The following is a 72,089-nucleotide window of genomic DNA, read 5'->3' on the forward strand; positions in this document are numbered from 1 at the left end:
AAGAAATCTTTTATCACCATCATAAAACTTCAAGCTTTTAACTGCAGGCTGAATATAAATAAATTGGCCCTAATTTGATCTTTTATATTTTGATTGACTACCTCTAATATTTTTTAATCCATTATACTGCAGAGAGTCTTTTTGCTTCCTGTTCTTTTCTGCATGTGTTCACAAGACATCTCTTTGCAACGTACGGTGTCATCGCATACCGTCAGCTAACATGTTAAAGCTACGCAGGACTCTCATATCTTCCCTTTGGGCATCTGGAAGTAAAACGTATGCAGATTTTCTGACAATTTATCTGCACTTTCCCTCTTTGTTATGGACCATATCCCAGCCAAGAGAGCAAGGTGGTAACCTAACTGCTAGTCTCATGATCCAAAGTTCAATGCCCTCAGGTTGCCCTGGTTGGGGGGGGTTGCAGGGGGTAATCTCTCCTCAGGAACTTGCCCTGTCATGAAACCACATCTTACCACTTAGTGGCACAGCCAGTTGAAGCACCAACACACTGTGAAATCCTTAGTGTTGTCCATGTACAACCAACTAGCCTGATTTCCACGATGATCTAGCTACCATGATTTCAATTTATCCAATCAGCTAGCAATTCTTTGCTTGTGGGTTGGAGGTGCTAAGCTTCTCATTTGATTTATGCTGCCAACTTGCTAGGCATCAATGGTCCTGACAGTCTAAAGAGCGATGCATTGAATCCATCTGATTTTACTAGGAAACGGAATGAAGCTATCTGAATAGACTCAAGGGAATGTGTACCTTTGAGTATTACTGTGAAGCCTTCAACATAAGCACAACCCATAATTTATGCAAAATTGTGATGGAGATGGAGGAAAGACACAATGCAGAGCTGGAAAACATTTCTTAGAACTAAATACACACTGAAGATTTGCTTTTAGCTTTTATTTAGGTTCTCAAAATGGTTAAATAACTACAAAAGTTGACACTAAAGCAAGTCATTCATTGCTACACCAACACAGACACACTGTTGTTAACTTACACTAACTATATAATTTTCACAAATAGAAAAAAAAACCCATAAAAATGTCAGTTAACATTTTCCTTCCATACTTTGTTCCTTGGTGACGACATACAGGCTTCTGGATAAACACAGCTCACCCCCTGGAGCCTACACTTCCAGTCCTTTACTTCAATGTTAATGTGTTACAGGGCAACACATTGCTTGAGGCAAAACACTGAAGCCAATGGGGGTCAATTTTAACTGAACGCGCCTGTCGGGAAACTGACCGGATCGGGTGCAAGGTTGGTTTTACAACCCGCCTGATTTTACTCTTCATTGAAGTTGGTGCAGAGTAATATTGGGTGAGGTGTAAAACCTGACCCCATGGGTTTCCCGCCCGGTGAGTTAGGTTAAAATTAGCCCCCCTATGCGTTACTTTGCAGCCTAGGAGTGACTTTGGGTGATGTTAGCGGACGGGCGTTCAATGCACTCGTACTTTGTCCACTATTTTAAATACATTTACTGTAAAGGGTTTGTGTCTTTGTTAAGCTAGCTGTCCATCGTAGGTCTACAGGAATGCACACAGAGGTGAACGTTTGGCGTCTGTAGCACGTCGAACAGTTTATAGTCAATAGAATAATGCAAGGAAATGTTTTATACTGAGGTCGCCCCAAAATCTCACCAGGAAACTGTTACATGTTGAAGTGCAGCGAACAACACACACAAGGAGTTACCTTACACTGCCGGCATGAACCTTAAACCGGCAATAAGTGCCCTATGGGGGAAATTTTCGGCACAGAGGTCAAATTTTAATGGACAGAATACCCTTCAGGTCCGTCTGACCCACAGGCTCTAAATCCAGCTCATGCCCCAGTTCCCAGCTGATGGAACTCTGTGCTCGCAATGTAAATTCGTAACGTTTACCCTATAGACCCTGCCACTACATACTGATTTAGGTACAACTAACAATTAATGCATTTTTAACTTAAAAATTAAAAATTTGTTGAAATTATTCCTATACCAAGCAACAAGATACTCTTCCATAAGTTATCGCAAAAAAGACAGTAAACGCAGCTTTCTTCCGTCTCTGTCTGGGTTTGAGTACAGGGGATCTAGATGTTGCTGCATTAATAAATAAATCGTCCAGGGTTAGGTTCCAGCCATTTCTCTTGCTCTGCTTCTCTAAAACATCCAAGAAAAGGATCGTTAAAGGACATCACAAGACGGTTCAAACCGCTAAGTTGCAGTCGCACCGTAGTAATGACCAGGTTACGACATAGTCACCTTATCTGCTGCAAGAGAAACATGAAATAAAAACAGAAAATGCTGGAAATACTCAGCAAGTCAGGTTGCATATCTGGAGAAAGAAACAGATTTAACGTTTCATGTCGAAGACCTTTCGTCAGAACTTTTTGCAAGAGAAACGTGCTTGGGAGGACGTTGTATTGGCGGCTGTGCAGTAATATCATAAATAGGAGGAATTTCAGTACAAAGACTTGGCCCCTGCATCCCCTTCCCAAAAAAAGCATAAATGAAAGAGCTATTTAAACAACCATCTTTAAACAATATGTACTGACTTTCTGCAATTCATTCAACTATAGCTAACTTTTGTCGAGACCACCTCTGAGGCAGTAACCTTAAACCAGTGCTGAAAAGTGACAGATCTGATGGTCGTGTATTTTCCCTTTGGTAGGCAATGACTTCCTTCCGTGGCCTCTTTCAAGAGTGCTGGGACATGTTCCAAGGGTGCTGGGGCCCATTCCTCTGCCTCGCCCACATGGCCACTGTTCATCCACATAGAGAGCACCAAGAGGTTATTTAACAATGATGGGCATTATAGCGGAGTGCGATTTAATCTTCACCTTGATGTCCACCCACAGAAACTTTCCAACAGAGGTCACTGGATAATGGTGTGGGATGTGAATCCTGGTCGACTTTCCTCTCTGTGGCCATGGGGCGCTGAGGCCAAAGCGGCACCCTTAATGCCCAACTCAGCATAGATCAGGCAATCAAACCTAGGACCTGATAGATCTATATGGTTGGCCTAGTCACTGCCTTTACCAATTGAGCCAGGAGAGGAAATTCTTGGAAATTCTCAGGTTGTCTTTTGACATAAGAATGCTTGGTTAATGTAAACTGCAAAATACAAGGGTGTTGTGGATGCGTTCAGTTCTAAGTACAGATACTTTGTTATTAATAATCTAAAAGGATTTTGCCTTTACAGTAATACACAGCTCTAACAATCGAATTCCAACAGCCTGTCTCCTCAATGCAGTTTAACTTAAGATCAAAAAACCCCACAGGAATGCCAATACAGCAGTCTCCAGTTTAGCTGATAGGGTTAGATGAAGAGGGGTGGGAGGAGGCTCGTGTGGAGCATAAACACCTGCATGGACCAGTTAAACCAAATGGTCTGTTTCTGTGCTGTATGTTCCATGTAACTTTTCCACTGGCCCATTTCATGCCATGTCCTCAGGATGAGGAAGATGGTAGACTGGGCTTGATGGCCGGCGCGGACACGATGGGCCGAAGGGCCTCTATCCGTGCTGTATAACTCTATGACTCTAACCTCTCCACAATATAGGCTTGAGGTGCTGTACAAAGCATGTTACTTTGAGAAGTTTTTCTCCCCCCTCCCAAAAAAATCTTGGTTTTAGATCGAAGGGGCCTAAAAGGTGGAGTTATATTTCAGGCCGTGATATCCTAGAGGGTGAAAGTCTGTTCATTTTAGAAGATAGCCATGAGTATAAACCGGTAACAAGCACTTTACACTCATCCTTCTTTTTCGTTGTAAGTGGTGATGAAAGGAACTTCACTGCCTGCCCAGAGAGCAATTATTGTAACAGGATGTTTGTACGTCTCCGCCACACACACACCACATGTTTAACCCAGACAACTGCTTTCAATGTTTTCTGTCATCCATCCAGCAATGATCTATGGCTGGACATCGTCATCGTCATCTCTACACATGTAAACCTACATCTACAAACTATTTATATAGATCTGTGTTTGAAGAATTAATTCTTCTAGAGCATTTGAGGGGTTTAGAGGGAAGGGTTAGCTGAGACTGAGCAGTTTATACAAAACGGATTCAATGGATTGAAGAGTGTTTTACTCAGAGGGGCACTGCAAAATAATTGACTAATAACACAGACATCACCCCTGTCTTACAAATGAATCTTGTACAGTTTTAAAAGAATGCCCACTCTGTGGAACTACCTCACTCATAGGAGTTAGCACCAGGGTCATAGTTAGATTTGCATTCTATGTTCTAGCTGACCAAACTGCCTTAGCTTAATTTATATTTACTGCGCATGAAAAACACGGTGCGATCATTGTTCCAGTGTAAGGAATCTTACAACACCAGGTTATAGTCCAACTGTTTTATTTGAAAATCACAAGCTTTCGGAGGCTTCCTCCTTCGTCAGGTGAGTGTGAGGTCACTCACCTGACGAAGGAGAAAGCCTCCGAAAGCTTGTGATTTTCAAATAAAACAGTTGGACTATAACCTGGTGTTGTAAGATTCCTTACATTTGTCAACCCCAGTCCATCACCGGCATCTCCACATCATTGTTCCAGTGAACAGCTTTCACATGTTCTTGATGCTTTTGTTACAGGGTGTACATTGCAGCTTGGTCTGCTCCAGCTTATAGGACTTTCCCAGCAGTGGCTGCTCACACTCCAGGCAGCAGAAATGCTTCTTGTGCCATGTCAGTCCCTCACTTTCCATGTAGTCATCTGAGAAAATTAGCTGTAAAGACAATAAATCACTATCAATGCAGAATTTTATTTCCTCACAGTAATTCTCATTCCTTTCCCCGTCAGTCCCACTCCAGAGACTTGAGCACAAAATCTAAGCCGACACTTCATTGCCATACCTCCAACAATAAAACACTCACTCAGTACTGCACTGAAGAAAGAACTTGCATTTATATAGCGCCTTTCACAACCTCAGGACGTACCAAAGCGCTTTGCAGCCAATGAGGTACTTTTGAAGTGTAGTCACTGTTGTAATGTAGGAAACGCGGCAGTCCATTTGCACACTGCAACATCCCACAAACAGCAATGCAATAAGGACCAGGTAATCTGTTCCAGAGATGTTGGTTGAGGGATAAATAGTGGCCAGGACACCGGGACAAACTCCTCTGCTCTTCTTTGAAATAGTGCCGTGAGAACAGGCAGAATGGAAAAGGGGGGCGGGGGGGAGGGGTAACCCTGATAATAAAAGATGACATAAGGACAGTGATGAGAAAGGATCTTGGCTCGGAAGATCAAGAAGTAGTATGGATGGAGATAAGAAATAACAAAGGGCAGAAAACACTGGTGGGAGTAGTTTATAGGCCCCCTTATTGTAACTATACTGTTGGACAGAGTATTAATCAAGAAATAACAGGAGCTCATAACTAAGGTAATGCAATAATCACGGGGACTTTAATCTTCATGTAGCCTGGGCAAATCAAATTGGCAAAAGTAGTCTGGAGGGAGAGTTCATGGAATGCATTCGAGACTGCTTCCTAGAACAATATGTTGTGGAACCAATCAGGGAATAGGCTATTTTAGATCTTGTATTGTGTAATGAGACAGGGTTAATTAGTAATCTCATAGTAAAGGATCCTCTGGGGAAGAGTGATCATAATATGATAGAATTTCACTTTGAGTTTGAGAATGACATACTTAAGTCCGAAACTAGAGTCTTAATCTTAAATAAAGCCAATTATATAGGTGTGAGGGGTGAGTTGGTTAAGGTAGATTGGGAAATTAGATTAAAAGGTATGACGGTAGATAAGTAGTGGCAGACATTTAAAGAAATATTTCAAAATTCTCAATGAATACACATCCCATTGAGAAATAAAAACTCGATGGGAAAAGTGATCCATCCGTGGCTAACTAAAGAAGTTAAGGATGGTATTAGATTAAAAGAAGAGGATTATTATGTTGAAAAGTATAGTAGTAAGCCTGAGAATTGGGAGAGTTTCAGAAATCAGCATAAGGATGACCAAAAAATTGATAAAAAGGATATGAGAGTAAACTAGCAAGAAATATAAAAACAGATTGTAAGAGCTTCTACAAGTATGTAAAAAGAAGAGAGTAGCAAAAGTAAACATTGGTCCCTTAGAGGCTGAGACAGGAGAAATTATAATGGGGAATAAGGAAATGACAGAGAGGTTAAACAAATATTTTGCATCGGTCTTCACAGTAGACAAATCCCCTGGACCTGATGGCCTACATCCTTGGGTTCTAAAAGAGGTGGCTGCAGAGATAGTGGATATATTGGTTGTGATCTTCCAAAATTCCCTAGATTCCAGAACAGTCCCAGCAGATTGGAAGGTAGCAAATGTAACAACGCTATTCAAGAAAGGAGGGAGAGAGAAAACAAGGAACTACAGGCCAGTTAGCCTGTCAAAAATCATTGGGAAAATGCTGGAATCCATTATTAAGGAAGTGGTAACAGAACACTTAGAAAATCATAATATAATTAGGCAGATTCAACATGGTTTTATGAAAGGGAAATCATGTTTGACAAATCTATTATATTTCTTTGAGGATGTAACTAGCAGGGTAGATAAGAGGGAACCAATGGATGTAGTATTTTTGGATTTCCAAAAGGCATTTGATAAGGTGCCACATAAAAGGTTGTTACACAAGATAAGGGCTCGTGGGGTTGCGGGTAATATATTAGCATGGATAGAGAATTGTTTAATAGACAGAAAACAGAGAGTAGGGATAAATGGGTCATTTTCAGATTGGTAGGCTCTAACTAGTGGGGTGCCGCAAGGATCAGTGCTTGGGCCTCAGCTATTTACAACCTTTATTAATGACTTAGATGAAGGGACCAAGTGTAATGCATCCAAGTTTGCTGTAAAGGGCAAAGAGGGGGAGGAATTTCTGAAGCGTGTTCAGGAGAACTTTCTTGATCAGTAGGTTTCCGGCCCAACGAGAAAGGAAACATTGCTGGATCTGGTTCTGGGGAATGAGGTGGGTCAAGCGGAGCAAGTCTCAGTGGGGGAACATTTAGGGAACATAGTATCATAAGGTTTAGATTAGTTATGGAAAAGGACAAGGAGCAATCTAGAGCAAAAATACTTAATTGGAGGAGAGCCAATTTCAGTGGGTTGAGAACAGATCTGGCCCGGGGAAATTGGAATCAAAGATTTGGAGGCAAAACTGTAACCGAACAATGGATGGCCTTTAAAGAAAAGAGGGTTCGAGTACAATCTAGGTACATTCCAAAGAGGGGGAAAGGCAGGGCAACCAAAGCCAGAGCTCCCTGGATGACGAAAGAGATCGAGAGTAAGATGAAGCAGAAAAAGATGTCAGGTTGATAATCCAAGTGAGAACCAGGCTAAATATAGAAAGTATAGAGGAGAAGTGAAAAAGGAAATAAGAGGGGCCAAGATGGAGTATGAAAATAGACTCGTGGCTAACATAAAAGGGAATCCAAACGTCTTCTATAGGCATATAAATAGTAAACAGGTAGTAAGAGAAGGGGTGAGGCCAATTAGAGGCCAAAAAGGAGATCTATGAAGAGAGGCAGAGGGCATGGCTGAGGTACCAAATGAATACTTTGCATTTGTCTTTACCAAGGAAGAAGATGCTGCCAAAGTCACAGTAAAAGGGGAGGTAGTTGAGATACTGGATGGGGTGAAAATTGATAAAGTGAAGGAACTAGAAATGTTGGATATGCTTAAAGTAGATAAGTCACCCGGTCCGGATGGGATGCATCCTAGGTTGCTGAGGGAACTAAAGGGTGGAAATTGCAGAGGTACTGGCCATAGTCTTCTTAATCATCCTTTGATATGGGGGTGGTGCCAGAGGACTGGAGAATTGCAAGTGTTACACCCTTGTTCAAAAAAGGGTGTAAGGATAAACCCGGCAACTACAGGCCAGTCAGTTTAACCCTGGGGAAGCTTTTAGAAACAATAATCTGGGACAAAATTAATAGTCACTTGGACAAGTGTAGATTAATAAAGGAAAGCCAGCATGGATTTGTTAAAGGCAAATCATGTTTAACTAACTTGATTGAGTTTTTTTGATGAAGTAACAGAAAGGGTTGATGAGGGCAATGCGGTTTTGTCAGCAAAATTGAAGCCCATGGAATAAAAGGGGCAGTGGCAGCATGGATACGAAATTAGCTAAGTGACAGGAAACAGAGAGTAGTGGTGAACGGTTGTTTTTCAGACTGGTATACAGTGGTGTTCCCCAGGAGTCGGTATTAGGACCACTACTTTTCTTGATATATATTAATGGCTTGGACTTGGGTGTACAGGGCACAATTTCAAAATTTGCAGATTACACAAAACTTGCAAGTGTAGTAAACGGCAAGGAGGATAGTCATAGACTTCAAGAGAACATAGACAAACTGGCGGACTGGATGGACACATGGCAGATGAAATTTAATGTAGAGAAGTGCAAAGTAATACATTTAGGTAGGAACGAGGCAAGGCAATGTAAACTAAAGGGTACAATTCTAAAGGGGCGTGCAGGAACCTAGGGAGACCTGGGGGTATATGTGCTCAAATCATTGAAGGTGGCAGGGCAGGTTGAGAAAGCGGTTAAAAAAGCATATGGGATCCTGGGTTTTATAAATAGAGGCATAGAGTACAAAAGCAAGGAAGTTATGATGAACCTTTATAAAACACTGGTTCGGCCACAGCTGGAGTGTTGTGCCCAATTCTGGGCACCGCACTTTAGGAAGAATGTGAAGGCCTTAGAGAGGGTGCAGAAAAGATTTACTAGAATGGTTCCAGGGATGAGGGACTTCAGTTACATGGACAGACTGGAGAAGCTGGGGTTGTACTCCTTAGAACAGAGAAGTTTGAGAGTAGATTTGATAGAAGTGTTCAAAATCATGAAGGGTTTAGAAAAAGTAAATAAAGAGAAACTGTTCCCATTGGCAGAAGGGTTGAGAACCAGAGGACACAGATTTAAGGTGATTAACAAGAGAACCAAAGGCGACATGAGAAAAAACTTCTTTACGCAGTGAGTAGTTATGATTTGGAATGCGCTGCCTGAAAGGGTGGTGGAAGCAGACTCAATCGTGGCTTTCAAAAAGGAATCGGATAAATATTTGAAGAGAAAAAATTTGCAGGGCTATGGGGAAAGAACGGGGGAATGGGACTAACTGGATTGCTCTTGCAAAGAGCCGGCACAGGCTCGATGGGCCGAATGGCCTCCTTCTGTGCTGTAATGATTCTATGATTCATTTATTAGAAGTAAAGAGAAACAATACAAAGCTAGGTGGGAAACTAAGCTGTGAGGAGGACACAAGTCTGCAAAGGGATATAGACAGGTTAAGTCAGTGGGCAAGAAGGTGGCTGATGGAGTATAATATGGGGAAATGTGAGGTTATTCACTTTGATAGGAAGAATAGAAAACAGAATATTTTTTAAATGGTGAGAAACTATTAAATGTTGGTGTTCAGAGAGATTTGGGTGTACTCATACAAGAAACACAAAGTTAGCATGCAGGTACAGCAATCAATTAGGAAGGCAAATGGCATGTTGGCCTTTACTGCAAGGGGGTTGGAGTACAAGAGTAAGGAAGTCTTGCTACAATTGTACAGGGCTTTGGTGAGACCATACCTGGAGTACTGTGCATGGTTTTGGTCTCCTTATCTAAGGAAGGATATACTTGCCTTAGAGGTGGTGCAATGAAGGTTCACTAGATTGGTTCCTGGGATGAGAGGGTTGTCCTTTGAGGAGAGAATGAGTAAAATGGGCCTATATTCTCTGGAGTTTAGAAGAATGAGGGGTAACCTCATTGAAACATATAAGATTATGAGGGGACTTGACAGGGTAGATGCTGAGAGGTTGTTTCCCCTGGCTGGAGAGTCTAGAACTAGGGGACATAGTCTGAGGATAAGGGGTCGGCCATTGAGATGAGGAGGAATTTCTCCACTGTGAATCTTTGGAATTCTCTACCCCAAAGAGCTGTGGATGCTGCGTCGTTGAGTATATTCAAGGCTGAGATAGATAGATTTTTGGACTCTAGGGGAATCAATGGATATGAGGATCAGGCGGGAAAGTAGAGTTGAGATCGAAGATCAGCCATGATCTGACTGAATTGCAGAGCAGGCTTGAGGGGCTGTATGGCCTTCTCCTGCTCCTATTTCTTAATGTTTAATCCGAAAGACAGCGCCTCCGACAGTACAGCACTCCTTCGTACTGTACTGGAGTGTCAGCCTGGATTATGCGCTGAAGTCTCTGGAGAGGGACTTGAACCCACGGCCTTCTGACTCAGAGGCGAGAGTGCCAGCTCTGATTTACGGTTAACACTTAAGTGCTGGATTATGTGTTCAAATCCTGGAGTAGGTCTTGAACTTGTGATCTTCTGACTCAGAGTCATAAGTACTGTACTACCAACTCAACCAAACTGATATGTATCCCACCATAGTGCCCTAAAAATAAAAAATAATAAAAGAGAATCAAGATTGTACCCATAAACTTGGCTACTACCTTCTCCGTTAACCTATTCCACTGAGATTCACCCTGCTGGGTTTCAGAACATCTTGAACCCTAGATACACCCTCACCTCACAGTTCATGATCCCCACCTTGTCCACTGACTCCCCACCTTCAGAGGTCTCCCAATTAACCCCCAGCCTCACCCCCAACAGTGCTCCAATACACATCCCACCTACAAGACCACAATTCTGGGAAGGCCACCATGTATCTGGGGCTCCAAAACGTGCAAAAAAAGCAATGGACTTGTTTCTTCAAGTAAAAAAAGCCAACACAGCCACTGGTTTGGACATTCCCCACTAGCATTTTCCATTCTTCGATGCATCCATTATCTTTTTGCATGTGGCTTTTGTTCTAAATGCACATTTAATGATTTCTGGAATATATTGCTATTTTAGATATGACCGTAGGTTCACATTAGAGGGGTAATTTTAGAATTACAGTTCAAATGGGCCTTTCTACATACTTCTGCTGGAGCAGCAGCAGCTTCACTCCAGCGAGCAGCCCGAGTGCTGATTGCTGTTCACAAGTCCCTCGTGTGAGAAACAGACACAGATCTCAGTGTCATCTGTGGGCATTATTGTTAAATCTTGACAGAAGCAGTGCCCCTGATTTCTGTCATATTGGCCCAGGAATTGCTCGTAAAATAACAGAGAGCTGAACAGTGCTCACCGCTATTTCAGGGAAAATGGAAGAGCAAGTTCCAGAGAGCGCACAAGCACAATCAAACACAGAAATCCAGAAATTGCTCTACCTGATTCCCTGCTTCTCCGACAGCTTCGCGTTAAAGAGATCTATCCGGCTGCAATGAATGGATCAACGCGAAATTGCTCTCCTGCCCAGCTGGAAACTAACTAATCTTTCCAGAAAAAAAGGTACGCTGATTTATATCAGCTCTAAACTAAATTTTAACAGTGTGGTAAGTATTAATGATTGCCAAACAACCTCTCTGGCACTGAAAATTAACTTTTAAGAATGTGGAGTCTCATTCCTCCAATATTAATTGTTGTGGGACATTTAAAAAAAAATTAAATTTAAAATTTTTATTTTTTTTACTTTTTCTGTCTGTCTCTTTTAGTCTTACCCTCTCTTTATGTCGCTTTCTCTAACTGATTTTACAGTGAATTCACTGTTGTAACTTTCACTTGCTGGTTCTGACTGCGCGGCTTGTCAAGGATGCTTCAAGCTGATTGGTTTAAGGAAGAGGGATCCTTTCCCCGCTCTCACAGCTGACAGATCCCGGGAAAGGACGCTGCACTTATTGCAGCTCACCACTGACGCAAGCTGGCGCCCTGAAGCCCGCACATAGTTTGTGGGTGAGTTTATAACTAACGAGCAGCGGGTGAGATTCATTCTCCGCTCAGCGCTATTTCCATGATGTTGACACCATGATATCCATTTGATAAGGGCGTTCGTGTGGGAAGAGTACTGCACTGTTTGGACCATTTTTTTTAAGTTTTAAGGGATTACATTTGCAGTAATGAGAAAGCTGTCAGACCTGAGGTTTAGTATTTTTTTTTAAAAGGGCAAGCAGATGCTGACAGTTTTTTAAACTCTTTAGCTGAGAATATTAGAGTTGAATTTGTACTGGCCTTTTAATTCTCCTGTAAATGATCATACATTTAATTGAGACATTCACACATATATAATTATTAAAATTGCAGATGATGGGATATGAAGAAGTTTGATACCATGCTTTCAATGACGGCAGTAAGTCACATCACTGTCACGACCATCGGAGCCAATAACATGCTGTTTCACATTGGACCCCGTGTCCTCACATTATTAGATGTGGACTAGGTTCAGGATTAAGGCCTACTTCGTGCACAATGAGCCTAGCACACCTCAGTGTGGCTGGCTTGCACAGTGCACACTTGGAGCCTGCACACAAGATGGTGTGCTGAGGCACACTGTAGCCTACAATTTTATTTAAATGAGAAATCCTCCCCATCATGCAATCAGGAAATTGGTGGAGCAAGTAGGCTGGGAAAAGCTTGTTTCCTTTCAGTTAGGCCCTTCTCACTATATATCTCTGAGCAACTGATTGTTTCTGCACTTTTTATGGTCCTGGAACAAGTTATTGAAACTTTTTGGAGCTGTAGTGCATGTTTTGTTAATGACTGACTGTACAGCTGTAGCTATTAGCTCATTAGCTTCCAGGTAAAGGTATTCCTATGGACATAGCTCTTCTTGTTTTGTTGCAAATTCCAGAGGAGAGGAGTGAAGATCACAAGAGGCTGTACCTTAGATGGCCCATTTGGAAACATCCAAATTGACTTCACTATAGCAGTGGCAGCAGCCCACCTGTAGCCTTCAGCTGCCTAGGTCCTAAGCTCTGGAATTCCCTCCCTAACCTCTCCGCCTCTCTACCTCTATCCCCTCCTTTAAGATGGTCCTTAAAACCTACCTCTTCAACCAAGCTTTTGGTCACCTGTCCTAATATCCCCTTATGTGACTCGGTGACTAATTTTGTTTGATAACGCTCCTATGAAGCACCTTGGGATGTTTTACTACATTGAAGGCTCTATATAAATGCAAGCTGTCGTTAAACCTCAATGAAAGAACATGTTACGTGACCCAATCCTTTCTCGTGGAGGGGGGACAATGATGTGAATACATTTTGGCTGGAAATATACCAAATGTCGCAACTCCTAAAAACTCACCTCATCACAGGCAATGCAGCGGGGCTTTTCACTCTCACAGTAATGGCGTCCGCAAAGGAGCTTCCCGCCCTTCCAGAAGTAGATGAGATCCACCAGGGGCTCACTGCACCTGGCGCACACAAAGCAGGCTGGGTGCCAAAGCTGGTCGTACCCAGCTCGTTCCCCATACACCGCGGGGCTCTCAGCGCCGACTGTCTGCTTGCAAAGCTCACAACGCTGCGAAAACAGAAAGGAGAGGAACCCAGATCAAAAATCAGGCCAGCAAACAATACCTCAAGTGGGCATTTCTATCAATGAAACAGAGTTTCACAACCAGGTGTGTGGTTTCCCTCCCCAACTTTGGAGCGATAACCTTTCTCTTTCAGATGTGACCAATCTATTGCCCATTTCTAGCATTGCCTGTTACATGCGCTGTACTCAGCTGAATACTCAAAGAGCAACTTTCTGTTAAATGGGGGAGCCTGGTAGCACGGACTCTAGAACATTTGCCTCTGAACCAGATCACCAGTGGACCGTGTCATAGAATCATAAAAAGGTTACAGGAGGCCATTCGGCCCATCCAGTCCATGCCAGCTCTGTGCAAGAGCAATCCAGCTAGTCCCACGTCCCCGCCCTTTCCCCGTGGCCCTGCAAATTTTTTCCCTTCAAATATTTATCCAATTCCTTTTTGAAAGCCACGATTGAATTTGCCTCCACCACCCCCTTGGGCAGTGCATTCCAGATCATAACCACTCGCTGTGTAAAAAAGTTTTTCCTCATGTCACCTTTGGTTCTTTTGCCAATCACATTAAATCTATGTCTTCTGGAGCACTAGTTTGCATTTTTAGGGGTAAATACACCATAAATGTACATCATCTTCATGCATAAATGTTTAAGTTAAGACTTTACTCCATTTATTTACAATCGGAAGGAAACTCAAACCGATTACAGGTTCCATCCCTCAGGATAAAATTGGCACATGGCTCTCCTCAATCCACACAGATAAAATAAAGTTTGCACTTTTTTCAAAGCTCATGTTTCTTTTGTATATTTTACCCCTCACTCAATGGCGGCACCTTTTAACCACATCACCCAGATAATTATTCAAGAACTAAGAGTCCTGGCTTTTCTACCATCACTTCCTGAGTAATCACCACCGACTGAAATTGGATACACATCTGTGCCTTAAGCTTTGCTTTGTGAAGTATTTGGATGTTCAGGTGGCTTCCAGCAGTGAGTGTGTGGTTGAAAGAGAGAGAGAAAGAAAAAATGATTTTTATTTATACAGCGCCTTTCATGACCTCAGGACGTCCCAAAGTACTTTACAGTGAATGAAGTACTTTTGAAGTGTAGTCACTGTTGAAATGTAGGAAACACGGCGGCCAATTTGTGCCCAGCAGTTCCCACAAACAGCAATGAAATAAATGACCAGATCTGTTTTCAGTGTTGGCTGAGGGATAAATGTCGGCCAGGACACTGGGAGAATTCCCCTGCTCTTCTTTGAATAATGCCATGGGATCTTTTATGTCAGACAGAGAGAGCAAGAGAAAATAAGAGGACCTATTCTGCACCAGAAATATCCCATGAACATTGATGAGATGAATGATCAGTTCATCTGTCTTTTTTATGGCATTGGTTGAGGGAGAAATATTGGCCAGGACACCAGGAAAATTACCCGCTCTTCGATAAATAGTACCATGAGACCTTTAACGCCTACCTGCCGAGACGGACAGGTTTAACGTCTCATTGGAAGGAAAGAAAGGACTAAACAAGACGGCAGGAAATAAGAAGCAACTGGGCCTGGAGTTAATTACATCTGCACTTTGTGCTGTTTTCTTCACAGGATTTGGAAACAGCAGGCCCAGTCCAGAAACATAAATCTTTGGACTGAAGAATTTTGATTGGGGAAAAAAAAAATCACCCATTCCCTTCAATAGCTTGCTTAATAGCCTCCAGTCCCAACATTATGTAATTAACGGGCAGCAAATACAACTTGGTCATGAGAAAATTGTTCCTGTCTCTACGTGAATATTACTTCCAAACTATGTACTTCATCTACCTTCCATATCATTCATCTACATTTCCTTTCATACCCCTCAGATGCTATCAGTGACTGGTGTGTTCAACGCCTCAGTGTCTAATGTATACCAGGAGCTGTGTTAATGCTTTAAACTGGTAATAAAGTTGTCAGGAAATACTAACAGCCTTTGACTCAAGTCTTGTAAATGCACTTTCCCAACCCCCTTCCCTTGCCTGCAAAGAAGCTTTCAGCATTATCAAACTCATTAATCAAATCAAGACAGCTCATTACTCTTCTCCATCCGCCCTCGCCTGCATAGGTTCCACAGTTTTAAAAAAGCATTAATTTCAGAAATTGGCCACAGTTGGCATCTATTGAACCAGATCAAAGGGACAGAAATATCAAATGCTCTTAACGTGCAGCGCTAATATTTACCTCATGATACAAGTACTGGTGCAAATCTGAAAAAAGTAGGGTTTTATGGAGACTAGCTTCAGATGAACATGAAAGTGCCAGCATTTTCTTTACCAGCAGGTACACAATACTCCGGCCACTTGGCAGGTCATGATCATCATAAAGGAGCCAATCTTCACTGCCCCAACAGTGCCCAGGACTTGACATTTTGTGGGTCTTGAGAACTTCCTTTGAGGCAGCAGAAAACACCAGTCATAATTATTTGGGCCTTCCAGGACACTTAATAGAAACCAGCGGCGCTATACGATTAAAGCGCAAGGTTCCTGCCGCACTTGTGGCGTAGTTACGGTGGCGGAGTGGGAGAAGCTCCAAGGAAATTCCCGGTCATGGTACTTCCAGCATCATCAGCCATCACTGGGGACCTTAGAATGTAGCAGACAGCCTTGAGGTAAGGATGTATACTTGGTCCTCATATAACCATGTAAATCATAAAGAGATATAAAGCAGGAGGGAGGACTAAAATAACGAGGATAAAATATACAAAGGTTGTATACAGAGGTTTACAGCATAGAAAGGGGCCATCGAGCCATTGAGCTAGTGTCAACTCTTTGCTGAAGCAATCCAAAACTAATCCCATTGCCCTACTCTCTCCCCATTGCCCCGAATCGTCCTCAGCTTCATATTCATGACAACTAAAATCAGAGATTGTAACTGAGGAGCACAGGAGGACTTTATGGTTTTTAATTCATTAAAATGCTGACCAATAAGGTCTTAAAAAGAATTGTTGACTGTGGGCCTTTCCTTTACCAGGGCCTGATTTGTATTTTTGTTTCTAAGAAAAGGTCACAGCTTGGCAGATAATTTTTTATATGTATCAGAAGATATTGGTGTATTTATATATGTATGTATTCATACATGTGTGTAGGATGTCAGTTCGCCTCCTCAAGTCATCTTCCAAGAAAAACCTGAAAGTTTACAAGTAAGATCCAATTCTCAATAAATTCCTCACCATTTCTAGTCTAGCTGGACATTCATCATAAATGAATTTTTATTCTGCACCATCTTTTTTACATACCTGCTAAGACCTTGAACGGAAATCAGGGTTAGCAGTAGGACCTTAGGAAAGTATAATGGTGGACATGTGAAGTTTCTGCTCTATGGCCAATTGAACTCAGAAAAATACCCAGCAGCATAATTGGATTACGGATGTTATCCTTGTACAGTGGGATTGTGTCTGGAGAGAATATTTAGAGGTGAATGAAACAAGATATAGGTGGGTTTGTCACTTTGGTAAAAGCAATTTGAGGTGATGAATTAAAAGCATCAGACAAGAAACATATGGGCTTAAAATGTGATTTTCCCTGAAGCTTTCAGTAATACATTTACTAAACCTAGTGACGACACTGGAATATTAATATGATTTGCACTTTACTGCCACAATAAGAATTCATTCTTTGCAAATGTTTTCATTGCTTGGATCCCTATTGACTCGAACCTACAGCCGTTAGCATACCTGCATTTTCCTGCCATCTCAATAATAGCAGGGATAGTGTTTGTATATTAACTGTTGCAATGAACTCATTGAAAACATGGGGGTCACTTTTGCACTTGCAATAAAAGCTGAAACCACGGTTACCCATTATCAACTTATTTGAATGGTATTGTATTTGGAGGAGTGCTCTGCAATTCTATATTCTTGAATCAAACTTGCCACTGTGGCTTTTACCGTCAGGAGAATAATTAAAGTAATTCTGATACAAGAGGTGGCTATTCATCCCACACTGCCCTGTGGCTATTCATCCCACACTAACTCCCCCAATGGATCCCATTTCCCTGCTCTTTCCCATAGACTTGGAGCAGGAATATGCACATTTCTTTATTAAGAAAGCAGGTGAAGGGTCGAGGCCCATGGTGCAGGGTAGCAATAACACGGAGTGAGAAGACAAGTGAAATCAGGACATAGTGATTAGGTGATGGTGAACCTGGAAATTGTAGGAGGAAGGAAAGACTAAGGTAAGGAGTGCTATGGTTTTGAGGATCAGGAAAGAAGGACAAAAGAAGGAGACTGTGCGATGATTCTTGATTTCAACACAGTAGGGATATAGGGATATACTGTATTTAGATTCTCGAAGGAACAAGAGGGGAGCAGGGACCATAGTATACTGATAAAGGAGAGCTGAGATCATAGTTGGACGGCTACGCTGGAAACATCTACATATTTGGAATTCTTTCCGATATACATTGTTGTTTCCACAACAAATTCACTGCAGTTAGACACATCGGTGTCCGGAAAATATATAGGGCATTAACATATCTCTCAAACATCTCAAAGCAGCTAACATATGATGAATTACTTTGAAACGCAGAGACTTGTTATACAGAGCAGGATCCTATAAACTGCAACAAGGTGAATGACCAGTCAATCTACTTTTGGTAGTGTTGGTTGAGGGGGGAATGTTGCCCAGGACAATGGGAGAACTCCATGTTTTTCTTCAAATAATGTTGTGGGATCTTTAACATCCTTTGGAATCATGGAACATTGATTTAATAGCTCATCAAAGGACGGTACCTCTGACAATGCAATGATCCCTCAGTTACTGCACTGGAAAAATCAGGTTATGGGCTCAAGTGCCAGAGTGGGGCTTGAACCAATTGAAATAATAGTTGTGAATTTATAAAGAGCACATGCATTGCTTGGGGAGGGGTGTCACATCATTATGATAAAGTTGACAAACAGCACAATATAAAATCCTTAAACCTTTCTAAAAAGGAAACGATTGCACATTGGGGATTAATGGTCATTTTTTTATGGGCACCAACAAGTGGCAGGCAGCTAACCAGAGGCCATGGGTTGTGCATGTGAGCACGTCCGGTGCGCAATTTTCACTCTGTTTATTCTCTCCATCCTTGTGATAAATACCCTGTCTTCTGCGTGTTGCCGCTTTATGAATCAGACCTCCAATCACCATGCATACCTGCCTTCCATCGCTTTCTGGTGCTGCTGTGACATTTGTCACAAAAAGTCATTGGTCTCTGATTTTCACCGTGCACCAGATGTAACTATACTCACACACCAGAGGCTCAAATCTGGGATACATCATCTAGCTTGTAATTTGAACCAGTCCATGTAGTCGGCTTTAATCAAAACAGCGGCATCCGTGAACTCTGCTTTTTATGACCCACATTTTCACACATGGTCACAATTTTCAACAAAATAAGACCACTAATCAGATTAGAATCAAAAAGGAAACTGCCTGTGGAGCTTTAGAGAAAGGCGGAAGTATTACTTACAGACAATACATTTAAGTCCCAAATAGGGTTTCAAAATATTAGCTTCTAGTTTCTGCAATTTGTGTGTCTTTCTTTGGAGACTTGGCAGGTAATTTTCACCTTCTCCTGGGTGATAAAATGGCAGAGTGGATCTCCCGCCTGTTGTAGAACCTGTCCAATTTCCACCCCATCGATTTCAATCAGATGGAAATCGGGCGGATTCCACTGCAAGCTCCAGCCCAGATTATTGCCCAGGCGTTGAAGGTGAAAATTACCCCCATTGTAATATTGTAACGTACAGACTAGGCACCTTAAGCGCAGCGCAATAGTGCAATCCTCACTTCAGAGGAACCTGTTGAACTCAATTCTCCCGTAATAGCATTCCAAAAACAACATAACCCTCGAAGGTCGTAATATAATTCTTTTAAAAAATCACTATATTGCAAAGTCAATCTGTTCAACATTCACCGCTAGGAGCCCTTTATTTGTAGCAGATGATTCCTTCCGTTGGCGTATGGATTTATCCAGTGCTCAATGAGGTATGAAGCGCTACAGACTAAGGACATCCCAGGCCTGTGCGGCTTTGCTGATCTCTTATAGGGTGATAGTTGAGGCCCCGAAGCGAGGGATGAGGGGCGGGGAAGTCATTCAGGATTCCCACTCCTGATTGCTAGCTAGTAACGCCTACATGTGGACATTAGGGGGGGTCAAGATCAAGTTTGGCTACTATTCTGTTTTTGAACTCTGGGGTTGGCCAGGTGGACTGAAGTGGAATTTTCCAGATGCTATACATGTCTTGCCTCACTCATAAAGAATGGGAACTTGGGTGAAGTGCCAGTAGCTCTGGAGCCATACCCAACCAGGAGTCAACCTCGTCGGAAGGAGAGGAAGTAGAAAAAAGAAGGGGAAAAATTGGCAACGGAAAGATGCACATTCTCACTTCACTGACATGTGATGGCAAAGTTGATGCACGGCTCTTTTCCATCAAGAATAAAAATAATTTGCCAAACAATTTTTGGTGAAGACCATGCCCCTTTAAATTTGAATCCGTGAGCCGAAGTTGGTAAATTCAAAAACATATCTTTAGAAGCAGGGAGAGTTACATATTTGCTACTTAATGTCGAATTCAAATTCTTGCACATTTTAAAGATCAGTTCGCATGCACTCCTGGCAATTAATCTTAGCAGTAGGTAACTCCATGGAAATCTGACCTCAATTAAGTTAGACCCTGGTAGCCCTACTTTAGTAATTAGTGGTACAGGGGGCAAGGGTCAGAGTTCACAGTCTATGCTTTTATCAGAAGGCACTTGAGATTAGTCAGGCTCTGTCTTGCAGCTGCACACTCAGATTTTAGCTTTTTCCATTCATCATTACAAGTGCTTTCAAGTGGTTGTTTCAAGTTACTACCATATTCCCTCTAACTACAAAATCCAACTTGGCATCCAATAATGCAGATTCGGCGCAAATCCAGTTCTTATTACCTGTCTTTGTAGACATGCTTGCCATCCCAGGAGGGAAAACCACTTTGTACTGAATAGACTTACAGTCCTAAAACGGTTACAAAAAAAGGAGATATCTATATATTTATGGGGGCTCTCAGTCACTCCCCAATCCCTAAATGTTAACATTGCTGCTGAGAAGAATTGTGGGACCAGATTGCGGAGAATTCCCTCTTTAGAGACGAGGTGAGTGAGAGCCAGCAGCTCTCCCATTTCTTGAGGTCATCGGAGGGAAGATTCAGTGAAAGACCCCTGACCCCAGGCTGCCTCTTGCCAGACAATACACTAGAAGGCATCTGCGACACAAGTGGCAACCTCCCTCTCAACTCTGGAGTTATGACGTCCCACTTTTTTATTCTCCATTGTCCAACCCCATGTGAAAGACTTCATAGACCACAGTGACAAAGTCTCACCAGCGGTTTGTCAAGCCCTTTCTCTGAAATAAGAAACTCATTCTTCCTTGTCGTGAACACTCTGTGCATTTCATTGGAGACCGTCGAGCAGGCTCTCCCTTAGCACCAGGAGCATCTTGTTCCAAGATGTGAAACTAAGACACTACTGCACACCCCCAAGCTGCTGGCACAAGGCTAACTTGGTTGACATTTAGGAGCTGGTAACCTCCCAAAGAGGGAACCTCAGTAGCAAAGTTAGGTAAAGGTTTGTTCGGTAAGGGTATTAAGGGATATGGAACCGAGGCAGGTAAATGATGTTGAAATACAGATCTGCCGTGATCTAACTGAATGACAGAACAGGCTCGAGGGGCTGAATGGCCAACTCCTGCTCCTTTGATCAAGGGAGATGGGGCAAGAGGGATAATTAAACAGAATACTACTGAAAGCCAAAGCATTTGGCTACTTTTAAAAATAAAGATATTTCATCTCATGTTACATAATCATTTAAAAAAAGAATGTGGGTTTCAGTGCTGAAAAAAATCTTTCATAAGAATTGAGCTGCATCATCTGAGCTATCCCAGTCAAGCACATAGGACATCCTGTGCAAGCTGCAGCATGTTAAAAAGCAACACAGAGGCGCAGTTGTAAACTTATAGCATTAGGATGTTGAAAAGAGACTTTTTTTTTTAAAGTCGTCTAAAAAGGGCCTATAGTTTTGTTTTACAAATCGCATGGAAAATATACAATCAGAAATTTCTCTTTTTTTAAAAAGAGTAAAAATAAAATCCTAGTTCTCTGTACAAAGGTTCTTCTGAACAGAACAGAGGTGGTCCACAGACTAAAATTTTCCTTTGGACTTGAGCCAGACTGAGGTGCAACAACACTGAAGGTTACCCCAGTGGAAGGAGGCCACCAAACGTGAAAGAGGGCAGATTGAGGAAATTCCCAAGATAGATGAAAGCTCTCTTGTACAGACTTGCGAGATCACACAGATTTTGGCCCATTTTCCCTCCCCTTTTCTCCTGAAGAGCACTTCCTCCTACTGGCATACAGTTCTATGGACGCTCCATCTCAACTTCAATGTGCCATTTAGTCACTCCTCATGTTTTAATCTAGACAGTGAGTGTTGGCAGGCTATGTGACCATATGAGGCATCACAGTCTGGCTCAATCCAATGTTGGCCAGGGGCTGCAGTAACCTGAGACATCAGCTGCTGACACACAGGCAAGAGCAACTTTTGAACTGAAGTAACCCGAGTTCAGTCGCTGGCCTGAGCTGGCTGGAACCGGTTTGAATTAGCTAAGTTTTGTGAAAGACAAAGGAGATGTGATAAGACACAAGTCCTTATTAGAAAAGGAGTAATGAGGTAATGCTACCTAAGTCCTTGGGACAGAGCCAATGAGGAGAAGACACAGGCTAGGCGAGCAAGCCTAAACCAAAGGGAGAGAGAGACAGCACAGCTTGAAGAAATAAGATTCGGAGTAAGAATGAAGAATCTGGGGCGTGGAGCCGGAGCAAAGACTCCGGAGACCAACCATCGTGGAAGTGGAAGAACCTACGTCAGGGACGTAGAGACGACGTCGAGAGAGAGAGAGAGAGAGAGAACGGAACGCCTGGCCAGCGTCAGCTCTCCTTTTCGGGTATTATCCTTTATAGTCTGTGACCACTCAGGGAGTGTCAGAGAAACCTAGTGGGTGTGCGTTTAGATCCTAGTTTGGGTATAAAACTGTATAACCTGTTGCAAACTGCATGTCTATATCTAACCAGACGTATAGCGTTTAGATCCTAGTTTGGGTATAAAACTGTATAACCTGGTGCAAACTGCATGTCTATATCTAACCAGACGTATAAGCTATATGTATATGATCTAACGGCGTAAATAAAGTGAATTGAGAGTTAAGAGAGAATTGATCTTCTCATCTTTGTACTAAGCCAGTAACCGTAACCGGTGACCTCCGGTCAACACCAAAGATAAAATTCCTATAGTGTATCAATACATGTAATAAGATATGTAACAATGTTGCTTCAGATGCCCATTTGATTCAAGTTGGAAGGTGGCATAGAGCATGAGGCTCGCCTGTGATTACCCCCATCACAAAAAGTTCTCCAACACTTATTGCCTCAGATAAATACATGAAGAGTGGCCATGTGGGAAAGTGCTAGAGGGCTGCAGTGCTTATGGACTTGTATCCCAGTGCCTTCAAGAGAGTAGTGTGGAACAATAAAAGAACAATTTGCATAAAGCCATGAGGTCTGTACAACAAGATTTCATCCACCTTGGGAATTCCTCAATCCATTCTTAAGGATTGCTGCACCTCACTCTGGTCAAATCCAAGGAGAAATTAGAGTCAATGGACCACCTCTGTTCTCTTCTGAAACACCTTTGTGCAGACAGCAGCATTTAAAGAAAAAAATTCTGGCTTTATAATACATTTCTGGAAATAATAGAGAATGCACAGGTACTGTTACCAAATCTAGAGTAGACAAGATGACTGAAAGAGAAGGACCAAGGTCAAGTCAGTACTGCATCCCATCCTCAACACTGCAAGTGCAAAATCCATTGTTCTTGGACTTGATATTTTATTTTTTAAAGAGAAAAGTGATGTTCTGCCTGTATTAATGATACCCAATCTGTTGTAAGGCCATCACGGTACTCTTAAGTGAAGCTTTGAAGTCAATGGGATTCAGGGGGAAAACTCTCCAGTGGCTGGAGTCATACCTAGCACAAAGGAAGATGGTAGCGGTTGTTGGAGGCCAATCATCTCAGCCCCAGGACATTGCTGCAGGAGTTCCTCAGGGCAGTGTCCTAGGCCCAACCATCTTCAGCTGCTTCATCAATGACCTTCCCTCCATCATAAGGTCAGAAATGGGGATGTTCGCTGATGATTGCACAGTGTTCAGTTCCATTCGCAACCCCTCAGATAATAAAGCCCACATGCAGCAAGACCTGGACAACATCCAGGCTTGGGCTAATAAGTGGCAAGTAACATTCGCGCTAGACATGTGCCAGGCAATGGCCATCTCCAACAAGATAGAGAATGAGAGAGAACATGAGAGAGACAGAATGTGTGTGTGTGTGTGTGTGTGTGTGTGTGAGAGAGAGAGAGGAAAAGATAGACATTTTGTAGCTTGTGTTTGCCTTTCATCAGAATGCACACAACTTTAAGAGCCAAGTAGCTGTACTGAAATGTGCAATCATTCTTAACAAGCTTTTACATGTGCCAACAGAAGCTAATTTTTTTTTTAAAAGCAGAGAGGTTAAAAATAGACCTAACATAAAAGTCAAAAGGATTCACAATTATCTTATTTCTTTCAGATTTTATTGACTGATCTTATTTTTAAAACCTAACTACATTAATTACTCACATATTCGTCTTTTTGGTGGGACTCTCCCAGTGTCCCATTGGGTGCAGTAGGGACCTCCTGTGGTTTCTCCTTTGCCACCTTGCCATTGGTAAATTGTCCTGTGGCTTCGGTCTTCTGCTGAGCTTCTTCTTTGGCAGTGCCCGCTTGGCCGGGCAGTGCCACTTCTCCAACTCCCAGCACATCGCTCTTGTACTTCCTGACAAACTCCTCCATGCCTCTCACCTCGCTCCCCGACAAAGCATGGCACTGAAAGGGGTCCTGGTCGTAGACTGGCAGTTGCCTCATTAGTCGCCTGCGGCGATAGTAGGCCCCTTCCGTGCCAGCAATTGGCTGCATCTCCTTTGGAATGAATTCCATATAATGGATAGCCTGGCAGAGAGAGAGGGAGAGAGAGAGAGAGAGAAGAAGAAAAATAAGGACTTTTGTGATGCATAATAACAAACATGTGGATTTAATCCGTGTTAAATTAAAGCCAGAATTTTAATTATATCATGAGTGGGGATAAAACAGTCATTTCATTCACTTCCAACCACAAAGCTCTTCACATTTGACAAATATTTCCTTTACTATTGTAAAATGTTACTATAAATGGTAATAAATTACTGCCAATAGTGAAGCCTGCAAATTTGTCATTCTAAAGCATTAATGGAATTCTACAAATATTGTGTTGTTTGGAACATTCTCCGCTGATTACACTGTCCGCTCCTATTAAATGAAAAATCAGTTTCTCATAAAACATTGCTATTTATTTATCGAGCCAGATTTACTCTGCAAAGAGTCATGCTGATTATATTTGTATGAGTGTCCTGTAATACTTTATTTGCAATTGAAAGATCAATAAAAAATATATATTTTAAAAGATTATTCTCAATATCATTTTAACCAGACATATTTTTGGCAATAAGAGCAATGCCAGACTTATTACAAAAGGGCTGCATAAGGTTTCAAGGAGTTGGAGTAGACTAATTGGACAGGAATTTACTGGTATAACATCAAGAAATATCTTTCTTGGCTGCTGTCCAGGCATGTTGAAGGAACGAATAAATAACTGGAGCAGAATTCCCAATCCCACATTGACTCTTGGGCATCCCTAAGAAAGGGGGAAGAGATTAAGTCTGCTGCTCTCCGTTCTCCTTGCAGCCTCTCCTCCTTTGCATCCAGTCTTCCTTAGGTAACAGCAGTCTCTTCCCAAACTGCTCGAGTGCATCCCATTGTTAGAGATAGCCCAGTGCTTGACTGCATTGGTATGGTAACGCACTTGATGATGGATGCAACACCCTGTCTGCACCCTATAATGATCCTCACTGCGGGTTCCCCACATCAGCTGGGATGCTCTATGGGTAGGGAAGAGACAGAAAAAAACCCTCTCACACAAAACCCATTCCCTTCTCAATCAATCCAAATTTGACTGGTTGAAGAAAAGCAGTGATAACAGTTTGGAAAGCCTGAAGATTGTATTGGGGAATAGCACACAAATTAGGGGGAACTACCTGAGCTAGCCTGATGACTCAGCGAGTAAGTGCACTTCCACACACATAAGCAAGCTCCCAGGTTTAGCATTAGCTGATAACGTCTGCCCTCTGCACCCAATAAGGAAAGATATCACACCTGACCTCCAACCTGTTTCCACCCACTCATTTTCCAGCAGGAGCCATTAGGTAGCAACCATAAGATGAAAACCCAGCTGCATTTTCTGCTCCCTACCCCAGGAGCGGTGAGGGCAGCCAAAACACTTCCAAAGACGCCATTCCAGCTGAGAAACAGGCCGTGGAATGAATCTAGGATCTTCCAGGTCTGCAACCATCTAATTTTAGTTGAATACATGTATAAACCACTCCTCAAACAAGGACACCTCCTTACATCACGTTTGCAAAAAATCAAGGGAGATAGAAACTTTGTGACGTTTACAACCAGCCAGTCTACAGTCTAGCCATACAGCTGCCGGCACAGGTGTCAAAAGATTTCATTCTCATTAGTGCTAAGCTAATGACGTGATAATGACCAGGAATATCCCAAAGCGGGTTAAATTTCTAGCATAGAATTTTCTGAAAACTCATACCGAACTAACAGCATAAGGTGGCATAATGCCGATTTTCAGTGTAAAAGATCGAGGAAGTTTGAGCGCAAGTGACTTGCACCTGTTTTGACACTCGCCTGAATTTCCTCACCCTCTTACACCGATTCCGTGAAACCTCCAGCGAAACTCTCTGCCGCTCATCAACATAGCGCCGCCCACCTATGCAAAAGTGCAGCTCGCATAAATTTCCACCAGTTCTGAATGGCTTATGCCTAAAATTTTAGGTGCAACAGGATCCAAAATCAGGAAATTGCGCCCAAAACTGTGCTGCTTAGGATACAGTTCAAGCTTCCGATAAAATGCATTTGCATAATCTCTTCCATGTACCAGCGCAATTGGGCAGCATAATCGTCTCTTTTTTTCCATTAAAAAATGTTCATTGATGTATTTAAGAGTGGTAACCTGGGCCAGTTTTATCAGTACAGCTGAAATTGGGTTTATCACCAAAAATGAGCATTTTTAATGAGTGTTCAGTCCTCCAGTTGTGAGTAACCTGATTTAAAATCACTGAAAATGAAAAAAAACTATTCTGAACCATTTAATAGTTTCATTGGTGTACACTAGTCAGTTACTCAGTAAATTAAATATTTTTTGATATGCAAAAGCTTCTAAAACGTGCTGACTAGTGCCTCTGCACCTAAGAAAATGAGCACAATTTGAAGAGCCTTCCTGAACTAGCGCAATCTCAAAATTTCGACCTGGGGGTGTGGACAGTTTTGTGGGCGGGGCCTGATCTGGGCAAATTGAAACTTAAACTAGCGTAAAAGATCATAGAAAACCCGAAAATTAGTGGTTTCAGGCATAACTCATTTACGTTTAGAATTCCTCGATCTTCTGCGCTGCTTTAGCCAATTGCGCTGGAATCTGGGTGCAAAACTAACAGAAACTTGACCCCCTGGTGTTTTGTGCCTTTTTTTCAGCAATTTAAAAAAATATTTCTCCTCATTGGAGACCTAAAATGCATTGTTCTTATTGCATCAGACTGATTTGCATTAAAAATTGAAAAACTTCCATGATTGCATTTTCGTAAACATTCTGTGCCTACTGTGTGTAAAGGATAGTTTGCTGGTTTTAAACTTTAATTTTCATGCATAAAGAGGGACTTGAAGAAAGAATACAGCTCAAGTTCAGTGCTTTCCTCGGGCCCCGATTGTTTACACTGGTTTTTATGTTCCATCCTATTCTAATGAGATTCCCAGGAGATTTTGGTGTAACTCGCTGACAGGAAGATCAGCGTAAATTTTCACCTAATTTGCCGGTTACACGTTTCAGGAAATTCCGGGCTGCCATATCTAACACTTCTCCTTTATATTTCAGAGCTCTTAGGCATAGAAAGGAAGGACTTTCATTGAGACACATGCAAGTTCCAGACCGCTAACTGGTGGAACCACCTTGCCCTTGGGTATGATTTGTGATCTTGCTATGGTCAGGAGGATGATAGCAATGGACTCACAGACTTTAAGCAAGTGGGGTGTGCCCTCTGGGGTGGGGGGGAAGAATATGTACACTCTGTATCGGCCAAACAGAAACTCTACTTATTTGGACTTCTCAATAGTTTGGCTTGGAGATCTCATAATATGGTGATGTGTCTCCATGCAGAAACTTGGATAAACAAAAAAATGTGTTCTGTTGTCTTCTTTGAATTTGCCATGGTTATCAAACAATGTCAGAATGGACTGCATACTATGTTAGACATGCACATTGTAAAGTAACATTGACAAACTTTACCCTGGTGGGCAAGCTTTTGCAGCATTTATTCTATACAGTCTGCGCCCACACACGCATAGCCCTGTCAGTTTTTTATGCTGAGGCAATTTGTTATTAATCTGCACTATATACAAGGAACCACAGGGGCTGAAAGTAAAAAGAAAAAAAAAAAATCGCAAAATGCTGGAAATACATAGCAGGTCAGCTAACATTTGCTGAAGGGTCCTACTTGAACATTAAACTTTCTCTTTTATTCCAGGGATTGAAAATAAGTTAGCTGGCAGGGCAGGAGGAAGATCAATGTTCCACATCTGCCGTTTCTTCCTGCGTGCACGCACACACATGATAGTCACAGCAGACGGCATGTAGATCTTACTGGAGTTTTTGCAGAATATAGAGTACAGGGCCAGCAAGAGATGATTTACAGCTTCTGGTGGCCCGAACTAATAACTAAAGCATGCGCGAGTAATCTCCATAGGCTGAGGGCAGGAATGAAAACTTCTTCACACTGTCCCCGTACAGTATTTGGTTTAATTTTTTTTTTAAAAAGCACCAATTTTCTCCCCCTACTCTATGGATCCACGAATACCAGAAACTTGCAGTGTAGCCATTCTTTATGTCTGAGCCTCAACAGCGAGTATCAACTGGCTATTCAAATATGGTGTTCATCACAGCTAATCCTGTCCTCACCCAACCTACACGCTCACGTACTTCCACTTAATGGCGATGAGAAATGAAACCCCGATTTGTACCTAATGGGTGGTGAGAAACTGCAGCAACTCTGATGTTACCCCAGTTGAGATCAGTTAACTCAACACCAACGACACCGTTTGTTTTGAATATAGACTGGAGGATCTTCTGTGGCACGATAAGCTAGACGATGCAATGTTTCCTAGCAACAGGAGTGTTACAGTGTGTAATACACATTATTATTCTCTGCTGCTAAGGTGGAGCAGTTTTTAAGCTGGCCTTTAAGTCCCTTTAAGGCCATTAAGTTTAATTACTGTAAACCTTGAGGTCCAGTGGAAGTTAATTGTTGTTTGTGAGGGACGTATGCAGACAGAGAGACACTTGTAAATATCCAGCTCCAGAAATGACGGCCTTTCTTTCTCTTCTTATATTTTTGACACATAGAGAAGTGTGACAGCCACATACTAGATGTAATACTTTTACATAGAAAGGGGCTCAATAAGTTTTTCCATTGGAACCAGAGGGCATAAATTAAAGATTATGAAACTAAATAAATAGGCTACTCAAGACAGGAGTTGATTACCAAAACTGTGATTAACTTATAGAATAAACTGCCAATGCGTGGAGGAGGGGATAAGAGAACAGGAAACGTAAAACAGATTTTGAAAAGGAAACAGACAAATTCTTGAAATCTGAGAGGAATCACGTTATTAAATTTTATAAGTGACATATATAGAGATATCTTACAGGAAAGGACAGGGCTAATTGGATTGGCAGGCTAAATAGTCTTCTCATGCATGAAACACATCACTATCTTATTGGTATAATTGGATAATGCATAGAATAGAAAACATGTTCTGTGATCATTGCCTAGCAGCTAAGTGGGCTGTCCACTTAGAGTAATTAAATACAACTTGCATTCATATAGAGCCTTTCAGCAAAGTAAACATCTCAAGATGGCTCACAGTGGAGTAACAGACACCAAGCACGAGGAGAAGAGTTAGAAGAGATGACAAAGCATGGTCGACGAGAGAGGTTTTGAAGAGGCTTTCAAATGTGGGAAGCGAAGTAGCAAAGGGGAAGGGTTTGGAGGGAGCAGGACTGAGACACCTGATGACCACTGGTGGTAGGGAGGGGGGAACCACACAGGAGGTCAGTGTTGGAGGATTGGAGGGCACAAGCTGGGGTGCAAGGCTGGAGATTTCAGGACAAATCCAGCAGTTTACGTTCAGTGATTTCTATTTGTTTTCCAATCAAAACATTTGCATCGCAATAACATCTGTGAAACAATATTTTGCACAGCTAACCATAATCTGCGCCCTCCCTAATTGGGAGTGGAGGGGGTGGGGGGGGGTGGAAGCAAGCTACAGTAACCAAATTTAGAGTGACAAGTTACATCTTGTAGATAGATATTAAAAAATATCAAAATTTACAATTTGAATCGCGACAGATCCTCCGTTCATCACTACGACATTACAGTCTGCTTTCCTCAGCGATGTAGCCCACAAGCCTGAATATTGCTGATACTGGGCCCTGGACTCTCCACTATCTATACTTGTATTTCTCAGTACTATTGAACATTAAGCAATTGGCTGCTTTTCTGGCAGCAGTGGGTGAATTTTGCAAATAGAAAGTGGTCAGACAGTGTGAAACCTAAAGATGGCTCCGTGAACTGGGAGAAGGGGGGGTGGAATCAATAAATAATCTGAAAACATTATCAAATTTTTGTAACTGAGAAGTAATCCCAATATTCACGATAGCTCCCAATTTCTCCACAAGCATTTAGGAAAATCTGAACAATTTTTGCCATAATCTTCTGCAATTTCCCAGTAATGAGTGAGAGTTCAAGGAAACGTCACTGTATATATTGCTCCTTCTTTTTACACTAATTTCCTCCCCTCCCATCCTCTTCTCCTGGTGATATTGGCTGCTCGTTGGCTCATAGTTCTCCAGGGGTTGGAACACTTTTGGCAGCTTTCCAAGAGGCCAATGCTCATGTGTGAGCTTAGATAATAATTGTTGGCGGGCTGTTTGACCCTGGGTAGTAACAAAGCTGAACTTGATCCTGTCTTCACCAGATCGCCACACACACGTGCTCCCAGCAGGGGCCACTAGAAAAAAGTCTGCAGCGAGAACTCTAAGCAATGTTCCCCTCCTAATTTGGGGAGGGGGAAGCCAAATTGTAGCATCCCTACGCTCCTCCAGCTGATCAGCTAACTCAGCACAGATTGGGGCTAGAACCTGACATCTTCCTGGTTTATGTGGCTCAGTTACTCACTGCATTAACCAGTTGGAAAGCCTTCAGCTGTTTACTGATCAATAAAACCAACTAACCAGTTTGGAAATGTCAACTCAAAGCTGAATCTAAACTGTGTTACAATTGGAAGTAATACTTCCCAACACTCTTCATTCATGCACTCTATAAATATCACCTTCTGTTGGCAATCTCGTGCTTCCTATAAACAGAAACCTAACCTTATGCATGTAGCATCTGGGAGAGTGAGCCACAGGGTGAACAGTGAAGCATGTTATCATTTGGCATTTGCACTGGAAATAGTTTGGGATGCTACCATGCACTTCTCTGATCTTTTCAAACAGGAGGAACCACACAACATGTTGACACACACTAGGTCAGGCTAAACTATTAGTTACATGTATCTATAAGGCAGGTTATACAGAGACAATAACAGAGCAGCAGATCAGATAGCAATACATTACTTAACTATCACAGGTACATTGATCCGAATCCAATGTAATAAATCACTTTGAGATTCCAGGTGTCCTTTTATCAGAATTCGTTAATTGAGGTTCTAAACCATACATGAGCTCTAAGCGCCATGGCGTTCTGGCTCATTGCTGCAATGTGGCGCAAAACAGTTGAATCACATAAGCTTTCAAACTGACCAAAAAGCTATGTTATAATCTGTTAGGAGGCCCCAAACAAAACAGCTGTCAATCAAATTATAGTTCAAAGCTGCAATGGGCCAGAGGCAATGGCTGCCTGCACCAGCAAGAGACTCCTTTAAAGGGACAACAATCACAAACAATTAGCTTGTGTCTGTTAGCCTGGTTTCTTTGACATCTGTTTGATAGGAATTACCAAACTGAAACCTCTGTTGTTCTGCAAAGCGTGCATAACTTGGGTGATCAGAGCTCAAAGGGCTTCTGGGGCTTCAAACCATCAGACTTTGCAATCCAACCTACAGCAACCATAACTTGCCCTAGGTAATCACTAGCTGAAGTTTATTATAAAACTCCTGCAGCGTTGCTTAGTTTAGATTTCATTTATAAAGGTACAAGAGAATCCTATGATCTGAATCAAGACAGATTATCAGATGGGTCACAAAAGGTACCTGCTAATAGACAGAAGAATTAATTTATTGTGTCCTGCAATCAGTTGATCCAATGATGCCACCAGAATCCCTTCAGAAATCCAAGTTAGCTTCAGATGCTTATAAATCAGAGCAGTTTTAATGCGAGCACTGCCGCAGTGATCCTGGTAATCCCTGCAACAAGCAGACCGACCACCGCAGGGACTTGTAAAAGGCACATGGTCACCGAGTGACTCATGGCAGCTGCTCAGTTCATGTGGTTTTGAATGAATCGAGGAAAGCTGCAGGCAATCTTCCACCAGCCAGACTCCAAATTCAGCTCTCACACCGAGACTGAAAGAGGAATTACATCTGCACACGCCGCCACCGTCTGAACGTTCAGGAGGCGGGTTGCAAAGCTGCCCCGCGATTGGCGGGTACGGCCTGGGAGGGCGACGTTAGCACTGCTCGTGGAGATCCGAAAATCATTCCCGTTAGGTTTGTGCTTTGCATGTGGATCTCGTGCTTTAAGCTCAGCTGCAGCTTGCAGAGATAGTCTTCTGAAAACAGTGGTCTTATATCATGATCAAGAGAAGACAAGAGCAGGGTTGAGTCCTTGGGCATGGTCACGCCATATGACAAACTGAACATTTTTCGCTTATGACCCTGGCAGCAGGCAGTCACAACACTATCGCATCATTTGTAGTGGGAAAATGCACTGGCTTGTGTGGCATTGATCAGAAGGTCCCAGATTTTACTCATCATCTGTGCTGAGCTAGCTGATCTCATCTAGGACAGTAGTTGAGGCACATCAAATGGCTTCAAAATCCCTGGGCTAGTAAATAAAATATAGTCAGGGGTTCCACTCCTGATTGTTATTCATTGAACCGTGCTGGTAAGTGAATGTGTAGACATTAGGAGAGGATGTTGAATTACAACAGGAGTAGGCCATTCAGCCCCTTGAGCCTGTTCCACCATTCAATTAGATCATGGCTGATCTGTACCTGAACTCCATTTACCCACCTTGATTCCATATCTCTTAATACCCATACCTAACAAAAATCTATCAATCTTTCCAATTGACTTAGCCTCAACAACTTTTTAGGGGGAGAGAATTCTAGATTTCCACTACCCTTTGCGTGAAGAAGTGCTCCCTGAAATTACCCCTGAGCGGCGTAGCTCTAATCTTAAGGTTACACTCCCTTGTTCTGGACTCCCCCACCAGAGGAAATAGGGTAGATAGAGGGAAACTATCAAATCCTTTAATGTTCACCGTCCAGGCACGCAGACGACTGCCTTTACACTGCACCAAGGCCTATGCTATTGATGTTGGCTTACAACACTCAGGTCCTGTACGACCAGCTGCATACCAAGAGAAAATTTACGGGGATTCATTTTCCGAGCTGCCGGTCTCAGCAAATCCCAACAAGGTTACCTTCAGGCTGCAGCAAGCTGCGCCAGACCTATGCAATGGGAGCCCACAGCACTAGCACGGGTCTTGGCACAGTATAAGCTGCTTCACTGGTGTCCTTGGAACTGTATCACCGCAGGTCAAACACCTTTAGGACAGGAGTGATAAAGAATATGTACTTTTTTAAAAAAGAGAATGGGGCTGATTGCCACAACCCACTAGTCAGATGGAGCACACCCGAAATGCATTCCGTCTGACAAGGCCTGAACCCATTGTAATTTTCAGGTTCAGGAGAGTGAAATTCAGCAGTCCTTAACCCTGCAGAGCCCACCATCTAGTTGGGCCTAAGGCATGGAAGTGGAGGAGAGTCAGTCATTGATGCAGTGGAAATGGCCACCATCTGTCCAAAAACAGCAGCCAAAAGGCCTGAAATCCAGATCCTCCTCTTGATAGTGCTGGAAATGGTGCTCGCCCTCTGCCTGTCTCCACAATTAGCACCCAGGCCACGCTGATATCTTCTGATTGGATAGGGTTGGGTGCAAGGCTCAAGGCCTGGTTCTTCTGGACATATCTCCTGTGGGCATCTGCTCAGTGTACAGACAGGAAAATGACACCCTTGAGGCAACCTTGTCTCTTTCCACTTTATATGTGTGCCATTTGAATGTTTGTACCTACTCCAGGCACAAGCCTTTCACGAGGGAGACCTGGAAATCCTCAGGCAATACAATGGCATGGAGACCGGGCAACGTGAGTCCTTGCCTCTTCTCTGCTTTGCACCTGGGAATTGTAATTTCCCTTGGTGTGAAGCAGTGGAAAATCGGCCGCAGAATCTATTAGAAAGTTGTCTAATCTAAAAAAACACAAGGATCGTTCAGCACTGAAAGCAAAGGTTAGTGTCCAAGTATGTGGCAATATGCTATAGGAAAAGAAATGTCAGCCAAAAGAGGTGATTGTACACTTTGGTAAAACAATTAGCCTGGATTATACAAGACTGTTGCCATTATTTGATTCATCGCATTGTCATGTAACTGTTGAGTGTGTTGTAGAGCAATACATCCTTGGACTAGAGAATCATAAGAGAGGTTACAGCCTAAAGTGAACTCCATCACAGAAGCAGTCAGTTCACCTCTAATTTCCCAGAGGAAAGCATTTTACTATTGGATAACATGGTTCCCACCCTCCCCAAGTTATTGAGAGGATTGACTGACAAGTACTTTAGGCAGTTAATGATTTCCAGTGGATTATACATGGTGCTCGACAGGAAGCTGGTATGACCCGCGAGAGTCCAAAAGTCAGGAACAATTATGGTGTCATGAACAAAGGGCTGGCTTTACTCAGAGCTTAACTGTCTGTGCCATTTGACCCTCAGGTTACCCTAGTTAAAGTCATTAATACAGCCAATAACAAATATAAAGTTTAAGGACTGTTGTATATAACCCGCTGTTCCCAGTGACCTCAAGCATTCGCTGATGCTCTATCACTGCAGCTCGCCTGCAAAGAGTCTTTGATGGTGAACTTTTTCCATCAGACTCGGGTTCAGAAGTAGCCCAGTGTCAGCAGTGTTGGATGTCAGGGGAAATCTGCTCTTCAGTCACTATGGCCCCAATTTTGAAGTGGGGACGGGGAACGGAATGTGCGATCCCGGAGGCAGACGTTGAGCCTGGAGAGTCCAGCGATCAGGACCCGATCCGTATATTTAAAGAAGGACCCTGCTTCCTTCCTGTGGGTGTCCCGTTCGCCTGCTTAAGAGAGCAGGTTAAGAACGGACACAGCGGGAAGGCAGCGGGATCAGAGGGGGTAACTGACTGGTCTCATTTTAACTGCACGCCTGCCAGGTTTGGGGCGGGGCGAGAGCGGAGGGGAGTTAAAATCGGGGCCTATATTTTCTGCAGCACGAGCCTTTGGAATTCTGTTTCAATTTAACTTTTCATCTTAAAAAAATGATTCATGGCAGAAGACACAAAGAGATGATGAGCCCATTGCATCAGTGCATTGCATCTCTATATACAAACATGGTACAAACACAATCTTATCCTCTCAGTTAGCACCGTTACCCTGAGATCAGTGTTTTAGCTGTACTGCTACAACCAGCAGTTGACAATTATACAATGGAGTAGAGACTCCACTGACAATTCCAGATTTGTACCCCGAGTTCAGAATATGAAACAGCTCTCCAGTGCCACAATATTCTGCAAAAATCTATAAATCTTGCCACGTGTCAGAACAGAACAGGGGGATATCCTGCCCTGCAGATTAATCTCACCTTGCCAGTTGTTACAGGACTGCAATTCTTCACCAGAAATGGATAGACAGATAATCAAACAGACAGACATACAGATAGAGTCCAGATGTCATATTGAAAGCGTTGTTGCGTTTTCAAACATAGGTTCCTGGGATCCCAGGGGGTCGATGAGGGGATGGCAGGTGTTCCTGTGGTAATCAGATTTCTATACTTCTCAACAGACTTCTGTGCCTGACTACATATTAGCATATTATATGTGTATGTGACTGTGGATGCTGGAACAATTGGAGCCTTCAGGACTGAGATAGATGGATTTCTGTTAGGTAAGGTTATCAAGGGATATGGAGCCAAGGCGGGTAAATGGAGTTGAGACACAGATCAGCCATGATCTAATTGAATGGTGGAGTAGGCTCAAGAGGCTGAATGGCCTACTCCTGTTCCTATGTTTCTATTATTCCTCTGGCTATAGGCTAATAAAAATCATTTGCTTTGGTTAGCTGACACCATCTTTTGGCAGTTAGGACAGGGGAGGAGGTCCCCAGGAATGGGTCAATATTTGTAATGTGGAGATGCCGGTGATGGACTGGGGTTGACAATTGTAAACAATTTTACAACACCAAGTTATAGTCCAGCAATTTTATTTTAAATTCACAAGCTTTCGGAGACTTCCTCCTTTGTAGGTAACCTCCCACATAGAAAACTATGGTTATAGAGAAATGGAGGGACAAAGGTGAAAGTTCTTCTATAGACTTCCAAATATTGAAATCACTTACAACCTTCCTTCCCTGCTGTCTAGTTAAGAAGTTTTTATCTGGGAAATCTTAAGTTAATTGGGCATAAACTTCTGAGACAATGGATCCCATTACCAGAGCTTTTTGGGCACAAACTAGAAATACTGTTTCTTATAAATGGATGAATTTTAGTTTGACAATTAAGCAGAAAACTTTTCTTCTGCCAAAGCTTTGTGAATGAGTCAATAACACCTTTTGTCCTTCAGTTAAACTTATTTTTTTCAAAAAGAAATTATCTTCTCCTCCTCTCATCAACACACCAGTTGACATCCTGTACCTTAATCAAATAGCCATCAATTCTAGGTGAGCCTTGATACTGATTATCATAGGTGCCCACACAGCCTAGCCTAATCCTGTCCTCAAAATGATCCACAGACACACACTTCCATCCAGAGCAGGACCTATGGCTAATTTTCCACTCCCTAACCCAGGGGTGCTGAAGTTAGTTGTAATTCCCTTCAACAGCAACAACTTGCATTTATGGAGGGTGGAAGGTGGGAGGCCGGCCAGGAGAGCATTGGAATAGTCAAGTCTAGAGATAACAATGGCATGGATGAGGGTTTCAGCAGCAGATGAGCTGAGGAAGGAGCAGAGATGGGCGATGTTATGGAGGTGGAAGTAGGCTGGCTTGGTGATGGAGCAGATGTGTGATCGGAAGCTCATCTCAGGGTCAAATAGAATGCCAAGGTTGCGAACGGTCTAGTTCAGCCTCAGACAGTGGCCAGGGAGATCAGTCAGCATTCAAACTATTGATCAAATGTGTGACCTTCCTGGCTTGCGTGACTCAACTACTCACTAAACTATCAGGGGAGTATCTGTTCTTCATGCACGAGCGTGGATAGTGAACATTTGCAGACTATCTAGTCGTGGGCAAGCAACGCAACCCAATCCTGCCCTTACCCAAGGTAGACCTTTCAGCAATCGCCAATGACAGTAATCAAGGGTGGGAACCCTGAATGATTTTCCGCTGTCTAGACCAGGGGTGCCAGGCCAGCTATAATGCCCTGGTTAAGATCAGCTAACTCAGCTGAGACTAGGAATGAAAGGTGGAATCTTTTGGTCCGGATGTCTCCACTACACATGACCTTTACTATTCAGATATAACCAAGCCTCATTCTGGCAGTATTTGCACACGCACAGTGAATATATGCAAAGATTAAATATATGTATTTTAATACCTGCAGTGGTGCACCCAACTTATTTTTTAAAGTTTCTAAAATTTTCTGGTTTGAGAAAAGTATCGGGGATTTATTTTTAAGCCATAAATAACAAATCTTACACTATGTAGAGAAAACTGATTTTTTGTACTGATTTTCAAAATGTAAATTTAGTCAGCTGCCCAGAATTGCTTTTTAAAAAGGATTCTCATTTCTTATATTTTGTTTTCCCAATTGCCCCACGCTTGTCAAGAAACTCCATTACTGTAGTCCCCTGATACCTCTAGTAAGACAAGCTTGTGAAACACATGTCAGCTCTCCTGGATAGATCAACTTACCAGTTTTTGGGTCAGTCCTGGTGGGGCCCACTCATATGTGACTGTGTCAAAGGTTGGATCTTTCCTTGTCACAATGGGATTGGTAATAATCATTCGGTTCCTTTTATAAATGCGGACCCCATCTCCTCCCTTCACCCGGGCAGTCAGATTGGAATATTTGGAGTCTGCCAAAAGGCGGCCAATTTTTCGATCGTCCTCAACATCGGAGTGCAGGCTGTGATCCTCTTGGCTGCATTTGCATGACTTACATATCTTCCTGTGTCAAAAGTAAAAGTGTAACATTAGATAGCTTGTTCCTTGTCAAGGAATGACCATCATCTGGCATATCAATTAGTCATGTCGCAGAATTAGATCAAAGGGCCTTTGTTTGTTTGAACCTTAACACATTTGATGGAAAAGTTGCACTTAGTACAAGTTGTCGTCTGCCATTTTCGAAGGCTGGCTGTACTAGAAGTGCTTTAGCCTCAGTATAACATGTCGTTACTTAATGGAACTGGGTAGTATAATGTCCAAGAACATTGCCTTTATAATATGTGGGAACTGAGTTGGAATTCAGGCCAGATTGAGATGAGCAACAAGATTTCTGCCTCCCTCTTGATGTCAAAAGTCACTTGTTAAACAAAAATTGGCCAGTTCTTAATCCACTTTGCAGTAGGAAAAGCCCATGGCACAAAACCTTTTTTTGATTTGGCACAAAATGGTATTATTAATATGCTAACACCTCTTAGGCCTCAAGAATAATTAACTGGAGAACTGTAATGCCATGCGGGTTCAGTATAGGACACTCTTCTGAAGTTACAATCGACAACTACGATTATATTGACAGAGGGGCTGAGCTGCATTACACCCCTGCCTGACTGCAAAATGCTGGATACCATCATGGAGTACAAAAGTGGCAAAATGTTCTTTTGCTCAGTATTGGCGGTGTTCACATACATGCCAAACCTAGAAAGCTTCAAAACAAAAACTGGCAACTGGAGAATTGCCCCCTGTTCAAGTTGACACTCTTCTTCCCTCTCCCCACTTCAAATTGGAACTTTCTTCCACCCCCCCCTCCTCCCCCTCTGAGTTCTTGCTGGCACTCTCTCCCCACTGCCTGCTCAGTTAATGGCAACAGTCTTCTACCCTCTCCCCTCACTTTACACTGGCACGCTCCTCCCTCTCCACCCCAAAGCATTGCTCTTAACTTCTCCTCCATCCCTTCCCAAGACACTGCTTCTGTCTATCCCTCCCACCTAAGCTGTCACTCCTAGCTCTCCCCACTTCCCCCTCCCTCCAAGCTGCTCCCAGTTTCTCCCCCACCTCTTCCCTCTCCCCTTGCCCAATTCCTGCTGCTAGATGAAGTAGTTCTGGCTGCTGCATACTGGGGGTGGGAAATACTATTCTTGGGAGAATTCACCCCAAGTTTATGTAGGCTCCGAAATCACTTTAAATAGCAATAGACCTCAGATAAGAGCAGCATTAAAGGGGGGGGGGGGCAGTCCCCGTTGATTTCCAACAAAGTCCATCCCCATTTGGATGGTATGCATGCATCCATGTGAAGGAAAAGAAAGAGAGATCTTCATTTTAATCCCTGCAGCAAATCAAGACTTCTTATCCTGATAGACCATCCACCCCCACTAAATAACTAACCAAACACTTTTTAAATCATGTTTCCCTGCTTAAAATTAACACTGAAATCTGGATTTTTATTGGCTTTTGTCCAGCTAATATTGTGTTGGCAGTGGACTGTTCCAATAACGTCACTTTAAAATGAACTTTGGCAGGAGCACAGCAAGAAAGAAACTCGCCTTAACTCAGCACTAAATTTGCAATTTCATTTAGAGACAGACCATAGGATGACTAAAATTGTAAATTAAAAAACGTCACAGTATGGGTTACTCTTACATTACCCTCCATGCGAGCCAAATGCTGACTCAGACTGGTTGGGCTGAATGGCCTGTTTCCGTGTTGTAATTCCTATTTATTTCCATATATACCTACATTGTTGAGGCAGAGGGAGTTTTACTCAGCATCTAATCTTGCTACAACAAGTTGGTGAATGCTTGATGTGTAGCCCTGATTTTAACTCCCCCCGCGTCCAACGAGAAATGGGGCATGCCAGGACGGGGTTGGGGGTATTAAGATCTCCTGCCCGCCCACCGACCTCACAACCTTGACATCCGATTTGGGTGGGAGTCGGGCCTGGCTTATTTAAATGAGCCTCGGGAGTTAAAGTGGCCAGGGCCTCACGTTGGCGAGCCAGGGCGTGCGTGACTCCCACCCACCGACTCCACGTTCACCTTGAGTTAAAATCATGGGCTTACGAAGCAGTGTCGTGTTCCATTCCCCACCTGGCATAATTCAACCAAAAAAAGTGAGAAAGTACATTAATATTGTCTAAATATCTAAATTATGAATTTTCAGCGAAATAGAATCCTGTTTAGTCTTTCGAACTTCTCTCACCCCCACCACTCCAATAAACAGGCGAGCCTTCAGCCATAAGAATCCCCAGAAGAATATTTTAAGTGTTCAAGATCTTCAATTTCAGAAAAAAAATAATCAGAATGGTTGCAGAGAGCTTACAGACTTTGTAAAAGTCCTGATGTAATTAGACCGACATTTTTGAGATGTGACTCTTGTCTCTGAGAATTTAACCTTCAACCCACTGAAATCATTGTTTCCTTGATAGAAAGAGGCACCATTGCAAAGTTTCTATGTAATTGCATCATTTTATTCATATTGTCAAAAAATATGTGCTCAGGTATTTCAGTAAAATGATAAGAAGTGCACTAATTATCTAAGACTGTACACTGCGTTCCCATCAATTGAAAATTGCTCTGCAAAACTGATAAAATAAGACTTCTCTTACATTCCTTCCTAATAATTGAGTTGGGGGAAAGAAAGGGAATGAGACTTACCTCTAGCTGTGGCGAGCTCAAAGTGCTGTTTAAAAGTAGCATTAGTTTTATTATTCTTTGTATCTTGCTGCTTTCTTTCCACTTCTAATCCTTCATGGCTGGTTACAGAGCTTGCTGACCTCATGAAAAGGTGCACTTTATCCTATCCAAATCTGATTAAACCTAAAGAACAATTTTTTTTACTGACTGAATATTTATTTAGGAGAGGGAAGAGTTCCTATTAACTAGGCCTCAACTTTTAAAAAAAACTTTTTCCACCACTGATGCAGTACGATTGATTAAGTGCACTCGGGACAGGATTAAAGGGTTCAATGTCTATTTAAAAGTCAGTGAGGCACTATACATAGTCGAGGCAACCCTCTCCTTATTCAAGTGTACCTCAGTAAGTTACATTCCACAAATAGACTCGATCCATGCAAATAATGTGGGCACATCAGTCCAGTTGTGAGCCTACTCTAATATGACACATGCTAGGCTTAATCCTCAGTGGCGGTTACTGCCATGCCCTTGCCATTTAGTTGAATTAGACTGGCATCAGACGATTGTAGCAGCATCTGAATATCCAGTTGCCCGCTTCCCAATGACATGATATTAAGGTTATGCCAGCCTCCATATCAAGTTACTTTTGACTCGGTTTCTGTCCAGTTTATCAGAAACTTCATGTCAGTTTAAAAAAAAAATCTGATAATGAAGTCTGAATGTTGTAGGCTTAGAAGTCGAATATTGCAAGCTATCTCAACGAGAAGAACCAGAGTGAATATCCAACTTTGATGTGGTGCTATAAAGAAATACTGCAAGAACAGGGACCAAAAAAAGCTCATGTATTTCTAATTAAAATGAAAATAATTCTGCTCATCTGTATTTATGATTTGAGCCTGAGCCCAGCAAGTCCAGCAGGGATAGGCTGAAAAACAGCTTCACATTGTGACTGCAGTCATCAGACATGAAGCCAGAGTGTCAGAACCGTGCCTCATCAATGGGTTAAAAAGAATGCAAATTTCCATTTTGTAAAATTAAAATTACCGCCAAATAGGAGGTATCACCTCTTTGGGAAATAAAGCCCAGTAGGAATTTTATCCACATCGAGTGCTCTGGTAGACTGCTTAATATTTGACAGTTATTCACTTTTAAAGTAACAGGTTACTTCCTGAAAGAATGTTCCAACAAGCATCCTTTCATATAGAATTTACTGCCTGAAAGAGGGCGGTGGAAGCAGATTCAATCGTAATTTTCAAAAGGGAATTGGATGTATACTTGAAAAGGAAAAATATGCAGGGCTATGGGGAAAGAGCAGGGGAGTGGGACTAATTGGATATCTCTTTCAAAGAGCGGGCACAGGTACAATGGGGCGAATGGCTTCCTTCTGTGCTGTGTGATTCTATGATTCATATCCAGATCATTTACCTCCAAGGATGTGGCTCAAATGCTTTGCACATCCCTCTGCATCCTAAACACGGAGCCCCTCTTCCTGTTTGATGGAGAATGGACATCTGTGAAGAGAATATAAAGAAATACAAGAATGAGAAGGAAAAAAGATCAAGTCAGCCCATCAAGCTCATTCAGCCCACAAGCCGTGTATAATCTGTACTGTCATGGTCTCTGGCCAACCCTTCTCCTGAGGAAAGCTTTTGCAAAATTTCTCCCTGCCCCATCGAAGGCCAATAAGCAAACTCCAGAACATCTATCCAGTGTTATAGATCCTCCCATAGATTCAGCTGCACAGAAACCATCCTGTTCCAAATTCAGTCATCAGTGACTAATCAGTGGAGCACAGAGCATCATGAGTGATACCAGGATCAGACCATATCAACCCTTTGTCGAATGCAACTCCAGTCAATGTATATTGTTGAGAAGAGGCTGCAGCTGGTGCTTCCCACAGGATGCCTTGCAGATTCTGGAAATCCCAGGATATTATGTGCAAAACGTTAGGGTGAATCGTGTTGAGGGGAAAAAGTGGAAAATCTCCCTCCGTGCCCAGCGATTCGATCATGTTTTCCAACATCAGGAGCAGTCTGGAGCTTCCTTTCCAACATGCTTTAAACACAGACTCAGATAGGCCCTCCCCCTCCCCCAGTCATATTGAGCTCGTAAAATTGTAGTTTCTTCATAACAGCCCTTCTGGAGAAAATGAAACTCAGAGTTCCTTCAATTCCTCAGAGATACAGGAGTAAATTTTAACCCCACAAACTGGTGGGTTGGGGGCAGGTGGGAAGGTAAAAATTGTAAAAAAGTAAAACCCGATCCCAACCAGCCCACTTCTGGTTTTAACGAGGAGGGTCAAGTTGCAGGTGGCCAAACCGGTCTCAGGAGGGCAGGTCGGTCAATAAAATCTTTTAAAGGAGGCTGTGGGCCTCCATTTTAAAGGCTTTTTATTTTTAATTCTTGGGGGCCAGGATTCCTGGGCCTTCTGCTTCACACCACGTAAGAGGAGGCGAGAAGGCCCGGATCAACAGGTAAGTGCCTTTATTGCACTGCTTGTGGGCCAGGAGGGGCGGGAGTGCTTCCTCCAGGCCAAACAAGCCGACCTGCCACAATTCCACACACACTATCGGCCACACCTCCAATCTCCGCCCCCCCCTCTTTGAACCCCCCCCAAAAATGATGTCCAAACACCCCATCCCACCATCTCCGACCCCCCTCATGCCCCACCATCTCCGACCCCCCTCATGCCCCACCATCTCCGACCCCCCTCATGCCCCACCATCACCGACCCACCCTCCCCACCATCTCCAACTCACCATCTCCGACCGCCCTCACACCCACCATCTCCGACCCCCCACACCCACCCCACCATCTCCGACCCCCCACACACCCCACCACCTCTGACCCCCCGCAAACCCACCATCTCCAACCCCCCCAACCCCACCATCTCTGACCCCCCTAACCCCACCATCTCCAAGCCCCCACCAACCCTACCATCTCCAAGTGCCCCCCCATGATCTACCCACCCCCCTGATCTCTGACACCCCCCCGCCCCCCCAAACGATCTCTGGACTCCCCCCCCTCCCCAATCTAAGACTTTACTGCTTGCATCCACTCCCTGGCTGCTCTCCAGTCCATCTGACAGCCAGCCTTTCAATCTGGCTGGTTGTCGGGCGGGAATCCTACTGAAAAAAATTGAAAGACGTCCTTACATCAAAATCGTAAGGACGTCCGGGAAACCCATACCTCCAGAAAAACCCCTCCACCGCTCTCTTCCCGGCTCCTTGTTAAAATTTACCCCACAGTTTCTTCACATCCCTCTGCGTTTGATAACTGTTATCTTCTATCAATCTGAAAAGGCAAATCTTAACTTGTTCGTATGAAATTTCTTTGTTTGGACAAGAACCAGTTTATTTTAATATGCTAATATTACTCATAAACAACACTCTCTCTCCCGCACACACACACACACACACACACACACACACGGCATTGTCTACTAAAATGCAGCTGTATTCCCGGAGTTGCAATGGTTTTACATGGTATCCTTTAGGTAGATGCAGCCTCAATTTCTGGTATTAAAATCGGGACAGGCAGAATTGGAGAGTTCAACAAGGCAGTAAACAAATCAGTCCCAGTACTGACCACCTTCAGTTTTATAATGATGCCAAATGCATCACCAAAGTTTTACTTGAGCCTTTACATTTGTACCTTGAATGAGTCTGCGAGGTTCAAGCTACCAGTCATGGACTGTAGCATTTTCACTAATGTAGATCTCAAACCTTTTAAAATTCAACAATGATAAGTTGGCAGTGTGGTACCATCCAACCAGCTCATTCATACCTTCTGTCGATTGATCCAGGTGTACCTGAGGAGGATCTGTGCTTACACTGGGCTGATATTTATTCTACTCATACAAAACTCAGCATCAGAGAAGTCAGAAGTCTGAACGTTTGCTCTGAGTTACAAACACATTGGATAGCAATGAGCAGAGGACCACTTTTGATAACAGACAGCAACCCAAACTGGAACATTTTAGGCTAATTCATGAATACCCAAACTTGGCTCAACTCCAAACAGCCAAGTATGTTCAGAAGGAAGATCTATGAGTCAAGGTGCCCGTTCAAAAGTGTGAAATTTCCATACCTCTTCATATATTTCCTGTGCTGTTGCAGTTGGTGACTTAACACGATGTATGATTTTTGAAACTATATATTTTTTGTGAGTTTGCACAGTCAAAAAGAGGATCTCAGTGGTGGGGATTGGAACACTTTCCCCATATCAGCACAAACCACCCGTAATTATCACTCCCCTGTTTATCCAGGGAATAACTGAGCCCTACAATCCCAGGTTTGATCCCCAATTTGTACGGAGTTAAATGATCTCAGTAGGGTTGGCAGCAGAGACTCTACTAGGATTAGAGAAATCAAAATCAGCCAGGGCCCTCGCCACTGATCATTGTCCAGTGACCCCTGTTGTGATGTATGTCTGGTGATGATAGGATTGGCTGTCGCTAGAATGTCCTCATTGTTGAATAGCTGCTCGATATTCACCGAAAAGGCTCACACCCAAATAATGAGCACTTGGATACAGTACCAGAGGGTGAATGGCCTCTGTAGAACTGTTCCCCAGCAATGAGCCAACAATTTCAGGAGAGGAGGGAAGGGAACAAGACTGGCAAGTTTAAAAAAAAGCACTTCCAAATCAGATAGAGCATGGTTCAGAAATGATTAAACCTCCTTTTACATTGTGTCACCAGTGCAACTATATCCTCAAAAGACCATTCTTCACTGACAGTAAATTTCACTCCCCACACCAGGCATATTTAAAGTATCTTGAGCTTACCAACTTAGCACTAACTTGTTGGCAGCTTTGCACTTTGGACTCCTCTGAACTAGACTGAAGCTGCCCAAAGCATTTCATTAAAGGATCACTGAAACCAGCAGAGAGAAAGAAAAATTTCATCCCACCCCTAAGTCGGGATTGGATTCAAACCCAGGTCTTAGTAGTGATGGGGCAGTGTTTTAATCCACCGTGTCACCCAGTCAAATGCAATTAAAAATTTGCAATTGTCCATTCACCTAGTGGTGAGAGGATGGGATGTGGGCCTTGATGGCCACACGACAGCCACTACTTTGCACCATTCGCATGTTCACACACGCACACACAAACTGCAGCCATCACTCAGTGCCACACAAGCACGTGGCCAACATACAGCTCCCGCTCACAGCAAACACATAGGTCAACTTGTAGTCACTGTTTCTTATGCACAGACAGACAACGATACAACGAGGGTAGACACTTGGGTCGAAACACTTTCACACATCGTATCAAATTAGTCCAGCTACATACAGTCCATCTCCCCAATTAACATTGTTAGAATTTCTGAAAACATATTTGACATTAGACCTGTGCAAAATCACACAACTACTTAACATGATAAGCTATATCCCCTTTCACTATTCATCTAATTACAGTACCATTAACCTTGGCTTTAAAAAGAAAGCACTTAACACAATCCTGGAAGTCTCCAACATTCCACAGCACTCTCACCCACATCACATTGTGTAACATGCTCTGCTAATCAATCACAAAAACATTTTGGGGCACAAATCACTCCCGAAATAATGGAGAGCTCAACATTGCACTCTGTTGTTAGTGGCGAATTGAAGGAGCAAGTTCCGGCGTTCGCACATGCTCAGTGAAACATGGAAATCCAGAACTTGCTCCTTGTGGTTCGCCGGTGATATGACAGCTTCAAATTAAAGGGACATCGCACGCTGCAATCAGGGAAATCACTGAAACAGCGCCAACTTGCTTATCTGCCCATCTACGGGAAAGTAACTAATTACGCCACCAAACAGGTACGCTTAAAAATACCAGGTTTAAACTAAGTTTTAACAGCGTGGTAAGTCTTAATGTCTGCCAAACAACTAAAAATTAACTTTTGAATATGTCTCATATTACTCCTTATTTTAATAGTTTTTGGTCATTAAAAAAAAATTTAAATTAAATTTTTAAGTTTTTTTTACTTTTCCCTTCTGTATCTTTAGTTTAATTCAATTATTTTTTTGGCTTCCTATAAAAAAAATTAATTTTTTATTTACAATGACATACAGAATACTAACATTAAATGAATGAAGAATGTTTGCTTGCTTGAGCAATGCAGCCGGATTCTGTGGGTGTGACTTCACTTCCTGACAGATTTTGTGGGCGTGTCTTCTCCTCTAACACACTTTTCCAGCCGCGCGGCAGCTCACGCTGCTCAGGTGCTGGGTTGATAGCGCACATTTTTTTTTAAAAGTTCAAATTCAAGCAATTCGATGTCACAGAGCCTGCAGTAAGTTAATTTGTTCATTTAATTCGCAGGAGCAGCGGTTACAGTTGCCTCGCTGCTCTGTGTGATTACTGGCCCTTTTAGAGCATAACCATCGTCTTATTTGGAACTAGCTAAAGGAATAATAACAGCTCAAGAATCTCGAGAAGGCGTGAATATGCTGCAGGTGTCTTCGAATTCCCCCCTCCTTCCAATAATGGGGATTTAGCCTCCCAAGCACGGACAATAATATTGACTGGCTCAGATCCAGAAATCATTTTTTCATTCGTTCGTGGGATGTGGGCGTCGCTGGCAAGGCCAGCATTTATTGCCCATCCCTAATTGCCCTTGAGAAGGTGGTGGTGAGCCGTCTTCTTGAACCGCTGCAGTCTGTGTGGTGAAGGTTCTCCCAAAGTGCTGTTAGGTAGGGAGTTCCAGGATTTTGACCCAGCGACGATGAAGGAACGGCGATATATTTCCAAGTCGGGATGGTGTGTGACTTGGAGGGGAACGTGCAGGTGGAGTTGTTCCCATGTGCCTGTTGCCCTTGTCCTTCTAGGTGGTAGAGGTCGCGGGTTTGGGAGGTGCTGTCGAAGAAGCCTTGGGCGAGATGCCGCAGTGTATCCTGTGGATGGTACACACTGTAGCCACTGTGTGCTGGTGGTGAAGGGAGTGAATGTTTAGGGTGGTGGATGGGGTGCCAATCAAGCAGGCTGCTTTGTCCTGGATGGTGTCGAGCCTTTTGAGCTTTTTGGAGCTGCGCTCATCCAGGCAAGTGGAAGGTATTCCATCACACTCCTTGTAGATGGTGGAAAGGCTTTGGGGAGTCAGGAGGTGAGTCACTCGCCTCAGAATACCCAGCCTCTGACATGCTCTTGTAACCACAGTAATTATGTGGCTGGTCCAGTTAAGTTTCTGGTCAATGATGACCCCCAGGATGTTGATGGTGGCGGATTCGGCGATGGTAATGCCGTTGAATGTCAAGGGGAGGTAGTTAGACTCTCTCTTGTTGGAGGTGGTCATTGCCTGGCACTTGTCTGGCGCGAATGTTACTTGCCATTTATCAACCCAAGCCTGGATGTTGTCCAGGTCTTGCTGCATGTGGGCACAGAGTGCTTCATTATCTGAGGGGTTGCGAATGGAACTGAACACTGTGCAATCATCAGCGAACATCCCCATTTCTGATCTTATGATGGAGGGAAAGTCATTGATGAAGCAGCTGAAGATGGTTGGGCCTAGGACACTGCCCTGATGAACTCCTGCAGCAATGTCCTGGGGCTGAGATGATTGGCCTTCAACAACCACGACCATCTTCCTTTGTGCTAGGTATGACTCCAGCCACTGGAGAGTTTTCCCCCTGATTCCCATTGACTTCAATTTTACTAGGGCTCCTTGGTGCCACACTCGGTCAAATGCTGCCTTGATGTCAAGGGCAGTCACTCTCACCTCACCTCTGGAATTTAGCTCTTTTGTCCATGTTTGGACCAAGGCTGTAATGAGGTCTGGAGCCAAGTGGTCCTGGTGGAACCCAAACTGAGCATTGGTGAGCAGGTTATTGGTGAGTAAGTGCCGCTTGATAGCACTGTCGACGACAGTTTCCATCACTTTGCTGATGATTGAGAGTAGACTGATGGGGGCGGTAATTGGCTGGATTGGATTTGTCCTGCTTTTGGTGGACAGGACATACCTGGGCAATTTTCCACATTGTCGGGTAGATGCCAGTGCTGTAGCTGTACTGGAACAGTTTGGCTATAGGCGCAGCTAGTTCTGGAGCTGGACCTCCCTTTCACAGTAAATTCTTTATAGACCTCTTGAAAGAGCAACAAAGGTCTAGAAACACCCATCCGTTGCATTAACCCCCTCAACCTCAAGGGAAGCCTGCATCATGTTAAAGAAATCTCCGGGTCTGTTGACCCTTTTCACCCCCACCTGGTATAAATGGAGAACCTCCAGGAGCACTCATGTCATTCAGAGCCTGGGATGAGAAAGGCATCAGCAAACTGGGCCAACTGCCCCACAAGGGCAAAATTATGCCATTCCACAAGTTAGCTGACAAATTTCATCTCCCCCAGTACAACTAAATTGAGCATTACCTCCAGAACCAAACAATGTTTCACAAACTCCCAACATAATCCAATTTCTTCTATCTCTTCCTCCACTCCCCGTCAGACCCTCCCAGACCCTGCACAGATGTTCACCTCCATGACAAAAAAGCACAGAAAACCTGAAGGGAGGCGTGGAAGAAGCAGTTAACGGAGGAAGTACAAAGTCTGAAGTCAGACCGTCAGCAACACAATAGTCAGGAACGATTCCAGGGTTTGTATATCATGCATCCCTAGCACACTCCACGAATTTCGTCCATCCTTACCAAATCACTACGTGGAACGCACAACAAAGACAAGCCTTCCCATCAATGCCGATATTATTCAAATTTTATCCAGCACATTAATGTAAGATGACATCGGGCCTGACTGTCCTGCGAGCTTTGTGGTTGGTAAGTTAGCAGAGGGTTTCCCTCATCTGCCGACAGCTCAACCTTTTACAAAAACAGAAAAAGCTGCAAAGAAAAACAGCAAGTCTGTCAGCAACTGTGGAAAGACCAGACCAGTTAATGTTTCGAAACTGGACCCTTCTTCAAAACTGAAAAATAAGGTGCAGACGGGTGTATTTAATATAATCAGAAAAAGGAGGAGGCGAATATATAAAGCTGTTGAGGCTAGGTCAATTCAAAATTTCAAAACTGAGAGTGATAGATTTTTGTTAGGCGAGGGTATTAAGGGTTACGGAACCAAGGCGGGTAGGTGGAGTTAAGATACAGATCAGCCATGATCTAATTAAATGACGGAACAGGCTGGATGGTATACTCCTGTTCCTATGTTCCTCTCAGTTTTTAATATATTTATTTTCCCCTCTTTCTGATTGAATTAATGTGTAACTCGGCCTCTTTTTTTTGAAGGTTTTGAAAGGCCCACACGCGAAGTGTTAACTTGTCTGTTCTCGCCACAGATGGTGACTGGCCTCTGGGTTTCCAGCATTTTCTGTTCTTGTTTCAGGTTTCCACCTTCTGCAATACTTTATTTTACTTCTATTCAAACTTTTGTTTTGCTTGGCAACAGGTAAATCCGATGAGTAGAAAAATGTTTAATCATCTTACAAAGCTTCTTCCCAGTCATAAAACAAATTTCTCCTCTCAGTCGGTTCTCAGCTGTTTACAGACGAGGGATTATAATGTCAGAGCACCTTCGATAAATTGCCAAAGTTACCGGCCCCGATATTTACAGGGAGGTGGGGAGGAAGTGGGAGGAGGGGGGAGATTTAGCAGCCAGGAAATCCGGAAGGCGAATTTAATGGCAGGACCTGATTTTAATGTTTGATCTCCCTTTCCCAGCCGCAGTCAGCTAGATTGAGAGGCTGGGAAGGCCTGCGGCACCAGGCCACAGCCGGGGACCGAAGAAGAGGGAGGGAGACATTGTGGGTCAGGGAGGAAACTGCTGGGGGAGGCCCGGAGAGGTCGGCCGGTTTGGGGGGGGGGACATCGGGGGGGCCTGGAGAGATCGGTCATGGGCCGGAGAGGTGGGTCGCGGTGGAGGTTGGCGGGAGGGGGGGGAGGGGTCGGCTGATCGCGGGGGTTGGCCAATCGCAGTGGGGGAGCGGTGGTTAACAGGTTTGTTTGTGGGTCCGGGAGGAAGCAATCCTGCTCCTCCTGGCTCACAAGCAGTGCTGGAATCGCACCCACCTGTTGGATCCGGCCATTCCCGCCTCCCTTCGGCTGCCGGGTTTCCCGAGGCCTGGGAAAAACCGGCCCATAGCCATTAAATCTGAAACAAAGCTAAAATCTGAGGCAAGCAGCCTCATTAAAATATTTAAATTTGGGACCAACCTCCAGAGAGCCGGTTAGTCGCCCGTCTCCGTTAAAACCGGAAGTGGGCGCGGTGGGGCCGGGTTTCCCATTTTTGAAATTTTAATCCCCCACCCATCCTAAGGCGTTAAAATTATCCCCCCACCCCCCCATCCAAGTCTCTGAATTGAGCTGTACACAGACCATCAGCTGTGGAATGACTGGAAGAGTAACTTAACACTAATGGCTGCAGGTTGCAACAGTAAGATACTCGGGCCAAAACAAGCTTTCCTAATCTAATTGGAGCTTGTGTTGTTTGTAATGCAAGCCCAAACTCCTTGTACTGGCAGCATTTTCTTGTGGTGATAGTTTACAGTTTTATATGCCACATGATAGCTGCACAGAGGCAGTAGTTTTACTCGGGTGGAAATCGCGTTGATCAGAAAGTGGGAACTTAATGTCTGGAAATAAGTTAGCACATTTTCCACACAAAGAAAATGCAAAATATAAATTAGGTGTCCAAGATTGTCAGCTCTAGTTTCATTTATCTGTTTGTAGATTTAAAAAGGCACTACCTTCATGGAAGAAAGGAAAAAAGAACAAAGAAAGAACAAAAAACACTTACATAGCTCCTTTCACAACCTCAGGATGCCCCACAGCCAATTAAGTGCTTTTGAAGTGTAGTCACTGTTGCAAAGTAGGAAATGTGACAGTCAATTTGCACACAGCAAGGTCCCACCGTTTTGATGTCTCATTCGAAAGACGGCACCTCCGACAGTACAGCACTCCCTCAGTACTGCACTGGAGTGTCAGCCTAGACTTTGTGCTCAAATCTCTGGAGTGGGACTATGAACCCACAATCTTCGGACTCAGAGGTGAGAGTGCTACCACTGAGCCACGGCTAACATAAGATAGTGAACAACATAATGCAACATACATCCCAATAATGTAATGCATGTTGAAGTACATCACTATGGGAACAATGCATCATTGCAAGTATTACTCATTGGCCCCTCACAATAAAACAGTCCTGTTTATAAAAGGATGGTGGGGGGAAATGGGCAGTGCAGGGGAATGGGTAGTGCAATGAATTACCACATTGCCCTATCGGTTCTCTGAGACATGGGTGAATTCCAGTCCAAAATCCCTCCGCTGCCTTTAGAGCCCAAAGTGAAGCAGGATTGGATACCCTATTGATTTGTGTTCAATTAAACATGAGAATTGTTAAGAGACAAGATAATATCATTAGTCCCAGCAAGCTCTTCCCCTTTTGATGGATCTCAAGCCCTTATACCCAGCTTTACCATATCCCAGTCCTTCTACTCTCCACAAACACATCAATACATCCTACACCCATTTATATTTTCCACTTCAATGGCCTCCCAGTAACTTATTCCACAAGGTTATTGCTTTAGTGTAAATGCTTTTTTGTCCATTCTTACTATTACTTTTCTAGTTTTTAAAACTTTTGTCATCTAACATTTCAACCCTTCTCCAGAATGAACAACTTGCCTGGGACACCATTTCCAATTCTCTTTATGATCTGGAAATCTTTGATTAGGTCTCACTGAAATCTTCCCTTTTCCAAAAAAAGCCCAATTTCCTTAACTTTTCCACATAACTTAAATTCCTGATGTCGGGGATTTGTTGCCTGCCTCTACCATCTCAAGGGCAATAACATTCCTCAAGGGAAATATATTCTTCCTACAATTAAGTCATCAGAACTGCACAATGTACTCCAGATGGGGTCTGACCAATAGCTAACACAAGAACAATAAAACCTCTTTCAATATAAGTGTATCCCTCTGCCAATGCATCCCCCTACCTTAATTACCTTTTTCAATATAAATTGTATCTCAGCACTGGGATTTATAGATTTATCCACTAAAACTCTGTATCTTTTTCCTAATCAGCACACTACATTGACACATGCTCCCTCTTTTGGCTCCTTGCTTCCTTACTTATTATTTTACACTTATCCACCTTGAATTACTTTTGCATCACGTACCACAACTCTGTTTCTACGTTGTCCAAGTTTGTCATTTAAAAAAAAATTAAAAATGGCAATGGTTCAAAGACTTACTACTACTCAGAATGGGATGCAATGCACAGAGCAACACAGTTTGTTATAAATTGGCATTGTCACTCAGAGTGGCCAAAAGGGCAGCTGGTGTGGGAATCAGATCCAGTAGGAGATGCTGTTTGTCGACTGGATTAATGCAGATTGTTGGACAAAATATCTACTCCAACTGACTTTAATCCTTACACTAAGTGCATAAAACAAAAGTGCTCCATTCCAGTTGTTCTATCCATGCTACAGAGGATAGTCCATGCTGATTCTCCCCAGGGTTCTGTTATCTCCCCATTCTTCATACCAATGACCTCCTTCACTAAATATCTAACCATATCCACCCTATTGCTGATGATTTAACTCCACACTCATCAACTTCCTGTAGATTACGTGCCCCAAGTGCGCATAATTATCATTCCTCTTGTAGTGCAACTGTTGACTGATTACATCTTAACCCCCTCCATGGTGGGCCAATGAAAATCTTATTTCTTTCAATTCTCCAAAGGCACAGTTTATTCACGTCCATTCCAAGTCCTACCAGCAGGTACTGCTGAAAATTTTGAGACCTCCACCTTTGTCCTTCTTCATCGATTGCATTCTAGTCCTGACAACCTTTTCTGATATCAAATGGAACTCGCAAATCTTCTCCACTGGTAACTCTGTTACCAAGATATGCAGTTTTTACCTTTCCCTTCAATAACAATTAATTCTCTATAAAGTCCAAGTCTATCCAAGATTTGAATACTGCTCCCATGTCAAAATATCCTCTCACACCCCCAGACAGGGAGTAAGAAGAAGCTTATCATCTTGTAAGCAACCCTTGTGTCGCCTCCAGTCTGTCTGTCTCTATTTCATTAATACTACAATGGTTATTCCTCCTCTTAACTTTCCTATCTTGGTGCTTCTAATCTTCAAATGTCCTGTCCTACATGCTCTTCCTGCTCTGCATCTTCACCACATTGAAATCATGACTCCTTGCACCATCCCTTACTTAACTCATTTCTTCCCAGTACCTTAAAGCTGTGGAATTCCTTACCTCCTTCTGCAACTTTTTAAACTTGAGATTGACTTCATCCAGTCATTTATTCTTGGTATAACTCATCTTCTCTCCTACTTTTTTCAACCTTGGTTCTGAACTATGGACCTTGGCCCTTCACTTACGCTTCTCAAATTAAAAAAATAAAAGTGCCAACATCCCTCACTTTGATGAGTACTAGTTTATCCCTGGCCCCAAGAATGTAGAATTTGAGAAGGAAACACTGCCTGAAGCCTGAATGATTCTCAGGGTTACTGTCAATGGGCAAGACATCAGCTAGATGGATTACTGCTGGTAGATTTCTAAACATTAAAATAAAAGCTATGATTACACATACACAGGGGAGAATCCACTCTGCTTCCAGCTCACGAACCTTTCTGTCTTGTTTCAAGTCTAACTCCCCAACGCTGCACTAGCAGCTTAAACTTGCTGGGTGACTGTGGCAGATGCTGGAGCGAAATTCCCAGTTCACCCCTCCTCCCATCCCTTTTCCTCCACCTCCAGTCTGAAGCACAATGGTACCAGTGTAATAGAGAGGCAAGTCCTGTGTGATCAGCTGTCCCATCTGGTGTCCCAACAAGTAGAGAAAGGATGAAACTCAGCACATCTGTGGCAGATCGGCACCAAACAGACAATGTTCTGACATTGAGCTCTGTTTCCGGTTATTGTTCTCTCTGGGCCCGTCAACCGGAATGAATTTTATTCCGTGTGCACATTATAGTTAAATCTGTCACATAAATGCCATAAAATGCACAAATGTGACCACTTCTAGTTCTTTCATGCACTTTTAATGTTCATAAAAGGTAATGTTGATGATTTTCACAGAAACAGACCAATACAGTCCTAGCCGATTTTACGATCAACAAGTGCTTTGTTATGAGGCCAGCGGTATGAATTCAGCAACACTCGCCCTGTGACCAGCATCACTCACCCATCACTGCAAAGTGACAAAAGGGTGTTTTGATAACAATAGCTAGAACTATGCAACCAAATCTGGGCGCTAAACAACTATCTCCCCTGGGTCCTAAAACCCTAAACTAATACTGTCATATTAATGGAGGATTACCTCCCCCCTTACAGACAGGTGCAGAAAGAAGGTACGAGTACAGATCAAGTTTATCTGTGTTCTTGGCCTGCAGTTACAGTGAGCCATGACCCCCAAAATGAACGCTATGCTACACCGACATGCATTCTTGGCATGTCCACTTCCATTAATATGTGCGTTCACAGCCAGAAGCCGGAAGTGTGAGAGAGATACATCACTCTGAAATCTCTTCACCTCCCTTATTCACTACTTGAAAACTGCTGCCATATCTGTGATGGCCCTTCCATCCCCCGCCCCCTCTCATACTCCTGTACAGAGGACAAGGGAAAGCTCGTCATCATCCAATAGCCTTCTTTAACCTCTAGCCTCCAACCTCTTTCCTTCCACCGTCACAATCTTCTACTCTTTATTTCATTGATACTAATATGGTCTGTGCTTCTCTCAACGTTCCTCTCTTGCTCTCCTAAGCTCTAAATATATCACCCTACAAGCTCTTCCCCTTCTCCATAGTCTTGAAATCAAGAATTATTGCACGGCCTTTTACTCTTAACATTTTTTCCGCAGGACCTCTTTCAAGTCTATCCTTCGTCTTACGATCTTTAGATTTTGAAAACTCCAACTAGTCGTTACCTACCCATCAATACTTCCCTTTTACTCTTCCCAGCCTTGGTGTCCTGCGTTATCAGCCTTGACCCTTCATCTTGATTTCTCAACAACAAAATAAAGAGTAAAATTCTGCCTTAAGTATAAATAGAGATTTATAACTAACTGTGACAGCTGAAGTTCCAAGATAATGAAGGGAGAGTGATGAGCTAACAACCCTTTCTCACTCCGAATCTTCTCATACCAGACTGAAGTGCCCTGAAATATCTACACTTCAACGCCACAGTGAAGAGGTGCTACATGATTGAAGTCTAATGCTCCAATTGTACCACATCTCTGGTTTAAATATGTTACCAGTGATTTCCCCCTAATTTCAGAAAGGTCACTCCACACTGCATACAGACCACAGAATAACTGCAGACAATGTGGGAGCAGGTAGCATTTGGGCTCAATCTTGCACGCGTATGTTGGTGTGAGCACTCAAGTGTACACCAGTGGAATTCCCAGGCCTGCAACCTTCCGCGAAGTAATCCAGGTGGACAGTAAATCTCCATGCCGTCTGCACAGGCCATTCGGAAAATTGTAACCGCAGTCATGCGGAATCATACACTCATTAGATAGGACGTGCAAGCAAAAAAACATGAACCAGCTACCAAATTGGGTTGCCACCTCTAATCAAGTCCAAAACCAGACAGGAGGAAGGATAGAGTGGAGCCGGGGTGGACGGGCGTTGTGGTGGTGATAAGATCATGGTTTAAATTTGAATATCTGTTTTGTTGTTGATGCAAGTTCCCTGAAAACCCAAATAATCAATATCTCCACACCATAGGATACAGAATTCGAGTTTTTTTTTGGGGGGGGGGGGGTGGGGGTGATGACCAATTTGAACAAACTGTACTTTTGCCGATTGATTTATATATTTTAGAAGATTCTAGACACCCCCAATCAAAATCAGACTGACTGGTTTAAAACAGGTAGCAACCCTGCTAACAAACAACATCTACTGAGCAGTTGTCCCATGCTCCATCATTTCTGAAGTACGACCAACACCAAACACTCACTGAAAGAAAATGCCACAGGAGACAACTAATCAACTAATGAACAACCTCCAACATCCTGTCCTGACCAACACCAAGGTGAAGGGCAAAGATTACAAATGATGGTAAAGGCAAAATATCCTTGCATCGTCACTCTTACCCTCGCTTCCTTTCCTAGCTGCGATGTGTAGGGCTTCCTTTTTACCAGAAGACACTCGTTTCTGCTGCCTTGCACTCTCCTTACTCCACAATTTGACTACTCTGTTGATGTCAACAACAACCCTTGCTTCATGGCAGTGGTGCACTAAAATAATTCGAAGCCCCTTGAGTGTCCGACAGCCACCAAATGAGACAATTTTCACAGGTACTTCCAAGGGGGATGGTGGAGGCAGCTATGTCTTCTGCCCACCAGTGGGCTAAGTGGATCAGCCCATTCGTCCAGGCCAACAAAGTCCTTTTGCACTCACTGACCTGCACCAATCTTACACAGGCATTGGCAATAGTCACAGGCCAAATATGTGCCTGTGACTATTGCCAATGCCTGTGTAAGATTGGTGCAGGTCAGTGAGTGCAAAAGGACTTTGTTGGTCTGGACGGATGTATATGTATATATACATACATACATATATATATATATATGTATGTATATATATAGAGAGAGATACATATACATAAATATATATATATATATATATATATACAACACTGGATACTGAGGCAACAATGCAGAGCCACTTCTTGAAGAAGGTCTGCAGAATAAATGTACTGTAACACGGTGACTTGGTAAAACAAATCCCAAGTGACTGCTGCAAGCATTGAGAGAGTAATAACTACAGTACTTCCATTGAGTTGGTGTCTGCTGGCTGTGCAGTTACTCTCCCACACAAGTTTTAGCTTCAGATACTTGAGCACAAGTGCCTAACAGCCTGAGCTGAAGAGTGGTAAATGGGCATTGAGCATTCCTGCCCACACACAGCTACTCAGATTAGTGTCAGGAGTGTTTCTGTTTCTTTGAAACGACGACAGGAGACAGATCATAACGCATAACACACATCAGTCTGTCTGCAAACTCAGCTCTTAAGTTTAATTCGAACAAAATTCTAGGATCTGTGTTGAATCCATTTATTTTATTAATTGTGAAAAACTTACAGAAAAAGCTTTCTAGAATCACCTATTCTGTCTGTTGCACTTTCCCGTTTAGTAAAATATTTACTTGTTTGTGACTTTCCAATACCAGAAATGAGCCCGACCTCTGAAGGAAAGACTTGCATTTATAAAACACCTTATCATGTTTTCACATGCAATAAATTACTTCCAAGCGCATTTACTGTTGTTATGTAGGTGGACACAGCAGCCATTTTGCATACAAGTTCCAACAAACAACGAATGAGATTAATAAGCAATTAATCAATTTTTTTTGGCAGTGTTGGTTGAGGGGGGTATGTTGTCCAGGACAGTGGGAGAACTGACTGCTCTTCTAATAAGCAGTGCCATGAGATCGTCAACATCCACCTGAACCACAAGAACAGACAAAGTTTCGATTTCATTTCTTATCTCAAGGACTGCACTTGTAACACTGCCGTGCTCCCTCAGTACTGCAGAAGTGATCACACCTTCACATTCTGGAGTGGGGCTTGAACCCAGAATGTTTTGGGTTCTGACTGCTACGAACAGAGACAAAGCGGACATTCAATCGCCTCTAACTTTAGAAGGAGATGGAGAAGCGTGCCCTTGGATATCACTGACGAGAACTTTCCTGAAGTGCCCCTGTAGAGACAGGCTGGCATTGGGACCCGACGAAGCCTCGGGGTCACTGACCGGCTGCAATTAACACTCGTCAGTTTCACAGTCTCTGTCTGTCCCGCCGCCAATAAACCAAAGAGACGGCGGCAGCCACTCGGGACCTGGGGTACGTTGGGGCTGTTGCCAACTGTATAAAAGCGTCCCCGGGCCATCCCTTGGCTTCAAGAGGTCTCATCGCAGAGACAGAATGAAGTAAAATAGCTTTTCAGTTAGTGCAAACGGAGCTCCGACCGCCAACTTCCAGATAGATGTCAGGAAATAATTGGAACAAAGCAATTTTTTTTTTGCATGTGAACCGTTTGGGAGAAGGGATTTTTTTTGGCAGCAACTGCTGTTCCTGACAACCTGTGAAAAGCCAAGATAGCGCCCTTGGGGTGAGATAGCAGACCGCAGCCCTGTGCTCGCAGTTACTGCATGAAAAGCTTTTCATTTATCTTCAATATATAGTCATATTATTTTTGTGCTAAATTTAACTCCTCTCTCATCTGGACTCGTGATTGGGAAGGGGCTCCCTTTCCTCCCAATTTCTCTGAATGTCACGCTGCGGTTGGTATTGAAACAATAGGAAGTTTCCAACCCAGTAAAACAACAGTCGAGGAATAAGCAGGATAACGAGACTCGAATTATTACATTGCTGAGATGCTCGTAATATGGAAACGGAGTTTGGAGCTGTACCTAGTGATAGGGGTATATTTTATAATAACCAAACCGGTCCCAGTAATTAGCATCAAAAGCAGAATAAACTGAAAAGAGAAATGACTCCCATACGAGGTGGTCAGAAAAGTTGGAATTTTCCCACCCAGTAAATTCATTGTAAAACCTCTCTGTCTCTCATCCATGGACTAAACCGCGGGTGAAACTTGACATACAAGATCCTGTCACTTATCGGAACCAGAGACGAAGTGTTTCCCGTAAAAAAATGTGTCGTGGAAATCCCCTTCCAAGTAATTTGTTTTAGATCACCTCGTTGAGCGACCTGAAGAACTCAGTCGCTGCTGTCAGCGAGATTACAAGAAATCAAACTTACCTTCTGCATTCCCGTGTTGATATCCATGTGGAAATTCACACACTGCACCTTCCAAACGGCGGATCAAATATCAAAATCTTGTCTTTTTTTCCCCCTGTTTGATCTTAAATTTACTTGGATGTCCCGGTTTACAGTGCTAGCAGTTCTGGTACTTTTGTGTGTGTATTGCCACTTGTCGGTTGCAGTTCTGCAGCTTGAGCCCAGAGAGTAGTTTTTATTTGAGAGGGAGGGCAGGACTTCGGAACTTGGAGGAGCGAATCAGGACGTTCAGGAGTGCTGGTTTTTTCTCTCTCTCCCCCCCCCCCCCCCCCGGTAGATGGGAGGTTTGGCTGTTTTCACCCAGTGAGGAACGCCCACTCCTCCCAGACCTGACGTCAGTCCGGCGTGTGAGCTCATCTGATTGATCCATTGCAGAAAAATGCTTGATTCATTTCTTTCAGCCCCAGCACCGCCAGGGAAGAGGGGCTGCTTCCTGCTTCTCATAATCTTTTCTTCCCTTTCAAGGAAACGAAATAATGCAGACGAGACGTAAACAGTAAACCATAGGCCAAAGAATGGGTGCTTTTTTTTTAAATCAATGAGAAGGACAGTTAGTGCGTTGGATTTAAATGCCTGTCCCCTTAGTAAAATGCTACTATTAGCCATTCATTTCTGTATAACTCATTTCAGACAGTAGTGAAGGTGAAGGTGTGCATAGCTTGTGTTTTTTAACCATGTCGCAGGTTGTTTTGGTGCAGATATGTTGTATAGCCCTTAGCGCACTATGCCACAGTATGGTAGGAATTGTCTCTGTTTCTGTTTTCTATGTAGTGAGTCCTGGTTGGGGTCATGCTGTCAAGGAAAAATGAGACAGACGTGGACAGGTGCTTCTCAACAACAACAACCTACATTTATAAAGCGCCTTTAACGTAGTAAAACATCCCAAGGAGCTAATCAGACAAAAGTCGACACTGAGCCAAAGAAGGAGATATTAGGGCAGGTGACTAAAAGCTTGGTCAAAGAGGTAGGTTTTAAGGACATCCTTAAAGGGGAAGATGGAGATGCAGAGAGGTTTAGCGAGGGATTTCCAGAGCTTAGGGCCTAGACAGCTGAAGGCACCACCGCCAATAGCGGGGCGAATGGGGGATGCACAAGAGGTCAGATTGGAGGAACGCAGAGTTCTCGGAGGGTTGTAGGGCTGGAGGAGGTTAGTGATGGGGAGGGGTGAGGCCATGGAGGGAGAGAAGAAGGAAGAGTCTGAAGATTGCTCATCCCTTTCACACCTCCTATTGGCTGCTTCAAGACCCCTGTCATAGATGTTCATGAATTTCCTATTGCTGTTATATTATACAGTTTACAATCCTAGCAATAATGTATCTGAATTCTTATTGATCTTTGTCTTTTATCGTGGCCACTTGGAATTAGCAGCAGCATAAAAGAATGTCAATCGCTAATGAGGTGACAGGAGTTTTATTATTACTTTCTGAAAGGAGTGTTCTAAAGTTAAGAGGATGGGTTGAGAAGGCGGCCCTTCAATACATACAATGTCATTCTTCCCAGGTACCAACCCTACCATCTTCCTATTACAATGTCTAGTTTCTTAAATGTGTCTTGGCTTTAACCACTCCCGTCAACCCATTCCAGTTTTTGATGATCAACTGTGTAAAATACTGTATGATGTCTGTCCTTAGTTTGCCCTTCACAAAGATACATTTGTCTCCTCTGTCCTGCTGTACTAGTATATCTGAAAGTATTGTTTTAGTTTTACTTGTTCTATTCCTTTAAATTTCTTTATACATCTAAGGTCCCCTTTGAGATGTCTTTTTGAAGTTGAAGGGGCCTAGCTTATTCAATGATTTCACATAACTCTTCCCTGTGACTCCAGGGGTCAGCCTTGTTGCTTTACTCAGCACTGACTCGAGGCCCTGAATGGGTTCCCATGTCAGGACAACCAGAACTGAAAATGGTACTCCAGGTGTGACCTGACCAATGCACTGCAGAGCTTCGGAATGACCTCTTGGGAATCTGAACTCAACTGACTTGTGAGTTTAACCCAGCATCCTAATTGCTTTGTTTATTTCTACTTCACACTATTTAGATATAAAGAGTGATGGTCACTTTCAGCATCCCCTTTGATAAGCCCTATTCCACTCATGGAGAACGAATACCTCTTATTTTTATTTATAATGTTGTAAGATCTTGGCTATCTCCTTTTGAGTCTACAGTTCCCCCCAACTTGGTGTCATTTACAAACTTAACTACTTTAATTAAAATAAAACCAGCCATTGGGACAAGGTCCTCTCCCAGGGACACCACATAGTTCACAGTCCTGATCCTGATCAGTCTCTGCCTCCTATTGCTGATTCTCCAGTGTTCCATTCAGAGTAACATCAGCTGCCATATCACTGACGAGCAATGCACTCAGAAGCAAAAAGCATTCCAGATCACTTATGTAGACGGGGAGAGGAGGATCCAAAAGCCAACTCATGGGGCACCCTAGCAACCCTTTTGACTGCCCTCTGCTTCTGTCCCATTAACCAGTTAATAATCCACATCCATGTCTTATTCATGATCCCAACTGATTCTAGTTTGTAAGAGAATCTCTTGCGCAGCACTTGATCAAAGGCCTTTTGGAACTTCAGGCATACTATGTTATATGGCTACCCCCAGCAATTTGGGACATCATTTCATGAAAGAGGTCTGAGGTTGGTCAGGAAGAATCTACCCCTTCTAAAACAGTGGTGACTGTCATTAGGCAGGCGATTATCATATAAGTGGTCTTTTGTTCTGATTTTTGATTCCATTAGTTTATCAATTATTAAGGTCCGGCTAATTGTTATGTATTTGACATATGCGACCCTATTGCCCTTTCTGAATAGGGAAGATACATTTGCCTGTTTCCAATCTACTGGATCCTTTCAAGTGTTCATAGACTCCCTCAAAAGCCAATTCTTTACGAATGTTTTCCCTTGTTTCTCTAAGTGCACTAAAGTGTAATTCACCTGTCCAGGAGACATATTGGTTTTCAGCCCTGTCAGTCTATCTGATTGATTGTATTTATATATAAAAAAGGGATAAATATTGTATTGAGTAAATCCCTGATTTTTCTGTTTGTGGCGCCAATTGTAAACTGAAATAAATTCAATAATACATTTTGAAATATATCGAATTCAATAAAATGAGACCATCTTACTGGATCACTTGTTATGATATAGTTAGGTCATAGAAGGGACATCATCTTGTCTGAGGTAGAAAACGGAGAGAACAGTCAAACTTGTATTAGCATACAGATGTGCATTGTGCATTGGTACTCAAGTTCAAGGTGACACCCGCCAGCTGCCCAACTTCCTGAAAAACCTTCATTGAAGAATTAAGGTTTAAATTCACCCAGCTGCCTCTGTCTCAGATAGTGGATAGTCCATAACTGAATCACACAGCAAAGTATGAACACTTGAGCTGTGTGAGTATCAACACAGATATTTCGTATACCTTGCTTGGTTTCCTGTCTGTGGGCTGTATGAATGGGATTTTTACTTTTAATGTGATGGTGTGGGGGAAAGTGATGTTAGATATGATTACACTTAGAAGGAGGTTGAAAAGACCATTTAGATTTAAATACTTTACACAGAGGGTGGTGAATTTATGGAATATACTGCAGAGGGAGACAATGGTGCTGACTGAATCAACAAGTTCCAAGAATGAGTTTGATAAATACCTGGAGACAAAATTGATAGAGAGGTATGATGGGTATCATGGAGTACAATTTTTACGAGACACTGGGACTGGCCAGATAGATCGCAAAGGTCTACTCCTGTGTTACTCAGTATCACGCTTGTGAGTGATACTTTCAATTAATCTGTTTGATAAAACTCGAAATTGGGCAGCCTGATAGTGCAGCAGGTTTGTGAACCATGACAGTGGGCTATGAAGTTGGAGTACTCTGGGCCTTGCCCAGAATAGCTCCAGCAAAGAGTTTCGGCATCACGATACAGGTCGGAACTTTTTCCAACTTAACTTTGGTAAGATTGAAACCATCTTGTTTGGTTCCAACCAAAAACTTAGCTCCATCCTCCTTCACTATGGCCAAACCTAACATTGCATAACTTTGGTGTTCTATTTGGCCCTGAGCTGAGCTTCAAACTCTATATCCTATCCATCACCAAGATGGTCTATTTCCACCTCTACAATGTTGCTCATCTTCACCGTCGCCTCATTCCATTGCCATCAAAACCATCACCCATACCTTTGTCACTTCCAAGCTGAACTTTGGTACAGTAAAGGTACAGTAGCATAGTGGTTATGTTACTGGACTAGTAATCCAGAGTCATAAGTTCAAATCCCACCATGGCAGCTGGGGAATTTAAATTCAATTAATTAAATAAAATGTGGAAAAAAAAATACTAGTATCAGTAATGGTGGCTATGAAACTACTGGATTGTTGTAAAAATCCATCTGGTTCACTGATGTCCTTCAGGAAAGGAAACCTGCCGTCCTTACCTGGTCTGGCCTCTATGTGACTCCAGACTCACAGCAATGTGGTTGATTCTTAATCACCCTCTGAAATAGCCTAGCAAGCCACTCAAGAAAATGGCTCACCACCACCTTCTCAAGGGCAATTAGGGATGGGTAACAAATGCTGACCTTGCCAGCTGATGCCCACATCCAATGAACAAATTTTAAAAAATTCTAAACTGTGATTTCCAAGCTTCAACTTCTATCAACTCCAGCTTGTCCTAAACCCTGTCACCCACATCCTATCCCACACTAAGCCCTGTTTGTGTATCACCCCTGTCCTTGTTAACCTCCATTGGTTCCTCATCCTCCAATGCATTGAATTAAAAATCTTAATTTACAAGTTTGCCCTTGAGAAGGTGGTGGTGAGCCATCTTCTTGAGTGGCTTGCTAGGCTATTTCAGAGGGTGATTAAGAATCAACCATCAATTGCTGTGAGTCTGGAGTCACATAGAGGCCAGACCAGGTAAGGACGGCAGGTTTCCTACCTCGTCCATGTGCCTGTGCATACCCTCCACTCTACTAACTGCACTCCCATCTATCTTCTTCTCCCTCCGCTAACCACTTTTGGTGGCAGAACCTTCATCTGCCTGGAACCCTCTCTTTAACTTTTTCTACCTCTCTCCCCACCTTTTGAAGGCCTCCTTAAAATCTAACTCTTTAGACATGCCTTCAGTCACATTCCCTAACTCTTCTACTATTGTTCAGTGTCAGCTTTTTGCCTCTGTTAAGCACCCTGGGATGCTTACTGCATTACAGGTGCTATATAATGTAATTTGTAATTGTTACTACTTTCTGCTGGGCCACAGGAGGAGGTGCTGAGTAGAGGGTTGATTCCCAGCAAATGTGAGGAATGTGCTACTTTAGGCAACTCTTGCACATCTCAAACTGATTGGTTAAGGCCTGGTAGCAGGTCACCTGCAAGGAGCGGGGGAAAGCACAATTGAAATAGACCAGTTGTATAAACTGTAGTATTAGCGTCAGAGGATTGATGATTGACACATTATACATACAACCAGTGTAGAGGTAAATTCCACTGGATAATCAATTGTGACTGTGATTATGAATTGTGACTGTGATTATGAAGTACTTGTCATGCTAGGAGAGAGGCATTATATGTTCTGTTCCATCAGTCTGTACCAGATTGGAGCTTCAGTACCAGAGCTGATAAGGTAGTGTTCTTGCCCAATGCACCACTCAGTCCCCCTACTATTAGTGCACAATGGTTCTTGAAATGATCACAGCTTACAGTTATTACTGATCTTCCTCGATTTGTACTAGGTCAACTTCAACACCAAAATGTAGACCTCATTACAGCCTTGGTCCAAACATGGACAAAAGAGCTGAATTCCAGAGGTGAGGTGAGAGTGACTGCCCTTGACATCAAGGCAGCATTTGAACGAGCGTGGCACCAAGGAGCCCTAGTAAAATTGAAGTCAATGGGAATCAGGGGGAAAACTCTCCAGTGGCTGGAGTCATACCTAGCACAAAGGAAGATGGTCGTGGTTGTTGGAGGCAAATCATCTCAGCCCCAGGGCATTGCTGCTGGAGTTCCTCAGGGCAGTGTACTAGGCCCAACCATCTTCAGCTGCTTCATCAATAACCTTCCCTCCATCATAAGGTCAGAAATGGGGATGTTCGCTGATGATTGCACAGTGTTCAGTTCCATTCACAACCCCTCAAATAATGAAGCAGTCCGAGCCCGCATGCAGCAAGACCTGGACAACATCCAGGCTTGGACTGATAAGTGGCAAGTAACATTCACGCCAGACAAGTGCCAGGCAATGACCATCTCCAACAAGAGAGAGTCTAACCACCTCCCCTTGACATTCAACGGCATTACCATCGCCAAATCCCCCACCATCAACATCCTGGGGGTCACCATTGACCAGAAACTTAATTGGATCAGCCATATAAATACTGTGGCTACAAGAGCAGGTCAGAGGCTGGGTGTTCTGCAGCGAGTGACTCACCTCCTGACTCCCCAAAGCCTTTCCACCATCTACAAGGCACAAATCAGGAGTGTGATGGAATACTCTCCACTTCCCTGGATGAGTGCAGCTCCAACAACACTCAAGAAGCTCAACACCATCCAGGACAAAGCAGCCCGCTTGATTAGCACCCCATCCACCACCCTAAACATTCACTCCCTTCACCACCGGCGCACTGTGGCTGCAGTGTGTACCATCCACAGGATGCACTGCAGCAACTCGCCAAGGCTTCTTCGACAGCACCTCCCAAACCCGCGACCTCTACCACCTAGAAGGACAAGAGCAGTAGGTACATGGGAACAACACCACCTGCACGTCCCCCTCCAAGTAACACACCATCCCGACTTGGAAATATATCGCCGTTCATTCAATGTCGCTGGGTCAAAATCCTGGAACTCCCTTCCTAACAGCACTGTGGGAGAACCTTCACTACACGGACTGAAGCGGTTCAAGAAGGTGGCTCACCACCACCTTCTCAAGGGCAATTAGGGATGGGCAATAAATGCCGGCTTCGCCAGCGAAGCCCACATCCCATAAACGAATTTTAAAAAACTCCTAGTTCATACCCAACTTACACTGACTTTTATGAAAGTACTATCGAGCTTCTGTTGGTAATTCTACGTCAGTTTTAAATTCTATTACATTTCTAATGCATTCCTTCATCTGATGATGGCTTTGTATAGGGGCAGAAATGTACCAAAAACTGAAAGAAAGAAAGAATCACATTTGTATAGCGCCTTTCATGACCTCAGGACATCCCAAAGTGTTTTACACCCAACGAAGTACTTTTGAAATGTAGTCTCTGTTGTAATGTAGGAATGTGGCACCAACACCTCATAATGCAGTGTACATTGTACATTGTACCAGTCCGTAGATCAGATAGCATCCATGAGTGTTTATCCATGAAGTTCATAGCATGAGAAGTTAGACTCCTGAACACAGACCTGCCATATTGTTCATGTGTAGGTGGAATTAACTGGCAAGCATGGTGCAAGGAAGCCTGCTCCTTCTGCTATCCTCAATTTATATTGTCAGGAGTTGGGCTGGTTTTCTCAAAGCTGTTTCACATTGCGTGACTGTTGTCACCTGATAAATAGGATTAGAAATGAATGTCAGACTCTATACACCATAATTTCCTTTCAGTTTTCTAGCTTGTCTTAGGAGCGGGAAAGGTAATAGAGGGAGGGAAGGCTGAATGTCATTTCCCTCCAATATCACTTATCTGAGGTGTTCAAGCCCTTTGTCGACGTGGGTTGCAGAGCTATGTACCCTGGAGCCTTGGTGGGTGGGGGGGGGGCACAGTTAATCAATTCATGTTCCCACTAATTTTCATATATCTCCAGTTGCTGATATTAACAGAGCTCAGTTTTCCGATTTTGAGGATTCATCTGCCAGTGAGCTAAAATGACCCTCTTCAAACTGACTGGCCTACAACGTTCAAACAGGACAGACCAGAAGTATAAGCACAAATAGGACTAAGTTGCCTGGCTTCGGGAGTTGGGTTGCGGGGTTCAGAGGATGCAGTTTGAACATCCCCGACATAAATCAATCTGCTGGTGGGTTGACAAAGAAATTGCATGAACAGTTTCCTCGCCAGTGCTTATGGCCAGCACATTCCTCTGTAGATGCCAAGAGGGATACTGCTAATGGGAGGTGATGGGGAAGAAAATGTGTGACAAAAATGTCTCCTTTCAGTCAAATTTTGGCACACCAGACCTTTCTTCATTTTGTAGGGGAGGGGAGGTTTTTTTCAATACGTTGTATTCTAGAACCATGATGTACAATTTACAATTGAAACATCTGGGTTCAAACTGATAGGTTGATGGTCTATTCTGCCTTCTGGCTGTTAGTGTTCGGTGTCAGAAGAGTTTGGACAGTCTCAATCCAATTTCTATTGGGCCCACGGCAGAAAATTGCCCCTTTTATTGGCGGATTGATTCAAACACCACAGGATGGCTGTTGTGGGGAAAGAGAGGGGGAAATATCACACTGGTGCAGTAGGGGGGCTCTTTTGAGGCTGAAAATCATCCACATTGCTGGGATGGAATAACAACAATAATAACTTGCATTTATATAACGCCTTTAATGTAGAAAGGGAAATGTGCTCTAGTCTAAGTGTGCTGTTGGTGCTGATATTGGCTGCCCAAAAATGAATGTGTCCTAGCATTAAGTACTCACCTTCAAGAACACAAGTTTAGGAAAACATGTGTTAAAAAAAAATACAGCAAATTAGATATACCTCCTGGACAAGCAGAGACAGACAGCAGCATCCCACTCAGCCTGCAATGTGTGGATGGAGTAGAATTTGGGATTTTCTACGGATGAGTTAGTTTGACAGTCTTGTGCACCACTGCTGTTCCTCTCAGAGGTGCTGTTTACCGTCAAGATTAAAACAAGACAGTTGAGAGGCGTGGGCAAGAGATGCCCTTCCCGATGAATAAACCCATGTAACTGCCTTCTAATGGATTGCACAATGTCCACATGTTAACACTTTGTCACAGTGATGGGCAGTGATTTGACCAAAGTGTACGTTTGTGTCTTAGAGGGTTAGAGAGTCAAAACTTTTGGTGTTTTTTTCTCCTTCTTCCTAATGATTTAGACAGATTTGTACTGGAATCCTCTTTTGGGAACATTTCTTCTGCAGAGCTGTCCGCAGTGGAGCTCCCTAACACAGTGATTTATTGAAGGATGGGTGTTCACATTGGAGCCAATCCACGGATTTGGATCCTATTGCCTTCCCAGAAAAAAATGATTTAATATAATTTTTTTTGTTATTAACTGCTGCTGCCCAGGACTGTGAGGGAATACTGTCCTTAGACACTGTCAGACATGCTTCTATTTTTGATGGATTTGGATTTAGACATCCCATTTAGAAATCATCCCCCAACTCCCGCATTAATGAACAAAGTATTTTTTTCTATGATTTCCTTTTCAATAATAGCTGTGCTAAAAGGCACAGAATATCTCTGCTTCACCAGCTCTACTGTCTTGCATCTGTGAGGTTGTGGGTCGAGATTGCAGCTGTGTGATCGGTAGCATGTCCTGACTCTGTTTCCCTGATGTTGCTAGGCAATGCCTCGAACATTGTGTCTGACACTACTCACCCTCACAGAACTGTGGGACCAAGGGGAATTGAGGGTGTATCAAGTATGTTCTCATTTAATTTCAAATGATCTCCAATTGGAATAAAGTTCAGAAAAGTTGTTTTTTTAAATGAAAGTGATGAAAAGTGCTGTTCCATCCCAGGATTTTAAAGGAAGTAGGTGAGAACATTGCAGATACCCCAACTATAATCTTCCAAAGTTCTCTCGATTCGAGAACCGTTCCTTTGGATTGGAAAATTGCGCATGTCGCTCCGCTATTTAAGAAATGTGAGAGAGGGAAACCAAGGAATTATAGACCAGTTAGCCTAACATCTGTTGTCGGGAAATTACTAGAGTCTATAATTAAGGATAGGATGACTGAACACCTTGAAAATTTTCAGCTGATCAGAGAGAGCCAGCATGGATTTACAAAGGGCAGGTCATGCCTGACGAACCTAATTGAATTTTATGAAGAGGTGACTAAAGTATTGGACAGGGGAATGTCTATGAATGTTGTTTATATGGACTTCCAGAAGACATCCAATAAAGTCCCTGATAAGAGACTGTTAGCTAAAGCTGAAGCTCATAGAATTGAGGGAAAATTATTGACCCGATTAGGAAATTGGCTGAGTGGCAGAAGACAGACAGTAGAGATAATGGTCGGTTACTTAAATTGGTAGGATGTGACCAGGGTGTCCCACAGGGATCTGTATTGGGGCCTCAACTATTCACTGTATTTATTAACGACTTAGATGATGGGTTAGAAAGCCACATATCCAAGTTTGCTGGCATTATAAGCAATGTAGATGGAAGCATAAAATTACAGAGAAATATTAATAGATTAAGTGAATGGACAAAACTATGGCAAATGGATTTCATTGTAGTCAGGTGTGAGGTCATCCACTTTGGACCCAAAAAGGATAGATCAGAGTACTTTCTAAATGGTGAAAAGCTCGAAACAGTGGAGGTCCAAAGAGACTTAGGGGTCCATGTACATAGATCATTAAAATGTCATGGACAGGAACAGAAAATAATCAAAAAGGCTAATGGAATGCTAGCCTTTATATCCAGAGGACTAGAATACAAGGGGGTAGAAGTTATGCTACAGCTCTACAAAGCCCTGGTTAGACCACACCTGTGTTCAGTTCTGGGCACTGCACCTTAGGAAGGATATGTTGGCCTTGGAGCAGTGTAGATTTACTAGAATGATACCTAGACACCAAGGGTTAAATTACAAAGAGAGATTACACAAACTAGGGTTATATTCCCTGGAATTTAGAAGATTAAGGGGTGATTTGATCGAAGTTTTCAAGATATTGAGGGGAACTGATAAAGTTGATGGAGAGAAACTATTTCTGCTGGTTTGGGTGTCTTGGACTAGGGGACATAGCCTAAAAATTAGAGCCAGGACTTTCAGGAGTGAAGTTAGGAAACTCTTCTACACACAAAGAGCGTTGAAGTTTGGAACTCTATTCTGCAAACGGCAGTTGATGCTAGCTCAATTGTTAATTTTAAATCTGTGATTGATAGATTTTTGTTAACCAAAGGTATTAAGGGATATGGGGCTAAGGCGGGTATACGGAGCTAGTTCACAGATCAGCCATGATCTCATTGAATGGCAGAACAGGCTCGATGGGCTAAATGGCCTACTCCTGGGTCTATGTTCCTATTAGATCAATCTCTGATCGGATCAGATTACCATCTAGATCAACATTACAATGTCCCAGCCTTTAGGAGTGAGCCCTGAACATTCCAAGTCCCCTGAACCGGACCTCCTCTGGCTTCTTTGCGAATGATTCAGATCCTTTCAGGTCTGAACTGGTCTATTCTTTTAAATGACCTGTAAGTGTTTGCCCAATGACCTTTGGCTGCTTCTCCTCTGGGAGCCAGCTGCGAACTATGGCTGAAGACGTGACAACCTGGCTATATTTTATTATTTTTATTCTGTACCAAAGGCAAAAAAAAATGGAAAGATTGTTTGCAGGGTAGTGGCTATTGGGCAGTGCTTTCTGGTTGATATATGGAAACAGGATCCGTAAATGTAATTAGGACTATCTGCTCTCATGGACGATAAATGCCAACATGGACTACTTGGGCTGAATGGCCTGTTTCCATGTTATAATTTCTATGTATTTCTACGTTTAAAAGAAAATTCTTTGAAAGTTGGGAAGACGTGTTTCAAAGGCCAAGATGAACCACTTCCCATCTCCATCCTAGCCTTAGACCTCTTGCTTCCTTCGCTGAACCTCTCCAATGAACATCACAATGCCAACCATTTAAAAGCAAGCTGCAGTCTTCCTCATCCACCCACTGCAACTCATGCGAAAAGACAGATACTAAGGACCAATATGCCTGGTCTCTCGACTAGGGGTATTACCTTGGTATTCGCTGGCTGTTATAGAAGGACCCCGATAATTTCACATTAGTGGTGTATGAAGGCAGCAAACATCAAGTGTCCAAATTTTGGATCTTTGAAGCTGAAGTTGTACATCCCAGTCCCTTGTGCCATGTGCTTGTTGGAGGTGGTGGCATAGTACCCTAACAGTTTGTTTTCTTCATTCCTTCCCATTCATTATACATAAGTAAGCCATCCTATGCTATTGGAAACAGGGGAATGGCTTCCAGTCAACACACTGATTTATAAAAAAACATGTTAGTTCAAATATTAAATAAGATTGACATCACGGTTTCTTCCCCAATTTTCTGCTGGTTCTTTGTGCAGCGCCCACCCTTTTGATGCTTCACTCAACTGGCCGTTCTTCAATGAATGTTAGCAGGGCATTTGAGAACATTGCAGTTGAGCCCAGTGCTTTCCACACCCAATACCTACAAAAACTCAACAAAGAAGCAGGAATGAATCTGGAGTAGGAAACCATGCTGACTTTACTTTCCCTAATCCAGTGGCACGGAGGCTAATTGTACTGCCATGACTGCAGTCCTGGCTGAGATTGGCTAACTCTACACTGGAATTGAACCAGGGACTGTTGTATGCAATGCTTAGTGCCCCACTTGAGCATATAATCTAGGCTGATACTTCAGTGCAGTAATGAGGAAGTGCTGCATTGTTGGAGGTGCCATCCTTCAAATGATACGTTAAACCGAGGCCCCATCTGTGTGTTCAGGTGGATGTAACAAATCCCATAGGACTATTTGAAGAAGAGTAGGAGTG

General features: G+C 43.1%; 1 protein-coding gene across 2 annotated transcripts; it reads right to left on the reverse strand.

The window, feature by feature from the left end:
• Positions 1 to 4,471: 4,471 nt before the first annotated feature.
• lmcd1 (LIM and cysteine-rich domains 1) lies at positions 4,472 to 59,578 on the reverse strand. Of its 2 annotated transcripts, none has more exons than XM_067998267.1 (6): positions 59,356 to 59,578; positions 42,062 to 42,147; positions 37,758 to 38,013; positions 24,034 to 24,402; positions 13,094 to 13,309; positions 4,472 to 4,721 (listed from the first exon to the last, which is right to left on the reverse strand). In XM_067998267.1, exons 1-6 carry the CDS (start codon positions 59,380 to 59,382, stop codon positions 4,560 to 4,562), a joined length of 1,116 nt encoding a protein of 371 aa, XP_067854368.1. In that variant the 5' UTR covers positions 59,383 to 59,578; the 3' UTR covers positions 4,472 to 4,559. The 2 variants fall into 2 exon arrangements, with proteins under 2 accessions (XP_067854368.1, XP_067854369.1); XM_067998268.1 differs by lacking the exon at positions 59,356 to 59,578 and adding an exon at positions 43,826 to 43,899.
• Between the last annotated feature and the right edge of the window lie 12,511 nt (positions 59,579 to 72,089).

Source organism: Heptranchias perlo, chromosome 17, assembly GCF_035084215.1.
Source record: "Heptranchias perlo isolate sHepPer1 chromosome 17, sHepPer1.hap1, whole genome shotgun sequence".
Taxonomy (NCBI): domain Eukaryota; kingdom Metazoa; phylum Chordata; class Chondrichthyes; order Hexanchiformes; family Hexanchidae; genus Heptranchias; species Heptranchias perlo.

Bases quoted from the DNA above. Each gene is read 5' to 3' on its own strand.
- lmcd1 (XM_067998267.1), bottom strand. From the start codon at position 59,382: ATGGATATCAACACGGGAATGCAGAAG. The intron at 38,014-42,061 runs GTAAATGATCTG...CTTTTGACACAG, and splicing joins TTTGAGCCACATCCTTGGAG to GAAGATATGTAAGTCATGCA. The intron at 4,722-13,093 runs GTGAGTTTTTAG...TTGTCTTTACAG, and splicing joins GCTGCATTGCCTGTGATGAG to CTAATTTTCTCAGATGACTA.